The sequence below is a fragment of the Megascapheus bottae genome, chromosome 17 (assembly GCF_031878675.1).
Source record: "Megascapheus bottae isolate mThoBot1 chromosome 17, mThoBot2.hap1, whole genome shotgun sequence".
Classification (NCBI taxonomy): domain Eukaryota; kingdom Metazoa; phylum Chordata; class Mammalia; order Rodentia; family Geomyidae; genus Megascapheus; species Megascapheus bottae.
Window position 1 is genome coordinate 11264805 of NC_143525.1, and position 62017 is coordinate 11326821.

The 62017-nt window shown below is 47.7% G+C and overlaps 2 protein-coding genes and 1 long non-coding RNA gene across 6 annotated transcripts; 2 read left to right on the top strand and 1 right to left on the bottom strand.

Moving 5' to 3' along the window:
* The first annotated feature begins 334 nt into the window (after positions 1–334).
* Positions 335–16087, top strand: Alox12b (arachidonate 12-lipoxygenase, 12R type). The gene is made up of 15 exons (XM_090351591.1): positions 335–481; positions 1873–2077; positions 8386–8467; positions 8578–8670; positions 8770–8892; positions 9633–9736; positions 9982–10154; positions 10358–10501; positions 12346–12549; positions 12677–12763; positions 13092–13261; positions 13687–13808; positions 15266–15366; positions 15591–15761; positions 15908–16087. Exons 1-15 carry the CDS (start codon positions 335–337, stop codon positions 16085–16087), a joined length of 2106 nt encoding a protein of 701 aa, XP_090207717.1.
* Positions 16088–26781: 10694 nt separating this feature from the next.
* Alox15b (arachidonate 15-lipoxygenase type B) lies at positions 26782–36977 on the bottom strand. Of its 3 annotated transcripts, XM_090351592.1 has the most exons (14): positions 36831–36977; positions 36516–36738; positions 36354–36435; positions 31966–32088; positions 31583–31686; positions 31289–31461; positions 30932–31078; positions 30636–30839; positions 30032–30118; positions 28935–29104; positions 28651–28772; positions 28464–28564; positions 28203–28373; positions 26782–27316 (listed from the first exon to the last, which is right to left on the bottom strand). In XM_090351592.1, the coding sequence occupies exons 1-14, from the start codon at positions 36975–36977 to the stop codon at positions 27137–27139; spliced, it is 2034 nt and encodes a 677-aa protein (XP_090207718.1). In that variant the 3' UTR covers positions 26782–27136. The 3 variants fall into 3 exon arrangements, with proteins under 3 accessions (XP_090207718.1, XP_090207719.1, XP_090207720.1); XM_090351593.1 differs by lacking the exon at positions 30032–30118; XM_090351594.1 differs by lacking the exons at positions 28651–28772; positions 30032–30118 and having other exon boundaries at positions 28464–28580; positions 28943–29104.
* Positions 28323–31504, top strand: LOC150051000 (uncharacterized). 2 transcript variants are annotated; one of them, XR_016538407.1, is made up of 4 exons: positions 28323–28779; positions 28953–29032; positions 30407–30701; positions 31227–31504. It is a non-coding gene; the product is annotated as an uncharacterized LOC150051000 (long non-coding RNA). The 2 variants fall into 2 exon arrangements; XR_016538408.1 differs by having other exon boundaries at positions 31230–31504.
* Positions 36978–62017: the final 25040 nt, after the last annotated feature.

The window sequence follows — 62017 nt, forward strand, 5'->3', positions numbered from 1 at the left end:
CCTGAAGGCTCCTTCAGCCACCCCATCTTTCCTCCGCCCTTCGGAGGCAGGCCCAGAGCTCTGCCTGAGGTTCCTCCCTAGCCACAACCACAGCTCCAGTGCAGACGCCTGCTCACCTGCCACTCGGCCCTGCCCAGCCTGCCCAGCTTATTCCATCCTGCCCTCTTGCCAAGGGCAGCCAGGACTCCAGGCTTCAGCATCTTCACTTCACTGCAGAGACTGGTCCTGTTCATTTCTCTCTGTGCCTGGTGTCTCTTGCCGATACTAGCTTCCCTGTGTCAACCCCACACAGCACCTGAGATTGAGCCCCCTCTTTGCCTCCTGAAGAGCAGCCATGGCCACCTACAAAGTCAAGGTGGCCACGGGCACCGACCTCATGTCGGGAACGATGGACTCCATTTCACTGACCATCGTGGGGACGCAAGGAGAAAGCCATAAGCAGCTGCTGAACCACTTCGGGAGAGACTTTGCTACTGGGGCGGTGAGTGTGTGTGTGTGTGTGTGTGTGTGTGTGTGTGTGTGTGTGTGTATGGAGGTATGTAGGGGAGGGACCGAGCTTGTCTTTGAGTGTAGACAACCAAGCAACAGCTCTGAAGGCTATAGGCTTCTAGATGGTTCTAGATGCCTCATCCACACCTGGCTCCCTATTCTCTACCACTTTACTGGTCTTTGCCATCCTCCTCATCTTCCTTCCTTCCTTCCTTCCTTCCTTCCTTCCTTCCTTCCTTCCTTCCTTCCTTCCTTTGTTTCTTCCTCCCCCTTTCTTTTGCTTCCCCCTTCCCCCTCCCTCCCCCCTCCTTCCCCCTCCCTCTCTCCCTCTCTTCTTCTCTCCCTTCCTTTCTTTCTTTCTGTGTCTATACTGGTGCTTAAACTTAGGGCCGGGACAATGTTTCCTGGGTTTTTTTTGCACAATACTAGAATTCTATCACTTGGGCCATACTTCCATTTCCCGCTTTTTTGGTAGTAAAACTGGAGATCAGAGTTGCACAGACTTTTGTCTGTGCTGGCTTTGAACTACTGTCCTTAAGATCTCAGCTTTCTGAGTAGCTAGGATTACAGATACTAAGCCTACTCTCATTCCTTTCAACCAGCACCAGTCCCCTTGTTCTCATTTCTCCCTTCCTTCTGTTGGTCTTCTTCCTCCCTTTGCATCCATCCTTCTTTCAATCTTTTTTCATTCCTCCCTTCTCATTCCTTTTCATTACCCCTCTCTCCATCCTCATTTCTCTCTCTCATTCTTACTCACTCTTTCTACACCAAGTTGCATCATAACTGGCTTCAATTTGCATTGGATTCCCTGTGACTTAAAATGGCATCAGACCAGCCTATCCAGTGGAGACCTGCTTGCCCTGTGCTGGAAGCCACTCTTTGTGGGCCCTCAGACTTGATTTGACTTTGATAGGCACCCGCTGCTATGTGACCTGAATAGGTTCCTTCATCTGTGTAGTCATTTCTAGAATGTCTACATCTTCATTGAGAAGTAGGAGATAAGGCCGGCTGTAGGTATCAAGTAACCATTGTAAGTGATTTGGGGAGACCTGACCTTTCTTGGATTTCCTTGAACACTAGTTCCCGAGGGTCCCCAGATTCTTGCAACCCCAGGTGACTGGAAATGGAGGTGATCGAGGAAGGGATCTTGGGAGCTGAGGGTAAAGGACAGAAGGACTAGGATCTTGCCCAGCCCTGAGTAGATGTGCCCAGTAGGGGACAGACAAATTGCGGGGGGAGAGGTGAGAGGGGAGGCCAACAACCAAGTGTGCATTCCACCTCTGGACCCACCTCAGCCCAGGAGGTGAGCATCTCCCGGCATGAACAGGGCCAGGTGATGGAGGCAGGTCCAGCTGCTCAGCTAACTGGGCGGGTTCTGTGCAGGTGGACGAGTACACGGTGCGGTGCCAGCAGGACCTCGGGGAGCTCATCATCATCCGCCTGCACAAAGAGCGCTACTCCTTCTTCCCCAAGAACCCCTGGTACTGCAACTACGTGCAGATCTGTGCGCCCAACGGCCACATCTACCACTTCCCCGCCTACCAGTGGATGGATGGCTATGAGACCCTGGCGCTTAGGGAGGCCACAGGTGAGTCCATCTCACTCCGTGCCTTCCATGGCTACTGCGGGCTTCTGTCGGGCCAAGCATGCACCGAGACTTCTGGGAGTCTCCTGTTCCCGGCACACGTTACCCTCAGTCAATGCTGTTGTTCTGGGCCCAGTCTGGGGCTGTGAAACAAGATGGGAGGAAGACACCAGATGCATGAGGACCAGAGGCCACCCTCAGCACACGCACACACGCGCGTGCACACACACACACACACACACACACACACACACACACACACAGTCCTGGGGCTTGAACTCAGGTCCTTTAAGGCTGGTACTCTACCACGGGAGCCACGGCTCCACTTCTGGCTTTTTGGTGATTAATTGGAGAATAGAGTCTCACAGACTTTCCTACCTGGGCTGGCTTTGAACTGTGATCTTCAGATCTCAGCCTCCTGAATAACTAGGTTTACAGGTGTCTGCCACAGGCCCGCTGGCTTGTCACTGAGGCTCTGTTACTCTGGGTCTAAACATTGTTCTGTTTGGACAGGATATATTGTTGTTTATGTGAAAGAACACAATTTGTGGCTCCTAAAAGCCTCCCTGAGACTCCAGGAAGTAATGAGATTTTGTTCCAGCTGGACCTTCACTTCCTTCAGAATACCATGCCTTTCTAGAGACAGTGATGCTCTGGCTTTATGGTTTTCTTCTTTTTCGGTGGTGCTGGGGATTTGAATTTAGAGCCCTGCAGTCTAAGTAAGCATTATACCATTGGCCTAGATCCCCGACCCTATGGTTTTCTTTTCTTTTCCTTTTCCCTTTGCTTTTTCTTTTCAGTTGTGGGACTTGAATTCTGGGCTTGGGCACTGTCTTCAGCTCAAGTCTAGCCCTCTACTACTTGAGCCACAAGTTTCTTGGTGGTTTCTTGGTGATTCATTGGAGATCAGAGTCTCACAGACTTTTGTGCCTGGGCTGGCTTTGAGCTGTGATCTTCAGATCTCAGCCTCCTGAAGTAGCTAGGATTACAGGTGTGAGTCACCAGCGCCCTTTTCTTTTCTTATTTTGTGTGTGTCCATACAGAACTTAGGGCCTTGTACTTTCCTTTAGCTATTTATTTATTTATTTATTCATTCATTTATTTTTTGTTAAGATTGGTGCTCAACCACTTGAGTCAAACATTCACTTCCAGCTTTTTTTCCCCTGGTTAGTTGAAAGTAAGAGTTCTTTGGCTCCAGGGGCAGGAGTTTGGCCTAGTGGTAGAGTGCTTGCCTAGCATGCACGAAGATCCAGGTTCAATTCCTCAGTACCCCATATACATAGCAAAAAACCGGAAGTGGTGCTGAGGCTCAAATGGTAGAGCTCTAGCTTTGAGAAAGCCCAAGGACAGTGCTCAAGCCCTGAGCCCAAGCCCAGGACTGGCAAATTAAAAAAAAAAAAAGAGTTCTTTGGCTCCAAAACTGGTGGCTCACACCTGTAATCCTAGCTACTCAAGAGTCTGAGATCTGAGGATTGCAGTTCAAAGCCAGCCTGGGCAGAAAAGTCTGTGAGACTGTGTGTGTGTGTGTGTGTGTGTGTGTGTGTGTGTGTGTGTTGGTCCTGGGGCTTGAACTCAGGGCCTGAGCACTGTCCTTGGGCTTTTTCATCAAGGCTAGCACTCTACCACTTGAGTCACAGCACCACTTCCAGCTTTTCTATGTATGTGGTACCAAGGAATTGAACCTGGGTCTTCATGTATGCTAGGCAAGCACTTTACCACTAGGCTAAACTCTTGGCCCCAGAGATTATTTATTTATTTATTTATTTATTGCCAGTCCTGGGGGTTGAACTTGGGGCTTGAGCACTGTCCTTGAGCTTTCTCAAGGCTAGCACTCTACCACCTGAGCCAAAACACCACTTCTAAATCTGTGTAATATTTATCGCCAATTAACCATCAGAAAATAAGAAATGGCTTTGTGGTTCAAAGTGGTAGAGCACTAGCCTTAAAGCAAAATAGTCGAGGGACAGTGCTCAAGTCCTGAGTTCAAGCCCCATGGCAGAAAAAACAAAGAAAAAGTATTTTGAATTTTTCTGTCTGAGCTGGCTTTGCACAATGATCCCCAAATCTGAGCATCCCTGAGTAGCTAGGATTACAGGTGTTACTCTGATAGTTTTCTAATTGAACTTTATGTGTGTATGTGCATGTATGTGTTGTGGTATTGGATTTTTGTACTCAGGGCCTCATGCATATTAGGCAAGTACTCCATCACTAAGCCATGTCTCTAGTACTAAGTGACCAATTTCAATGCTGATAGGCTAGTCTGTTGCTTCAGACGATTCTTATTACCTCAAGGGGACATCTTATTTCTCTAATAGGATAGCTTGTTATTCCAAAATGCCCCCTTATCCCAGTAAAGGCCCATTCTACTTCCATTAGAGATCCTTTCAGCTGGATATTGGTTGAGTCGTTCTAGCCACTCAGGAGGCTGAGAGGTGGGGATCATAGTTCAAAGCCAGCTCAGGTAGAAAAGTCTGTAAGACTCTTAGGTCCAATTAACCATTAACAGACTGGAAGTGGAGCTGTGGATGAAGTGGTGAAGTATTAGCTTTGAGTCAAGAAGCTAAGGGAGAGCATCAATACACATACACGCACGCACGCACACACGCACGCACGCACGCACGCACGCACTCGAGGTCTTGTTATTTATATTATCCATCAGGCTCCTCCTGGTAGCAGAGCAAGGCTGTTCACTGTATCTCCAGTTGATTGAGGGGAAAGGGACATGTGGACCCCAGCACCTGAACTCCACGTGCCTTCCCCCGCCAGAGACTTCTCCCGGGCTGCTGGGTCAGCATGCTAAATGTGACTGCTCCGTGGAACCTGGGGGTCTTTTCTCTGCTAATGCTTCTGCTCGCTGGCTTCCTTGATGGTTAACGTGAAGGGAGGGCACAGCTGAGGACCTCCAGGTCCTGAGTTCCGGGAGTCCCATCCTTCCTGCAGCAAACTACTCTCTGTGATTTTTTGTTTCCCCATGTTGTCTGGGAAGAGAGAATGCTGCCAAGTCAGGGAAAGGAGGTAGGTGTGAAGGGAGGCAAGGCCTGGGGATGTCTCATTGGGGACACAGAGTGTCGTCCCATGATGGTAAGTCTGAGTGACATGGAAGCTGGGGACAAGCCATGGTGACTCTGGCTGGCTGGGCAGGAATGGGGTTGGGTGGAGTGGCTGCCACGCAAAACCAGGGCAGGGAGGTTTGAGTCACCTGCTGGGCCCTCAATGGTGTGAGGTTTCTGCCCTGGGAATGAAGCCAAGTTTGGGACTCTGGGTTATACAACTCTTGGGGACACCGTTCATCCAGAATGAGGCAGGAGCTGTGACAGAAGGAGGCGTGAGAGAGTAGCAAGGTTGAAGGCTTTTAGGAAGAAGGATAGGCTGCAGTACCAGACATAACCGGCCTGGGGACAGCCAGGCAAGAGGCCAGAGAAAGACAGGCAATCTCAGCTCCATCATTTATTCTCTGGACATCTTAGGTACGTGTCCTCATTCTTTCAAGCTCCAATGTCTTTATTTAAAATGGTGCTAATAACGGCCAGGTGCTGGGGCTCATGTGTGTAATTCCAGCTACTCAGGAGGCTGAGATGTGAGGATCACAGTTCAAAGTCAGCTGGGGCAGGAAGTCTGTGAGACTCTTAGCTCCAGTTAAACAGAAAGAGCCAGAAGTGGAGCTGTGGCTCAAGTGATAGAGCATTAGCCTCGAGTGAAAGAGCTAAAGGAAAGTACTCAGGACACACACAGACACACAGACACACACAGATACACACACACACACACACACACACACACACACACACACACACACACACAATGTGGGAATTCAATGACATAAAGCCTAAAAAGGCTTCACAGCTATGCTGGTTGTTACTGAGTAGGAAGAGGCAAGATTCCTTGGGTCAATTTCATCTTGGCTATTTTTTTTCCTACCTACACTTTACTGTTTCCCTTTGTAAGGTGGTTATGGCAGTATAGTCCTTTAGCTAGAGAGTGTTGGGCCTCAAATATTCTGAGACTGAGATTTTTCTATAGAAGGTGCATATATGTATACATTATGTGTGTATATATATATTCATATGTAATATATAGATGTAGAGATATAGCTTTATCTTTCCATCTACTGGTTTAGTATCCCTTATCTGAAATGTTTGGTACCAAACATACTTTAGAATTTATATAGTTTTTGTTTTTATTTTTTATTGTTATTATAAAGGTGATGTACAGAGGGCATACAGTTACATAAGTCAGGTAATGAGTATATTTCTTTTTGGACAATGTCACCCTCCCTCATTCTCTCCTAGCTTTTCCCTCTTGTCCCTACCCACAAGTTGTATTGGACTATTTGTATATACATGAGATATCTTGAGGAAGGGACTCAAGTCTCAGCATGAAATCCATTTCTTTTTTCCTTTTTTTTTTTTGCCAGTCCTGGGACTTGAACTCAGGGCCTGAGCACTGTCCTTGGGCTTTCTCAAGGCTAGAGCTCTGCCATTTGAGCCACATAACCACTTCTGGCTTTTTTTCTATTTATGTGGTACTGAAGAATTGAACTTGGGTCTTTGTGCTTGCTAGGCAAGCCCTTTACCACTAGGCCAAACTCCTGGCCCCAAAGTAATTTTTTTTTTTGCTAGTTTTGGGGCTTGAACTTAGGGCCTGTGTGCTGTTCCTGAGCCTCTTTGTGTACAAGGCTAGCACTCTACCACTTGAGCCACAATGCAGCTTCTGGTCTTTTCTGAGTAGTTCATTGGGGATGAGTCTCATGGACTTTCTTGCCCTGACTAGCTTTGGACTGGATCCTTAGATCTCAGCCTCCTGAGTAGCTAGGATTTCAGTCATGAGCCACCAACTCCTGGTTTAAAGTCATTTTGGAATTTCTTATGTACTTGCATTCTGACTGATATATCGTCTGTGGTCAAATATGGAATTTTCCACTGGTGGCATCATGTGGAAAGCTCACATCTATAATTCTAGCTACTCAATAGGTTGAAATCTGAGGATCACTGCCAGCCCAGGCAGACAAATCTGAGACTTGTATCCCCAATTAACCAGCAAAAGACCAGAAGTCTCAGTGCTCAAGTGCTAAAGTGCCAGCCTTGAGTGAAAAAGCCAAGTGAGAGAGCAAGAGCTCTAGGCCCTGAGTTCAAGTCCCAGTTTACACACACACACACACACACACACACACACACACACACACACACACACACTGATTTCAAGGTATTTTGGATTTGGAGATTAGAAATGTGTAACGAGAGAGAGAGAGAGAGAGAGAGAGAGAGAGAGAGAGAGAGAGAGAGAGAGAGAGAGAGAGAGAGAGAGAGAGAGAATTCACTACCACCAGGCCATTCCTAATCAAATACACTGATAATTCTCATCAAAACTATGACAAGTTAAATAAAGACTACACATCCTTCAGTAAATTTGGAGCAGCTTTTTGCTAACTAATGAATTTGTTATAAAGCAAAATCTTGATTTCCAGAGACTTTTGGGTTGTAGATTGCAGAAAAGGGTTGTAGGGTATAGTAATAGTTACCTGTCCTATAAGATTCTTTTCTTTTTTTCCTCATTTTCTTTTTCTTTTTCTTTTCTTTTCTTTTTTTTTTTTTGCCAGTTCTGGGCCTTGACGGCCCAGCCACAAGTACTCTGCCACTTGAGCCATAGCACCACTTCAGCTTTTCTGTGTATGTGGTACTCAAGAATCAAATCCAGGGCTTCATGCGTACTAGGCAAGCACTCTGCCACGAGGCTCCACTCACAGCCCCTCTTTCTTTTGTTTTTGTGCACATGTGTGTGCTGGTACTGCTTGAACTCAGCATCTCACATTCTTGCTCAGCTTTTTCACTCAAGGCTGGTACTCTATTACTTGAACTACATCTCTCCCTCTAACTTTTGCTAGTTAGAGATAATGAGTCTCACAGACTTTTCTTACTAGGCTGGCTTTGAACCAGCATCCTTAGATCTCCGCCTCTTGAGTAGCTAGGATTACAGGTGTGAACCACCAGGGCCTGGCATAAGATTATTTTTGTGTCACTTAACTGACTTTAAGCACAGTGATCTCTAGTAAACCTTCCCTGAAATATTCTGTTATGAATATTTCAAGGAATCATTGGGAGTGATGTGTCTTCAGAAGCAGCAGCCAGCCTGAGAGGTAGAGCAGGGGTTTGAAGGGAGACAACTGAGCTCATGATCCTTCTTCCTGAGATTTTGGCAGGGGACAGAGCCTCTCTCAGCGGAAGCTGGACTCCTGGGTCTCCGAAGTGGGCAGCAGGCAGGGGCAGGCAGTTGTGGGGGCCAGCCTGTGAGCTTCCTCCTTGGTCTCCCTACAGGAAAGACAGCAGCAGATGATACGCTCCCCATTCTCCTGCAACACAGACAAGAGGAGATCAGAGCCAAGCAGGACTTCTACCAGTGAGGGCAGCAGGGTCTGGGGTCCCACGAGGTTGGGGGACAGTGGTTTGCTGTGCCCCAGAGTGGTGCTTTGTCATTACAGTCCCCCTCAACTCAGCTTCTTTTTGCAGCTGGAGGGTCTTCGTTCCAGGTTTGCCCAACTATGTGCACATTCCCAGTTACCACCCCCCAGTCCGGAGGTGCCGAAACCCCAACCGGCCTGAGTAAGAAGACGGGTTGCACTGGGTTCCTCTGGGTTCTTGCCCCCTCCCTGACCTCCTGGGTCCCTGGTGCCAGGTCCTAGTCCTGTGCTTTTGTCACAGATGGAATGGTTATATTCCTGGATTCCCGATTCTCATTAATGTCAAAGCCACCAAGTTCCTGAATTCAAATCTCCGTTACTCCTTCGTCAAGACAGCCTCCTTCTTCTACCGTCTGGGGCCCATGTGAGTGTGCATGAGTGAGGGGAGACTGTCCTCCCTCCTATCCTGCTCTCTGCCCCCCCCCACCCAGGGAAGCCTCAGAGGTTACAATGGCCATGCCAGGTGCAGGTAGCACACACCTGCCATCCTTGCTACGCAGGTGGCTGAGATCTGAGGATTATGGTTCAAAGCCAGCTTGGGCAAGAAAGTCCAGGAGATGCTTATCTCCAATTAGCCACCAAAAAGCTGGAAGTAGAACTGTGGCTCAAGTGGTAGAATGCCAGCCTTGAGCAGGAAAAGGCTAAATGACAGAGCCTAGGCTCTAAGGTTAAGCCCTAATCCTGGAACAACAAACAAACAGGCCAGGAAGAACATAAGAGCTTGACAGAGTAGAGATCTACCACTCCAGGTCCAGGAGGCTGGCCTTGTAGTTGAGTGCTTGCCTAGCATGCACAAAGACCTGGGTTCCATTCCTCGGTATCACCTACATAGGAAAAAAAGGCGGAAGTGGTGCTATGGCTCAAGTGGTAGAGCTCCAGCCTTGAGAAAGCCCAAGGACAGTGCTCAGGCCCTGAGTTTAAAAAAAAATTAAAAATAGAAATCTACCACTCGATAGTCAGACCTAGAGACGATCCATCATGAAACCTGGAAACCTTGAGACGTGAGACCCTGAGACTCAGAGACCTCAGCGTGTGGTGACCCTGCCACTTACCCCAGCATACCCTGCAGCCTCTGACCACCTTGCCTGGCACCTTACCTCCTAGGGCACTGGCCTTCAAGATCCGTGGCCTGGTGGACAGAAAGCGTTCATGGAAGAGACTAAAGGACATTAAGAACATTTTTCCTGCCACCAAGACAGTCATCTCTGGTATGGGGAGGGGCATGCTCAAACGAACAGGAGGTTCTAGGTAGGGCCTCCTGTGGGGGTGAGTGGGGGGAGCAGCCGAGGGAGTGTTTGAGACTCAGGTGGGTATCCCTCTTTGAAGGCTTCTTAGCAAACATCATCGTGGGTCCCTCAAGGCCAAGTTAGGGTCCTCGTTTTTCCTCCTGAGTCTTTTGGTCACCGAAGGGGGCTGGATCACGTTATAACACACATCTACCCTCCTCCCCCAGAGTATGTGGCCGAGCACTGGGCTGAAGATACCTTTTTTGGATATCAATACCTCAATGGCATCAACCCAGGCCTAATCCAGCGCTGCACTCAGATCCCAGACAAATTCCCTGTTACAAATGACATGGTGGCTCCATTCCTGGGAGAGGGAACATGCCTACAGGCAGAGCTAGAGGTGAGGTCCTTTCCCGTGGAGGCCCCGGCCAGCCTCCCTCTGCTTCCTCCCTCAATCTTCAAGAACCACTTTAAACCCTACCCTGTCTGTGGTTCTCCCTTCTCTCCATCCCTATCCAACCACTGAGCCTTGGGGACAGTATACTCTGCACGCCAGGCCAAGGTCATTTTGGTGCTTGTCTGCCCATCACGTCTCTCTTCCAGAAGGGGAACATTTACCTGGCAGACTACCGCCTCTTGGAGGGCATTCCCACTGTGGAGCTCAATGGTCAGAAGCAGTATCACTGTGCCCCCCTCTGCCTACTGCACTTTAACCCCGAAGGCAACATGATGCCCATTGCTATCCAGGTACTTGGGGCTATGTGAGCCAGCTGCCAATGTGAAGCCTGTGTGCACAAATGTTCTGGTATGGGTGTGTTTGCCTGTGTGTATCTGAGAGTACACCCATATACCCATAACCCATATATATGCATAGCTAGATCTCCTCTGTGTGTGTGTGTGTACACTGGGTTTTATATATATATAGTCAGTTTTAGGGTTTGAACTCAGGGCGTGGGCACTGTCCCTGAGCTTTTTTGTTCAAGGCTAGCACTCTACCACTTGAGCCACAGTGCTGCTTCTGGCCTTTTCTGTTTATGTGGTACTAAGGATTTGAACCCAGGGCTTCATGCATGCTAGGTAAGCACTCTATCCCTAAGCCACATTCCCAGCCCCTGGGGCTTGCACTTTTGCTTGGCTTTTTTTGCTCAAGGCTGGTGCTTTATCATGTGAGCCACACTCCACTTCTGACTTTTTGGTGGTTAGTTGGAGATAAGAGTCTTACAGACTTCCTTGCCCTGGCTGGTTTCAAATCCTGATCTGCAGGTCTCAGCCTCCTGAGTGACTAGGAGGCTGCACAGGTGTGAACCAGGAGGGCCAGCAGCCTCTGAGTGTTGAGTGTGCATGCTGCACTGAGTGGCGTCAGCTTGTTTCTTTTATTTATTCATCCATCCTCTGGCCAGGTACCAGTGGCTTACAACTGTAATCTTACTTCTTTAGGAGCTTAGGTAATGGAATTTGAGCCAGCCTGTGGCAGAAGAATCCATGACTCCAATTCTTTTTTTTTTTTTTCCAGTCCTGGGCTTGGGCTCAGGGCCTGAGCACTGTCCCTGGATTTTCTCAAGGCTAGGGCTCTACCACTTGAGCCACAGCACCACTTCTGGCTTTTTGCTATGTATGTGGTACCGAGGAATCGAACCTGGGTCTTCGTGTATGCTAGGCAAGCACTCTACCACCAGGCCAAACTCCCGGCCCCCACGACTCCAATTCTAAAAATAAGCAGCCATCAGGGCTGGGGGCATGAGTCACGTGGTAGAACACCAGCTGAGCAAGAGTTTCTGTGGGACTGCAGAGCTAGTTGCTCTGAAGGCGTTGCTGCCCAGCTATTGTTCAATGGCCCGGAGGAAAACTGAAGTGTTTCTTTTTCAGAGATTCCCCACACGGATCATGTACAAATTAGAGAAGGGCGTCAGTTCCTCCAGGGCACCAGCCTGGTCCTGACGATCGCAGCATTCGTGGAATGGTGCAGGCTAGATTTTAACCATGGCTTCTTCACCCAGGGACTAGGCAGCCTTGCATAACTTATACACCTAAAGGCAGCCATGGGTTGATGTAGGAAAGCTGCAGAGAAGATTTCTCCTCCTCCTCCTCTTCTTCTTCTTCCTCCACCTCCTCTTCTTTTCTTCTTCTTGAACTGGGGCTTGAACCCCAGTGCTTTCGCTCAAGGCCAGCATTCTAACACTTAAGCTACAACTCCATTTCTTTTTTTTCCTTCTTACCCCCCCATCTCTCTCTCTCTCTCTCTCTCTCTCTCTCTCTCTCTCTCTCTCTCTCAGTTAACTGGAAATAAGAGCCTCAGACTTTCCTGCTCAGGCTGATCCTCAGATTTCAGCCTCTTGACTAGCTAGGAATACAGGTGGGAGCTGCTTCTCAAAGAAAGCACGAGCATTTCCAGGTAGAGACAAGGACAGGGGAATGGTACTTTAAGCAGAGAACCAAGTAAGAGCAAATGTGAGAAGGATGTGCTTCAGGAGGCTAGAGTAGAGGTGATACCGTTTTGGGGCTCCCTTCCACCTTCTCCCAGCAGTGGGGGGTTTTGTATGGGGAGGGCAGTTCCCTGCTCTCACTAACTCTCCCTCTTTCCCCACCTGTAGCTCAGCCAGACCCCTGGGCCTGATTGCCCTATCTTCCTGCCCAGTGACTCTGAGTGGGACTGGCTGCTGGCCAAGACATGGGTGCGCTATGCAGAATTCTACAGCCATGAGGCCATTGCACATCTCCTGGAGAGTCACCTGATTGGGGAGGCCTTCTGTCTATCCCTGTTGAGGCAACTACCCATGTGCCACCCTATATACAAGGTATGGGCTTTGGGGAAGGGAGCCCCGGAGAGGCAAGGGTGTCTGGTGGTGCAGATCTGGGGGGTGCTAAGACCATTGAGCTAAGACCTTAGCCTTCTCTCACGATCTTTATTGCCTTCCTGTCCAGCTCCTCATTCCTCATACCCGATACACTGTCCAGATCAACAGCATCGGGCGGGCCCTCCTTCTCAACGAAGGGGGGCTCTCTGCCAGGGTAAGGCTTCTGTCCCCACCTCCCAGTCCTGACAAGACAGACACTTGGTTGCCTTTTGCTTTCCCAGTTAGACTAAAAGCAAGCCTTCCCCCTTGCCTTTGGTTTCTAGAAAGGTGATATGAAGGGAGGGGATTGGTTAGAGGGGTTCTGGCAGGAGTTGGCAGGGTATGCTGGTTCTGGGCTGTGAGGGCTCCCAGATGTAGGCTGGGTGTGGAGTCAAAAGGTGCTCTCATAGAGAGCTGGAGAGCAGAGTTGGGTGCCACCCCTGGGGACGGCAGGCCTTGCAAGTACATTCACCCAGCTCCAAGCTCGGTCCTCTCCTTCACAGGCCATGTCCCTGGGCTTGGAGGGATTTGCTGAGGTGATGGTGCGGGCTCTGTCAGAGCTCACCTATGACAGCCTCTTCATCCCCAATGACTTCGTGAAGCGTGGGGTGGAAGAGCTGCCCGGTTATTATTACCGTGATGACAGCTTAGCAGTGTGGTACGCCATGGAAAGGTGAGGTGGGAACAGCGGTGGGTGGCACTAGAAGTGGATACCCTGGAGGGAACGTTGAGGACCTGGGCTTGGCTGTTACTTCAGCCAGGATTTCACTTTGGGGATAGGCTCAGGGCTCTCTCTGCTCATCACACACCTGTTTCCTATGCCCCAATGGGTTCTTACTCTGGTCCCCAGCTCAGCTCTGTTAGCCAGATCCCTTATGGGACTCTGAGTTGCTTGGGGATCTGAGCCTCACTGGGCCCAGTTCTGAGTGGCTCCTGGCCTTTCCCAGCCCCCTCTCCACCTCCATCTCACAGGCCTTTGCCTGTCACAGGCGCTGACCCTAGTGCCCGCCAAGGTCAGCTTGACCTGGGGGATGCAGGAGAAGTGTAGCTGCAGAGGGGAAGGGAGGCTCCAAACGGAGGCCCTTGTCTCCTGCTCAGGTATGTGACAGAGATCATCACCTATTATTACCCGAGTGACGCAGCTGTGGAGGGCGACTCGGAATTGCAGTGCTGGGTACAGGAGATATTCAAGGAGTGCCTCCTGGGGCGTGAGAGCTCAGGTATGGTTGGGAGAGCCCTGTGGGGCCTGGGGTGAAGGGGTGGTCCCCAGGTTATGTCCACTAGGACTAACCCACTGGGCCAGAGACTATATCCTTGTGGGAGGCTAAAAGTACTGCGCTCTGAACTCTGTGTGTTTGTGTGTGTGTGTGTTCTGGGGCTTGAACTCAGGACTTTGCACTTGCAATTGACTTTGTTGTTGTTGGTTGTGGAGCTTACACTCAGCTTCCTTGAGCTTTTTGTTGTTGTTATTCACAGGATTTGAACTCAGAGCCCATGCACTGTGCCTAAGCTTTTTCACTCAAGGCTAGTGCTCTACCACTTTGAGCCACATCACCACTTCTGATTTTCTGGTAGTTAAGTGGAGATAAGAGTCTGAAGGACTTTCCTGCTCGGTCTGGTTTTGAACTGCAGTCCTCAGGTCTCAGCCTCCTGACTAGCTAGGATTACAGGTGTGAGCCACTGGTACCTGGCTTCCTGAGTCTTTCTCAAGGCTAGTCTTGTACCACTTTGAGCTCCTCTTGTGCCTGGCAAACCACTTCTCCCTGTCTCTCCTTCTCTCCCTGCTCTTCCCTCTCATTGTTCATGACTGGCACACTACCACTTCAGCCACAGTTCCACTTACAGGTTTTTTTTGCTAAAAGACCCTCATGGCCTTTTCTGCCTGGGCAGAGAGTGAGATCCTTAGATCTCTGTCCTGAATAGCGAGGATTACAGAAATAGCCCACAAGTGCTAGCTCTGCCCTCAGATCTTCACAGGGTCCCTCCTGTCCTGGACCCTGGAGCCAGGGCAGCTTAGAAAGGCTTGGAAAGACAACATGGCTGACCACCGAGTATCTGAGTGCAGGTGCTGTAAGTAGATCTTGCAGAGAACTCAAGGGGTCGCAGTCCCTCATGCTAGCAACTGAGAAATGGGGTATGTGCTGCATCAGGAGAGCACTGTGGTCCAGAGGCTGAGGAGCTGGGCAGAGTGGTAATCTTTAGGAGAGGGGAAGAAGGTGTCTTGAGCCCATGCTACTTGGGCACACACTCAGCATTGAGAAGCTATATGATGCCGAGTGGTTGTTGCAGGGGTAAAAGGGAATGAGAAGGGCACAGTTGCTCCTATGAGGCTTATGTGGCCTGGGGTGGGGAGAGATTCCTTCAGCTAGTGGAGAGGTTTGTAAGATCAGACTCACGTGGTAGAGTAGTAGGCTATATTGGTGGTTAGTACACATGCTGGGGGGGCTGTGGGGATGTCCAGGAGGGAGGTGACAGGGCTGGCAGATGTAGACAATGTCAGAGACAGTCGGAACCTCGGGATGCCAAGACTCAGTCCTGGGAGATGGGATTGTGCCAGGTGGCAGCAGTTTGATGTGCTGGCAAGACAGGTCAGGCTGGGATTGGAGGCGCCCTCTGCCTGGCAGCCAGGCCAGGGTGGGGAATGGCACTGTGCCTGCTCACTTTCCTGCCTTTTCAGGCTTTCCCACCTGCCTGAGAACAGTCCCTGAGCTGATCAAATATGTCACCATGGTCATGTACACCTGCTCTGCCAGGCATGCAGCGGTCAACACAGGCCAGGTACCCGGACTCTCCAGTGCCAGCCCTCGCCCAGAGCCCCAGTCCCAAGCTTAAACCCAGCCTCAGCCCGGGCATCCACGGCCTAAACCATCCAGCCCAGCCAAGGCAACACGGGTGGGGGGAGAGGGTGGCCAGAGCCCGGTGGCTGGGAACGCCTGGAGCATTCTTGGATCCAGGAAACCTTCTCCCCGCCCCCTCGCCCCCCATTTTCTACTCCGTTGCAGCTGGAGTTCACCTCCTGGATGCCCAACTTCCCATCATCCATGCGGAATCCGCCCATGCAGGCCAAGGGGCTGACCACGTTCCAGAGCTACATGGACACGTTGCCGGACGTGAAGACGACGTGCATCGTGCTCTTGGTGCTCTGGACTCTGTGTCGGGAGCCGGATGACCGGGTGCGGGGGTCTGGCCGGGGCGGGGCGGGGCGGGGCGGGGCGGGGCGGGGCGGCGGCCGGGGGCGGGGCCGGGGCGGGGCGGGGCGGGGCGGGAGCCGGGGCCGGGGCCGGGGCCGGGTCCCAGCCGTGTGGTTTTCGCTCCGCAGCGGCCGCTAGGCCACTACCCGGACATCCACTTCGTGGAGGAGGGCCCGCGGAGGAGCATGGAGGCCTTCCGCCAGCGCCTGGACGAGATCTCGCACAACATCCGCCAGCGGAACAAGTGCCTCCCGCTCCCCTACTACTACCTGGACCCGGTGTTGATCGAAAACAGCATCTCGATCTAGGCCGCCCCCCCCCGCCCCGCCCCGCCCCGCCCCGCCCCGCCCGGCCGCCCGCCGCCTGTTTTCCAATAAAATCACTTCAAACACTCGCCCTGGGCGGGGGTGCAGTTCCCGGCGGGCCTGGGCAGGCCGCGCCCCCCCCACCCGGCCGCGGCCCTGGGGGAGGGCGTCCCGGGGTGGGGGAGGGCGTCCGGGAGAGGGCGGCCCGGGCGTTGGGTCTCCGTTGAGGCCTGGGGGAGGGCGGCCAGGCGCCCCCCTCCCCCACATTGCGGGGTCCGTGCAGCCTCCAAGCTGCTCCCTGGCTCTGGTTCGGTCCCTGGATTATCTCTGGCGTCTGGAAAGCAGGGGTGCAGGGCTAGGCTGGTCAGGAGCTGCAGGGGGATGATGAGCAAAGGTCTGGATCTGGGCCCCTTGGACCAACCCTGGATTCTGGCCCATCTGAAGCCTCTCCTTTTGGTGGGTTTGGTCCACTGAAGCCCGGCCAGACTGAGACCAGTTTGGAACATAAGCCACTCACATGCTCACATAAAAGGCCACCAACCTACAAGAAACCCAGACAAATATTTTCTTTTGCCCGGTGCTGGTGGCTCACAATTGTAATTGTAGCTACCCAGGAAGCTATGATCTGAGGATCTCTGGGCCAAGGGAAGTGGGCAGAGAAATAACCGAGACTCTAATCTTCAATTAGCCAGCGGAAAAACAGAAGTAGAGGTATGGCTCAAGTGGTAGAGTGCCAGCCTTGTCCAGAAAAGAAAAAAAAAAGCCAAGTAACTAGTCCTGAGTTCAAGCTCTAGTACCAGCACAAAGAGAAGTAGCCAACCAAGCCTCTAAGCTCTAGCTCCTAGGGAATCCACAGTACTGTAAGTCCACCTGCCAGCTCAAGGCAGTCCAAGGTCTACCTTTCTGGAGTCCAGAATTCCTGAGTGCATGCATCCACACAATCCACTGTCCACCAAATCCTTCTTTATTTACCTCACTCGCACTTCCATAATCTGAAATCTCCTCCTACCCCCACAATCCTTGGACTTTGCCTTCTTGAAATCTTTGCGTTCATCTGGTACCTGGCTTTGAGGGAATGAGGTTAGCAGTTCTGTCTGGCCTTTGGCAGTAGATACAGAAATGTTAGACACCCAGGAAACAATCCCTGCCCCCGCCCTCCCCTCAGCCAATTCAGTCAGCCCACAGTTTCAAGGGTTCATACTAGACCCCCTCTTTTCCTGACTCCATTTTGTTTCCCCAGATCTGCCATTGGTTTACCTGGCTGCTGTTGATGTCATGTTGGGCTGAGCAGGTGAAGATGATCCTGTAAAGTATGAGGAGAGCACAGTTGTCCAGGGTGACCCCAGGATGGGAGGGAGTGGACAGAGCTCAGGTCCAGTGGATAGCTGCCCTGGGGAAGGAAAATCTGGAGTGGGGAGAGAGGTAACAGCCAGAATGGATAGCTCACATAGGTTCATATGGCTTAGAGAAAACACAAAACAAAAAACAAAAACAAACAAAATCCTTACTGGAAGGTCTTTCCAATCTCAGGTGGGGCTGAGTCCCTGCTAACAGTCTTGTCTGGATAGGGGATTGGTCACAAAGCTGAGAGCCAGGAATACAAGGTGATTCCCAGCTGGGTGTCAACATGGCTGTAAGGAGTATGGGTTAGAAAAGGCCACTGAGACCGTTGGCTCGAAAAGGAGGAAATGAAAGCCAACGAAGGAAACCAGCCAACCACGTGGCCTGTGAGCTGCAGGCCTGAGTTTCCAATCCGGAGGCTGAGCTAGCCCGGTTGAAGGCCACAGGTGGCCTGCAGATGTGTTTTGATTGGCTGCTAAGTGTTTGGTTTTGCCAGCATTGAAATTTGATGCTGGTTAGTTTCTCTTGAAAAACTTGTGGATTTATCAGGCAGCATCATTGTCATAGTCAGGCCTGGACACCTACTGTTCCCACCAGACAAATAAGTGTTCTTTCCTGGCCACAGTCCTTCTTCCTGGAGGCGCTGTGCATGCATAGAGGGCCCCTCTTCTCTATGTTTATTGGTTCTGTAAGCACTGGAGTTCCTGTCTTTGTTTTTTTTTTTTGATGGGGTCGGTATTGGACTTGAATCAGAGTCTTGAGCTCTTACTTGGCTTTGTCATTCAGGGCTGCCACTCTACCACTTGAGCCACGCCTCCACTTCTGGCTTTTTGTTGGCTAATTGAGGATGGGACTCATGGGCAGGGGTGGCTCATGCTTGTAATCCCAGATACTCAGGAGACTGAGATATGAGGATCACAGTTGGAAGCGAGCCCTGGCAGGAAAGAGTCCATGAGGTTCTTTTTGCTGTCTTTGAGCTTTCTCAAGGCTAGCCTTCTATCACAAGAGCCACAGCACACAGCTTTTGTGTAAGTGGTACTGAGGAATCAAACCCAGGGCTTTGTGCATTCTAGGCAAGCACTCTACCACTAGGCCACACTCTAGGCCTCTAGGAGACTCTTACCTTCAATAAACCACTCAGAAAAAGCCACAAGTGGTGCCGTGGCTCAAATGGTAGAGCACTAGTCTTGAGTACCAAGAGGTTTGGGGAGAGTGCTTAGACCTTGAGTTCAAGCCTCAGGACCAGAAACAAAACAAAACAAAACGTCTTATGGACTTTTCTACCCAGACTGGCTTTGAACTGGAATCCTTAAATCTTAGCCTCCTGAGTAGCTAGGATAGCAGGCATAAGCCACTGGCTCCAGGTAGAGTTCCTGCCTTTTGAGCCTGATCAAGCCATGTAGAAAGATTAGACAACAAGTGGAATTTGAAACTATCTGATTGGGTTCCCAAAGGGTCTTCCATCCCTAGACAGGGCACGGCTCAGGAAGGGTGTGCAGAGCCTTGGCTGACAAGGTTGTTGGCATGGGTAAGACTTCTTGGGATGCCTGGCCTTAGCACACTTTGATATCTGCTGAGGAAGGAGAATAGAAAGGGAAGGCAAATTCCGGGAGACTAAGGTGTTGCCATGAATGCACCTTTCCACCAGGCAAGCAAGGAGCCTTGTGAGGTACATAAACAAACGCTAGAGAAACAATGATTGTGTATGGGGCACACAGCAGCATGGCTAGATCATGCTCAGAGAGCCTTCGCTCAGCGGTGCCCTGCTTGGGGTTTTGCATTAATCTTTCGTAACCTATAAAGTAGGTGCTCATTACTCATGTTATCAGATGAAGAAAAAGGGACAAACAGCCGAGGAGACTTGAAGGCGATCACAGAGCTAGGAAGGAGAAGAGGAGCAGGAAGATACTGAAAACCCAGCAGGTGTTTGGGGAGGAGGTAGAGAGACATCAAGCAAATCAATGGAGATATACCTGATGGAGTTCTCTCAATGGTAGCCAGATCTAGAGTACATTGGCTCAGTAATAGTAGAAAGGCCCTGCAGCTATTGACCAGCTAGTTGGTCAGGAGGCCAGAGAGAGCCACAGTGACGAGCAGCTTGCTTTGACATTGACTGTAAGAGCTGAGTGCTCACAGTTGTTAAGGGCTGGGGCTTTGCACTGAACAAGGGCTCCAGGCCTCCCAGTCCCTGACCTGGTAGAAGAGCTTGCCTGGCATAAAGAACAAAGTTCTTTTCTGTCTTAAAGATGTGGTATTTCTAGCTGGGCACTGGTGGCTACACCTGCAATCCTAGCTACTCAAGGGGCTGAGATCTGAGGATTGCAGTTCAAAACCAGCCTGAGCAGTAAAGTCCTTCAGACTTTTATCTCCAATTAACTACCAGAAAATCAGAAGTGGCGTTGTGGCTCAAAGTGGTAGAGCACTAGGCTTGAATGAAAAAGCTTAGGCACAGTGCATGGGCTCTGAGTTCAAATCCCGTGACTAACAGCAACAACAAAAGGCTCAAGGACAGTACCCAGACCCTGAATGTAAGCCCCACAACTACCACCAACAAAGCCAATTGTAAGCGCAAAGTCCTGAGTTGAAGCCAGCCAAGGCAGGAAAGTCCATGAGACTCTTATCTCCAATTATGCATCCAAAAGCTAGAAGTGGTATTGTGGCTCAAGCAGTGGAGCATCAGCCTTGAACAAGAGAGCTAAGGAATAGTGCCCAGATTCTGAGTTCAAGCCCCAGTTCCCCTCCCACTCCCACGATCTGATGGCACATGGGTAGCTGCCACAGCACAATCAGAGCAAGCCTCCTTGATATAGAGGGATCAACACAAACTCTCAGTGATCCATCTAGATCACTGCCTGAAGTCAGTCTTCAGTGGAAGCACTGGACAGGAAGATGGGGCCAAGTGTCGAAAAGAGTGGAGAGTGAGGTAAAAGGGAGGTATCAGACAGAAAATGGAGCTGTGTACTCTGATACCATGGCCATGGAGCCAAGTCCCATAATCCATTTTCTGACTAGTTGTGTAACCTTGGAAGAGCTAATTAAACCCTCTGTGACTCAGCTCCCACCTTGGAAAAACAAAGTTGGGAATAATAATCTCTCAGACCTGAAATGACCCAAGGCTATCATTTCCTCCATCGAAGCCTGGAGGAGTGATAGAGCCGCTTGTGGTGTGGGGGCGGGGGAGGGGGGAAGCTCTCCTGGAGGCTGCTCTGCTTTAACTGTTAGGGACACGATGGTGCCACCAATGGGATTCCCATTATTGACATTGATGGGGAGGCTGAGAAGATGAGGCCATCCCTCAGGTACAGACAACCTCTCTATGGAAGAGCAGGAGGAAGGAGGAGGAGAAAGGAGGCAAGCTCAGGCAGGCACCACCAGTGCAGTTCTGGGAAGTGTGGGGGCAGAGGGAGGAGTCACCCAGAATCCAAAAATATGCCATTTCATTGAATCCCATTCTTTGTGTTAAATAGTAGCCCAGTCGCTGAATTCCAGCTCAGAGCCACTTCCTTGGTTTCCAACAAGAAAGACTGTTGTGGCCAGGCCCAAACACCAACAACAAACAGGGAGAGATGTTGGCTTGTGATCGACTTGGGGTCCATCTCATCTCATAGCCTAGGCTAAGGAGAGGAAGCTCTGACAAGCACTCAGCTGACCAGAGTAGAGCATCCTCAGTAACCATGACAACCACCTTGTTGCCATGGTTTCTGAGCTATGGGCTCTGCTGATACAAAACTGGGCACAATGCCAGGAGAGGGCATTTCCTCCCTCCCCTCCTCCCGGGGGTGTGGGCTCTGTCCTTTAGTTTTCATAAGCCATCTCATAATGGTACGCCCTTTTCCTGTGCTGTGCTGGAGTGGCAATGGGGTGTAAGAAATAACTGAGTTGAGAAATAAGATGTTTAACAGGCGTAGGGAGGGATAAAAGAAAGCCAGGGTTGGGTGAGTTAGGTTATCCTACTTCCTTCCCCGTCAGTGAGAGCTTTGAGTGCTTTCCCAGAAAACAAGCTTCAGGGCTGGGAAACATTTTTCTATCAAGGACCTTTCTGATATTTAGAACATCATTCACATGCCAAACAAAATTCATGGGCCAGGCAGCAGAAGTATCCTTGTCTGTTCTGTCATGTACCCCAAATGATTTCCCAGGCCATATATAGCAGAAAATTCCAGAGCTTGAGCTCTGCCTGAATGTTCCCTGAACTTCCTTGGTCCCACTGATTTTGGGAGGAAGACTAATATGTTGTGGGGTGGACACTAAGATACTTATAGGAAAATAGCAGAATTTGAAAATATAAGGCTCACACCTATAACCCTAGCTATTCAAGAGGCTGAGATCTGAGGATCAAGGTTCAAAGTCATTCCAGGCAGGAAAGTCGATGAGACTCTGATTTCCAGGTAACCACCAGTGAGGATCAGTTGTGCCTGCCACAGCCTTGCCTGCCCTCACAAGGCAGACTTGATAATGGAGACTTAGGGAAGGCAGAGGTTGGATTGACTAAGTTTCTCTGGGGCCACTGGCTGTCCAGCAGTCTCTTCTGCTTCAGTATAGGCTCCCTGGTAGGCAAAGTGGAATTTCTGGTCCTCTTTAGTGTAGGAGCAGTACAGGCTGGAATGGAGCTGTGGTTTTCAACCTCCACATAGCTCGGTATTGTTAAGGTGGGTGATCTTGACGGTAAAGATCCCAGATTCTTGGTAGCTCCAAATAACGAATATAATTCAGAAACTCTCTCCTCCCCTCTCTCCTTTCCTCCCCTTCCCACAAGTAAAGTGGCAAAGCAAGGAGATTATTATTTTATTTTTTATGCCTGATACTAAGGCTTGAACTCAGGGCTTGGGCATTGTCCCAATCTTCTTCTTCTTCTTCCTCTTTTTTTTTTTGCTCACAGATGGCACTCCACTATTTTAGCCATACTTTTTTTTTTTTTTTGCCAGTCCTGTGCTTGAGCTCAGGGCCTGAGCACTGTCCTTGGACTTTCTCAAGGCTAGAGCTCTACCACTTGAGCTTCAGGACCACTTCTGGCTTTTTTCTATATGTGGTACCAAGTGATCGAACCTGGGTCTTCATGCATGCTAGGCAAGCACTTTAACCACTAGGCCAAACTCCCGGCCCCCATACTGACATTTTTTTGATGGTTAATTGGAGATAATAGTCTCACAGACCCTCTGGAGCTAGCTTCAGGCTGTATTCCTCAGAGCTCACCCTCCCGAGTAGCTAGGATTACAGGTGTGATGAGGAGTTCAGTAGGGAGAGAGAAAGTTCACCATTAAGGGAAATAGCCAGTCTGAGCTAGATGGCTCGGAGCCCAGATAAAAAATGCCAGTTTTCTAGGACTCAAGGAGTATGTGAGACATTCAGGATCATGATAGAGGACCAATCTTAGGCAAATGAGGGCTTAAGACTGGGGGGCGGGGAAGAGAAGAAGAGAAAATAAAAAGAAAAAAGAAAACAAAGATAAAAAGATAGTATATAACCTAGGTGTGTATGTGGGCACATCTGATAACAAGTACAATGTGTGCTTTAACAAAATGGGTATTTATGGAGATAAAGTAGGTTGGAGTTTGGCTCAAATTCTTAGGAAAAGTGTTCCCCTTTGTTTATGGCAATTGTTACTTTTTTTTTTTTGGCATGGGGCTTGGACTTTGGGCCTGGCTGCTGTCCCTGAGCTCTTCAGCTCAAGGCTACTGCCCTACCTCTGAGCCTCAGCCCCTGGCCAGTTTTCTAGTGATTAATTGGAGATAAGAGTCTCATGGACTTTAGTGCCCAGACTGGCTTTGAACCATAATCTTCAGATCTCAGCCTTCTGAGTAACTAGAATTACAGGTGTAAGCCACCATGCCTGGCTTGTTAGAACTTTGATGTTACATTGTTTTTATCAATTGGACCCAGAGATTGGCCTGTTCACGAAACCTGGGTGATTACTATCTGGACATGCTTTGAAACAAAGGAGGGATTCTGCCGTATATTCCCTTCAAGAGCAATAATTTTAAGAGAAAAATATTTTGTAAACACTTTGGGCCAAGAGGAGTCATTTTCCCATTTGCTTGCCTTGGCCAGATGTTTTGTTTATTTATTTATTTATTGTGCTGGTCCTGGGGCTTGAACTTGTGGCCTGTCCTTAGCTTTTTTTTGGGGGGGGGAGCGATTGTTGTGGGGCTTGAATTCAGTGCCTGGGTGCTGTCTCTGAGCTCTTTTGTTCAAGGCTAGTACCTAACCACTGTAATACCCAGATTTCGGGGTGCCCAGTGACCATCAAGGAGCCGACCAATATAATGCACATGAGAGTTTTATTGCAAGCTGGAGCCCGGGCTTCTCAACCATCACCACGCAGCAGGTCTGTATTGAGAGCCCTGACCTTCTAGTTGGAGGGATTTTTATATGGTTACAAAGTTAGGTCTGAGTCACTAGTTGCTGCTAAAGGCTGATTGGTTACAAAATACAGTTACATGTATTTTATTGATTGGAAGTCTCCATCTGGTTATCCCAACCCTGTTACTGAGCCTTGGTATTGAAAACTGACTGACCTAGGGGACTGTTTTGTAAGTCTTTTCATGATGGTCAAGTGGGAATGAAAATAAATAACAAGTTTTGTTTTGGTTATCTTCTTCAGGCAAGGTCAGTTTATACTTCTACATACATAACAGAACGGCTGTTCAAATAAGATGGAGTTACTCAGGCTTAAAACTGGTCCTTACAACACTTGGAGCCACAGCACTACTTCCAGTTTTCCGATAGTTAATTGTGAAATAAGAGTTTCACAGCCTTTCCTGACTGAGCTGGCTCTGAACCACAATTCTCAGCCTTCTGAGTAGTGAGGATGATAGCCAGATGTTTAAGATATCCTGCTCAGTCTCAGAACATGTCAGCGAGGGAACTTCTCTTCCTCACCTCTTTTTCTTTCCTCTCTTTACTAAATCTTGCAGCTTATGGGAGAGTAGAAGACATAACTACTCATACGCTCCTTTTTTTTTGCCAGTCTTGGGACTTGAACTCAGGGCCTGAGCACTGTCCTTGGACTTTCTCAAGGCTAAAGCTCTACCACTTGAGCCACAGTACTGCGTTTGACTTTTTTCTATGTATGTGGAATCAAACCCAGATCTTTGTGCATGCTAGGCAAGCACTCTATCACTAGGCCAAACTCCTGCCCTCATATGCTCTTAATCAAGCCATTCATTAATAAAAGGTTGGTTTCTGAATTCCCAGATGCTGTTTCCCAGGCCTCATCTTCCCCATCTCCTCTGCTTTAGTCCCACCCACGCTCACTGAATGAGAACCTCAGGTTCCTGTGCTCAGGAAGGAGCTGGTGGCTTCACCAGCACTCCATCATGGCACCATGATCAGTGTTCAGCCAAGGAAGGGTCTGGTTGGGCTGCAATTTCTACTGTGAAGGACGTGGAAAACATTTGGAGCAACCCAAGAGGCTATTCTGGGGAGACTTGTGCACCTTGCTTGAACTCTGTACCCTTGAGAAGTAATACTTTCACAGAGATGTCCCATCTGGTCCCCTTTCTAAATCCTCCCCTCAACATCAGGGCTCGGGGTAGAATCCAGAGGTCCTTCCTGTTCCAGCACAGCTGATGGAGGGGAGGCCCTCCCCTATGATGTCATTTCTGTTCTTATAACGTAGGATTCAATGCTTGACTATGCCTTTCTGGATCTTAGGGGTCTGGTCTTTGGCTTCCAGATGGCTCCAACTGGCTCACCACATGTAGAACTAGAGCTGTTTTAGATACCTAGCTCTAAGTCAATTTAAAGTAATGTGTTTAAGGAAGGGGGACTGGATGAAGCGCAATAGGAGGCCAAAGAGGCAGAAGGACCAAAGCTAGCTACAACAGCTTGCAGCTATGATAGGTACAACCTGAAGTCTCAGAGCAAGAACAAGAAAAAGCAACATGGCTCTGAGTCACAGGTCCACTGAGTCCAATGTTTGGGTAGACATAGTGTATATATTATATCTTATTCTCTCTCGCTGGTACAGGGGATGGAACTTAGGGCCTGGGTCCCTTGTCAAGATTGGTGCTCTACCACTTGAGCCACAGCTCCATTTCCAGCTTTTAGGTGGTGAATTGGAGATAGGAGTCTCATGGACTTTTCTACCTGAGTTGGCTTTGAACCATGATCCTCAGATCTCAAGCTTTCTGGGAAGCAAGGATTATAGATGTGAGCCACTGGCACCTGGATTATTTATTGTTTGTTTTTTTGCCAGGCCTGGGCTTGAGCTCTACCACTTGAGCCTCAACACCACTTCTGGCTTTTTTCTATATATGTGGTACTGAGGAATCAAACCTGGGTCTTCATTCATGGTAGGCAAGCCCTCTACCACTAGGCCAAACTCCAGGCCCCATTATTTATCGTTTTATAAACTAGTGCAATTAAAGACCCAAAGCCTTGATGCTGATGGGACAGAGATCAAAATCATTAGGTTAATTCAAAAGGATTCTTTATATGAAATGTTACAAATCTTTTGTTGAAGATGGAATCTAGAAAGCAAGGTATGGTGGGAGATAAGAACTTGTTTTATAATCATGCGAGGGACTTGGGGGAGAAAACAGAGGTGAGCCCTGCTCCCACTGACTGACTCTGACTGGGTAGCAGTTTTCCTTCTGCCTGACTTGCGTTGTGTATATCCCAATGCTTGAACACGAGGTGGCGCTCAATCTTTTGTACTTAGGCTGGGCCACTTCCTTTGTGGCTTAGCAGCCTGTTAGGATTTCTGCCTTGCAGTCAGATGGATTGTGAGGTCTCACCCGCTGTGGTCAGTGGGCCAAGTTTATGGTTTTTCCTTTATAATTAGTGATGATGGGAGACAAAATAAGGGGCCTGTAGGCATTTTGAAACTTGACATCTTCAAAAGGTTCTGTGGTCTTGTCTCATGAGATTCTATTCTTTGTGTGCTCTGGTTTCTGGATTTTGATTTTGTTTCTCTGGTGTGTGTGTGTGTGTATGTGTGTGTGTGTGTGTGTGTGTGTGTGTGTGTGTGAGAGAGAGAGAGAGAGAGAGAGAGAGAGAGAGAGACAGAGAGACAGAGAGACAGACACACAGAGACACAGAGAGAGAGACAGAGACAGAGACAGAAACAGAGACACAGAGAAAGAGACAGAGAGAGACAGAGATTCAGAGAGACAGAGAGAGATTCAGGGTGGGGGGAGAGGGAGAGACAGACAGAGACAGAGACAGAGAGGGAGGGAGGTAGGGAGGGAAGGAGATAAACTACACAGGGCTGGGCCTGTCTATTCTAGGAGAAGAACTGGGAACCTGTTTTTCTGAAAAATCTTCCTCTTTTCTTTTCTTTTCTTTTCTTTTCTCTTTCCTTCCCTTCCCTTCCCCTTCCTTCCTTCCTTCCTTCCTTTCTTTCTTCCTTCCTTCCTTCCTTCCTTCCCTCCTTTCCTCTCTTTTTTCTCTTTTGTCCTTCCATTCTGGGGCTTGAACTCAAGGCTTGAGCACTGTCCTTCGACTTTCTCAAGGCTAGAGCTCTACTCCTTGAGCCACAGCACCATTTCCAGCTTTCTCTATGTATGTGGTACCAAGGAGTCAAACCCAGATCTTTGTGCATGCTAGGCAAGCACTCTACCACTAGGCCAAACTCCTGGCCCCAGAATCCATTTCTTTCGGTGACAATGACCCTAGGTGGCCAAAGGAACCATATTCTTTCTTTCTTATTTATTTAGTTAGTTAGTACCAGTATTGGGGTTTGAACTCAGCTCTTGATTCTTCAGGGATTCAGATGGAGACACTGTTCTCAATGAGCGGGGGGTCCAGGTATGTGTAGGGCAGTGGCAAAGCTTGGTTCCGCTCTCTGATGGCTCTTGAGATCTGTGCTAGGCGGTTCTGGAAGGTGGCGATGCTTTGCTTTGGGACTTCCTCTATGAAGTGTTCATCTGGGTAGGTACCCAGGGGTCTCTGGGGATCAACCAGGGGGCTGAGTGAGGGGACTGCTGAGTGTCCACCATAGCTGCAAGCCATCATAGCTGGCTCTGGTGCTCACGCCTGGACCTGAGGAACTCTTTTGTCTCCTACTGGGCCCCATCCTGTTCCCCTCCCGGAAACGAGTCACTTCAAGTGAAGATTACTCTTGGGCATTGTGTACATGTGTGTTGGGGGGGGGGGCTGGTACTGGGGATTGAACTCAGGGCTGGGAACTGTCCTTTAGCTTCTTTTTTTTTCTTTAGCTTTTTTTTGTTCAAAACGGTTACTCTACCACTTGAGCCACAGCTCCACTTCTGGCTCTTTGCTGGTTAATTCAAGATAGACTTTCTTGCTTAGGCTGGCTTCAAACCAGTATCCTTCAGCTCTCAACTTTGTAAACACTAGCCACCAGCACCCAGCTCTCTTGGGAAATTTTAATTTAAAACTTTAAAGGAAGGGGCCGGGAGTTTGGCCTAGTGTAGAGTGCTTGCCTAGCATGTATGAAGACCCGGGTTCAATTCCCCAGTACCACATACATAGAAAAAGCCAGAAGTGGTGCTGTGGCTCAAATGGTAGAACTGTAGAACTCTAGCCTTAAGGAAAGCCCAAGGACAATGCTTAGGCCCTGAATTCAAGCCCCAGGATTGGCAAGAAAAAAAAAAAAAGAAAAAAGAACTTTAATGAAATAGCCATGTTGGCTTTGGAGCAAAGAGCTACTCACCCAGGTATCTCATTTGGTCACATGCCCCTCCTGTATCTAAGGGTCATGGATCACACTGGAGGTTTCAGCGGGATGAAGGGACTTGATGCAGGGTCATCAGTACACTCTCCCCAAGCTCCGCCTGGCCTGGCCTGGCCTGGCCCCCAGCTTCGTACTCACCCTGTCCCCAGGCTCCTTGCTCAGTATCCAGAGGGCAATGATGACGTCACAGGTGGCATTGACAGGCGGGAGGGTGGCTATGAAGCCCTCGGGCCTTGCTTTGCCTTTGGAAGTGGGTGGTGGCAGCTGCATGGTAGCTGGCAGGTTGGGCATCCAAACACAGGAATCAAACTGCAGGCCAAGAAGACAGAATGAAGCTATAGAGTCAGACTCCTCCCTCCCCTTCCCTACCCCCTACCCCTAGCACGGGCCTTCCTTCACCTGGCCTGCACTGACTGCTGCGTGCCTGGCTGAGCAGGTGAAGATTACCATGGTCAGATACTTCACCAAGGCGTCTCGAGTGTCCAGGGAAGAGGGTATACCTGCAAGAGAACTGGGCTTGCTAGGGTCCTGAGGATTTTGCGATCTAGATCAGAGGCTGGGCCCCCAAGAAGCAAAGCGGTCATACCTGAGCTCTCCCGGTCTAGGAAGCCCTTGGAGAAGATCTCCCTCACCCAAGCCTGAAGTTCTTGGTCATCTTGAACAGACACATCGCTTGGGTAGTAGAAGCCAACGATTTCAGAAACAAAGCTGCAAGGTACGCATAGCTTTAGTCTCTGTTTCCAGCCCCGACCCTCTTGCAGAAGCCCCTGGGCACAGGGTCATTCCCATGCCCCCTCCTCCACCTCCCTCTCCTTCCCAGTCTTCCCGCCTCCCCCAAGAACCCTGGTTTCCCAGGGACAATCCCCTCACCTCTCCACTGCTCCCCAGATCTGCATCCCATCATCGCGGTAGTAGTAGCCTGGGATATCTTCAACTCCTCGGGCCCGAATATCTTCAGGAAAACACAGGTCAGTGTAGCTCAGCTGTGTCATGTTCCTCTTTATCAGCTCAGAAAATCCTTCGATGCCAATGCCTGTGGACTGAGGGACATGAGGTAGTTAGTTCCGGTGTGGGAAAAATGGGGCCACTGCCACCCCAGAACCTCCAGATTCTTCCAATTGAAGAACTCCTCTTGCTCCACTTTCATTCACTATCTATCTATCTATCTATCTATCTATCTATCTATCTATCTATCTATCAATCATTTGCCAGTCCTGGGGCTTGAAGGCTTGAATTCAAGACCTGGACATTGTCTCTGAGCTTCTTTTGCTCAAGGCTAGCACCCTATCACTGGAGCCACAGCACCACTTCCTGCTTTATGTGGTACTGAAGAATCAAACCCAGGGCTTCATGCCTGCTAGGCAAGCACTCTACCAATAAGCCACATTCCCAGCCCCCTCCTCCACCTTTATTTATGTTGGTCATGAGACTTGAACTCAGGGTCTGGGAACTGTTCCTGAGCGATTTTGCTCAAGGCTGGCTCTCTTATCATTTTAAGCCACAGTGCCACTTCTGGTTTTCTAATGGTTAATTGAAGGTAAGAGTCTCAAGGTCTTCCTTTCTTGGTCTGTCTTTGAACTACAATCCTCAGATCTCAGTCTCCTAAGTAGCTAGGATTATAGATTTAACACACCAGTGCTTGTGTGTGGGTTTTTTTTGTTTTTTTTTTTTGTACTGGGATTTGAATTCAAGGTCTATTTGTTTGGCAAGAATTCAAACACCCAAGCCTTTAATTAGGGTGCACTCTGTGTTTGAGCTGTAAGTTACATATTCAGAATAGTAGACTCTTATCAGATATATGATTTGCAAAAGTTTCTCCCCCCTCCCCATGCTTTGAATTATTTTTCTCCTGTTTTGGGGAGTGGTAGTTTAAACTGAGATTTGAACTCAGGATCTCAAGTTTCCCAGCAGTCTTTACATTCGAACCATGCCCCAAGCCCTGCTGCCTTCCCTAAAGCAGCTCTTACTTTGTCCACCACCTTCCCAGGCGCAATGAGCAGCTCTCTGGCGAGTGTGTTGATATGCAGAGTGTACCGTGTGTGTGGGACCAGCAGCTGGAAGGAGGAAAGGGCAGAGCTGGGGAGGTTCACCCCTGCCCTCCAGTGACATTTACTCTATAAGTCCCATGGAATGAGGCAAAAAGGGTCCAAGGGATCCACTCAAACACCGCTCAGTGTTCTAGGACCCAGGGACCGTGCAGAGCTGTCAGCATCTCGTTGTGTGCCTGCTGGCTGGCTCTTTCCTTTCTGTGGGCATCAGATCATTTTATTCAATGAGGGCATCAATTTGGTTGAGCATTGTGAACTTCTGGATCCACCTCTCAAAATTTCTTCTCTCTGGAGCCGGCAGAGAATCATGAAAAACCAAGCTTGGAGGGCCTGGCAGGGGGGAACCATTCTTTCGAGCCCATTCTGTGACTAGCAGAATAGCTTGGATCTGTACACATGTTCTTAGAAGCCCCAGGAGAAGAAACCTCACCCTTCTCACGGGGGATGCCTCCAAATGCGGGTCATCCCAAAGCTCAGCAGAGCCCAGGTCACGCATGGAATTGCAGCCCCAGGAAGCACTGACCTTGAAGAGCGGGTGGCAGTGGGGCAGCTGGCGCAGTGTGGCCATGGTGAAGACCTCTGGCAGCAGGTGAGCATGCAGCAAGTGTGTAAGGGCCTCGTGCACCGAAAACTCAGCATTTCGTACCCATGTCTTGGCTAGCAGCCAGTCCCACTTGTTATCGCTGGGCAGGAAGATGGGACTGTTGGGTCCAGCAGTCTGGCTTAGCTGGAGGGAGGCTGTCATGAGTGTCTGCCACCCATTTGGTATGACGTTTTTTTTTTTTTTCCCATTCACTTGTCCCATGTTCAGCTACAGACCTGGATGGCTAGGGGCAGCAGGGGCCCGTGTCCTGGGCGTTGGTATAACAGGGTCATAGGGGCTGCAGAGAACTGTGGCCTTCCATTGATGACACTGGTATGGATGTCAGAGAGTATACCATGATCCACCAAGAACAAGGAACCCCTCTGCAGGAAAGAGAAGAGAATCTGAGCATCTGCTGATTTTCTAAAGGATGAGGGGAGGGGTGGCAGCTAGTAGGGGGAGGCTCAAGCCTGGGAGGTATGTGTGTGGGGGTTGGGCATGCAGCACACTGGAGGTCTCCTCCTTCCATAGCAGGGGATCGGCCAGAAGAAGATGAGTTGGGGTTTTTTCAGAGCCCAGAGCCTACGCCCCACCTCCAGCTCAGCCTGCAGATTGGTCTCAGGGCCCAGAATTGGGGCCACCATGGCATCGGTGACTGGGAAATTCTCTGGGAGTGAATGACAGCGGCGGATCAAGACAGGGTTGAGGCCATTCAGAAACTGGGAAGCAAAGAAAACATCTTCCTGCCAGTGCTCATAAATGTATTCTGTAAGAGAAGAATGGGGTGCAGTCACCCTAACTGCAACAGGTTTTTCATGGTGGAATTTCCTTCTGGAGGTCCCTCCCCATCTCAGGAAGAGGTTAGATCCCTAGCCCAGGCTCCCCACCTGCTGCTGGAGTCCTGTGGAAATTGAACATCCTTCTCATCTCCCTCAGACTTCTCCAGAGCCCTGTTCTGTTCAGTAACCCCTTGAGTTTCAGCTCTATAAACCTGTCAAGAGATGTGAGAGATGGGGAGAAAGCAAGAGGCCCTGGGAGACCCTCCCCACTCCCCCAGTTTTATCCTGGGTGTGGGAGGGGGAGGGGTTCCTAAACCAGCATCCAGAGTCAGTATCCCTAAAGTAGCTACCAGCTGGCAGGAATGAACTGGTAGTGGTCTGGAGGCTGTGCCCTGGATGGGGCTGAAGGCAAAGGAACTGAGGAGGGGAAGGCAGAAGACAGAGGAAGGAGGCATCTGAGGCCGGAGGCACGGCAGGGTGGGCTTCCTCACGCAGATTTGGCTTTGAGGTAGAAGTTGGCATTCTTGACCACAGAGTATTTGATGTTGAGGTCCAGCTCCTTCACAGTCACCTGATCGAGGCATTGAGGCCAGCCTTGGATGTAATTCTTCCAGCTAGAGGGCAGAAGAGGTAATGAGTAAGAAAGCTCAGAGAGGCCACACACGGGTGGCTCCTAGCTACACAGGAGGCTGCAGTATGAAGATCATGGTTCAGTGCCAGCACATATAGGTAAACTTTGTGAGATTCTTTATCTCCAGTCAACTACCAAACAAACACACAAGCCAGAGGTGGAGTTATGGCTCAAGTGGTAGAGTGGTAGCCTCAGAGAGTCCTATAGACAGAGGAGTTCCCGTGGAGATCCTGGTCACTCAGCCCTCTTCTGCCAATAGCCATCTTCCTGGTCTTTGCTCTTTCCCCTCCTCCCAGAAGGTGACTGGGGAACTCTCGGTTCTTCCCTGGTCATGGTTGATTGGTTCAAGATTGAGCACCCGACCAGTGCTGGGCCAATCAAATTCCTTCCTAGGGAACTGAATGTTTGGATTGAATCATGTAGGTGGGCTTTCTCTGGATATCTGGGTCTTAGCACTTGAACACAGAGATAGTTAGGTTCAATAGCTGTGGCCTTTTGTTTTGTTTTGTTTTGTTTTGTTTTTGGGTTGGTCGTGGGGCTTGAACCCTGGGCCTTGGCACCATCCCTGAGCTCTTCAGCTCAAGGCTAGCATTCTACCACTTGAGTCACAGTGCCACTTCCAGTTTTCCAGTGGTTAATTGCAAATAAGAGTCTTACAGACTTTCAGGCCTAGGCTGGCTTTGAACCATGATCCTCAGAGTTCAGCTTCTTGAGTAGTTAGGATTACAGGCATGAGCCACTATATAGAGTGGGAAAACTGATGAGAGGGAGGAAGAATTATTCATGAAGGAATCATCTTGGTCTCTGAGATCTGGTTACATTTCCTGTCTCTCCTGCCTTTATTTCTATAAATACCCCTGTGTCCAACCGGCAAGTTCCCCTTTTGTCTTTCTGCTGATTGAAATTGGTTTTTGGTGGTACAAATACACAATTCCTCTGACACAGATGTATCTTATAGAGGAAAAGCAGTCCTGAGGCTGGATTGTACCTCAGGTTTCCATTACTTTGGCAGGCATCTGATAGAGAGGTTACAATTTCCTCTGTCCTGGCCTATAGCATCTCTAAATTCCATGGTCACACCACCTAAGATAAAATGGCCAAAATTTGTCCCAGCAAGCTGAAAACTCCTAGCAAGTCTTCCTCTCATGTATTCATTCTTTGGTTCACTCAAAAAATTGCTTTGGGGGGAGCCGGGAGCTTGGCCTAGTGGTAGTATGATCCCCTAGCATGCACAAAACTCTGGGTTCCATTCTTCAGTACCACATACTCAGAAAAAGCCTGAAGTGGTGCTGTGGCACAAATGGTAGAGCTCTAGCCTTGAGAAAGCACAAGGACTGTGCCCAGGCCCTGAATTCAAACTTCAGTACAGAAGGAGAAGAAGAAGAAGGAGAAGGAGAAGAAGGAGAAGAAGAAGAAGAAGAAGAAGAAGAAGAAGAAGAAGAAGAAGAAGAAGAAGAAGAAGAAGAAGAAGAAGAAGAAGAAGAGGAGGAGGAGGAGGAGGAGGAGGAGGAGAGAGGGGTAGGGGAGGGGGAGGAGGAGGGAGAGAAGGAAGAGGAAGAAGAGGAAGAGGAAGGGGGGAGAAGAAGGGCTTTTGGAACAAAGTGCTACTGGTTCTTGCCTGTCAACTCTAATCCTAACTCTTCAGAAGATTGAGATCTGAGGCTCACAGTTCAAAGCCAGCTGGAGCAGTCTGGTCTGTGTAAATTTTTTTTTTAAACCAGTCCTGGGCTTGGGCTCAAAGCTGAGCACTGTCCGTGTGTTTTTATCAAGGCTAGAGCTCTACCACTTTAGCCACAGTACTACTTCTGGCTTTTTTCTATATGTGTGGTACCCAGGAATCGAGCCCCGGTCTTTGTGCATGCTAAGCAAGCACTCTACCACTAGGTCAAAACTCCCAGCCCATAAGTATACTTTTTTTTTTTTTTTTTTTGCCAGTCCTGGGACTGGAACTCAGGGCCTGGGCACTGTCCTTGGGCTTTTTCTCAAGGTTCCATTCTACCATTTGCACCACAGCACCACTTTTTTCTGTGTATGTGGTTACCAAGGAATCAAACCCAGGGCTTCATGCATGCTAGGCCAGCACTCTACCACTAGGTTATGCTCCTGTCCCCAAGTCTATGAGATTCTTATGTCCAATTAACCATGAAAAAAGCATGAGGTGGAACTGTGGTGGAGAGCTAGCATTGAGCCAAAAAAATCAGCTAAGGGACAATGACTAGGCCTTGAATTCAGGCCCCAGTCACCAGCATTCCCCCCCCCCCCCCACACACACAAAAATATGGCTTTTGTGCCCCAGAGTTTGTTTTCAACTTCAAAGGATAATTGCAATTCAAATAAACTGCCACCAGGTGGTGATCGAACACTACTTCTCAAACACATGGTGGCGCTTGCTAAAATACATTCTAACTTAAATCTGGGATGAGGCCAAGAACCTACGTTTTCCTAACAAGTTCCCAGATGATGCTGGGGCCTTGGATCAGGGCCTTGTTTTTTTTTTTTTCTTTGCCAGTCTTGCGGCTTGAACTCAGGGCCTGGGCACTGTCGCTGGGCTTCTTTTGCTCAAGGCTAACACTACACCAGTAGAGCCACAGCACCACATCCAGCCTTTTCTGTTTATGTGGAACTGAGGAATTGAATCCAGGGCTTTGAGTATGCTCTACCATTAAACCATATTCTCAGCCCCTGAGGCTGTGAACAGATATTTGAACAATAAGAAACAGCACACATTTGCATAGGGCTTGGCAGTTAGCTAGCTGCATGCTTAAGATTTCCTCATTTGTTTTACCTAATAATCCAAATAAGAGTGGTTTTTTTTTTTCCTCAGAAGAAAATAACTCATAGCCTGGCACTGGTGGCTCACTTGTGTAATCTTAGCTATTCAGGAGGAAGTCCATAAGATTCTTATCTCCAATTAACCATCAGAAAACCAGAAGTGGAGCTGTGGCTCAAGGTGGTAAAGCACTACCCTTCAGCACCCAGGCCTGGAGTTGGCTCACAACCAGCAACAATTAAAAAAAACTGATAAAATAAATAAATTAAATATTTGCTTAAGATCTTCCACTTCTTTTTGGCAAGACCTAGACTGACAGGTTCCAGGTCGTCTTGACATGTATCTGCTTTATTTCCTGGGACAGAGGCTGTGAGTTTTAATGCAATGGTTTTATCACCAGGAATAAAATGAGCCTATGGCTGCCTTGTCCCCAGAGATTTGGAAGGAGGCGGGGGGGGGGGGGGTGAATAACCACCAGATTTGAAAGAGCAGGATCGTTTAAAATTTGGCACTCCCTGGATTGTAATGTCCCCACGCTTGTCACACAGCCTAACACCAGACTAAATCTTACTCCAACTCTCAATCCTAAACCCAGAGCCCAGAAAGTGCCATTGTCTCATCCTTGCTTTCTCCGGAGGTTGAGTTTCCTGGGGCTTAGCTGATTTCTGTTTCTGTGCACTTTTCTTTGTGGATACAGATGGTTGAAGTGTGAAAAACAGGGCAGGGAAGAAGCTAATAAAGAAAAGGCATTTAGAACTATGCTTTTCCAACTTTTGTGGGCACCAAGGGCCGTCTGAAAAGATTAAGACAAAAATGGTGGTGGGTGTCAGTGACTCACACCTGTAATCCTAGCCACTGGAATCCTAGAAGGCTGAGATCTGAGGATGGCAGTTCAAAGCCAGCCCAGGTGCTAAAATCCACGAGATTCTAATTAACCACCAGAAAACCAGAAGTGAAACTATGGCTCAAAGTGGTAGAATACTAGCTTGAGCTTAAGAGCTCAGGGACAGTGCCCAGGCCCAGAGTTCAAGCTCCACCACCACCAACCAAACCAAACTAAACCAAACCAAAAACTTTACCCATCACCACCACCTCTCCTCCCCTTCCCCTACCTTCTGAATCAGAAGGTTGTAGAATCCCTATTTCTACCAAGTACCTCTTATGTGTGCGAGTAGAGTGTGTGTGGGGGGGGGGGGGTGGAGGGGTACTGAGGCTTGACCTCAGGGCCTTGATGCTGTCCCTTAGCTCAAGGTTGGTGCTTTCCCACGTGAACCACAGCTCCAGTTCTGCTGGTTAACTGGCCATAAGAATCTCATGGACTTCCCTGTTGGGGCTGGCTTTGAACTTCTGAAGGGCTAGGGATGACAGACGTGAGCCACCCGCACTGGGCTCTGAATGTCACAGTGTGTGTCACCTCCAGTGGCTGCCCCTGCACCCCTCCCCCCACTTGCCCCCTCTCCCCCAGCAGCTCTCCTCACCTGTATGTGGCCCTTCTCATCTGCAGCTCCTTCTGGCGCTGCTGCTGGAGCATGGGGTGGTGGTCAGCCCAGGAGACCTTGGCTGTGGGAGGAGGACAGGGCATGGCGGTGAGGAAAGGAGACACCCCCCCTCCCACCACCACTGCCTTCTCCCCCCCTCACCTGTCCCTTCCCGCAGCACCAGGTGCCCCGCCCCCTCCAGCCACTGGTAGCAGGGGAAGCGCAGCGCGGCGCCCCGGGGCGGCTGGAGTTGGAACCAGCAGCAGAACCAGGCGTCCGGGGCGGGCGGGGCGCAGAGCAGGGGCAGCGCCGGTGGAGCCTTGTGCGCGCGCAGCAGCAGCACCTGTCCCACGTCCTGCGGGAGGGTCACCTCGAAGTCCTCCTCCTAGAAGAGGGGGCGCTGGCGAGGGTCAGGCCCCCCCCCACCTCTGCCCCCCCGGGCCCCCTCCACCCCAGCCCCGCTCCCCACACACTCACCGCGCCCGCCGTGAACTCCTTGCCCAGGCGATCCAGAGGGAGCGGGGCGCTCTCCCCCTCCGTCCCCAGCAGGCTCACCGCCACTTGGTCCCACGTGCCAGCCCCGCAGGCCTCCCCGGTGGACACTCGCACTCGGAACTTGGCCATGCTGCCCGCCGAGTCTGGCAGTCTGCGCAGGGTGGAAGCGCGGGGCTTAGGTAGTCCTTCGCGGAAGCCCCGCCCTGCCCGGCCGGGCCGCGGCCACCCCGCCTGGTGGGCACGGCTGGACTGGGGCGGGGAGGGGCGAGGCCCAGGGGCCGGGCTCCCGGGGAGACTGAGGCCCAGCTGGCAAGGGACCCCGGCCTGCCGCCCAGGCTCACACTCCTGAAGTCGAAGCACTGATTTTTTTTTTGGAGGGGGGGTATGGGAGGAATTGGCCGTGGAGCTTGAACTCCGCTCTGCCCCTGGAGCCACAGCTGCCTCGGCCTCCCGAGTAGCTAGGATGACAGGTTTAAGCCATCAGTGCCTGCTTTCGTTCTTTTCCACCTCCTCCTTGTCTTCCTCCTTCTTTTGCCAGTCCTGGGGCTTGAACTCAGGGCCTGGGCACTGTCCTTCAGCTTTTCAAGGCTAGCACTTTACCACTTGAACCACAGAGCCACTCCCAGCTTTTTTTTTTTCTTTTATGAATGTGTGGTACCAAAGAACCAAACTCATGGCTTGATGCACGCTAGGCAAACACTCTACCACTGTGCCACACTCCCGGCCCCATTTTTTTTTCTTTTTTTAAAAAAATTCATTTTGATAACAAATTTTGACAACCAACTTTGGGCCAGGACTCTGAGAAGTTCTGTGAATACAAGCCCCCTTAAGTAGAGTTTTTTTTTTAAATCAAGCATGAGAAAGAAGATAAACATTCAAATATTGATTGTATTAGAGTTTCAGATACTGCTAGACGTTGGGAAAGAGTCAAATGGGTTGATAGGAAGATTTGGAGTCAAGGTGGGGAAAGACCTCAGAGGCTCAGAAGGTATGACTTGTGAGTTAAGAGAGGAAGAAGTTTTGTGTCCATACTAAAGTCCTGAATTGAGGAAGCACTTTGGTTATTGGAGGAGGGAAAGGCAGGGGTGTAATGAGGATAGAGAAGGGAAGGGGAGGGGAGGGGAGAAGTAGAGGGGAAGAAAGAGGAGATGTATCAGTAGAGTAGAACACATGGATTTTGCCTTCAGGAGTTTTGTCTGGAAATGCTAAGTTTGAGATGCCGACTAGGCATTCAAGTGGAAAACCATATCCAAGTTAGAAGTCAAGTTTGTATAGTGTATGGGTGTGAGTCAGCAAGCAGACAGGTGTGTCTAAGCCGCAGATTAGTAGAGATCACTAAGCTGAGAACAGGTAGAAAAGAGAAGAGGCTGCCAGCTGTGCCCTGAGGTCTTCTGAAATCTGGACATACTGCCAAGGAAGCAGAAGCAGCTAAGACTGGTCAGTGAGTACACTACTTAGCTTTCCTGTTACCATAGCAAATACTTGAGATACTTAGTTTATAAAGTAAAAAGGATTGTGCTCTTGGTCCATGATAGATTGGTGACATTGTTTGGGACCTGGCAGAGCAAAGCTTACATCACAGCCGGGGGTGGGGGGTAAGGGGTGGGGGGTAGGCAAGGAGAAGGCTGGAATCCCATAATCCCCTTCCAGGGCACACCCACAAAAGTCTATAGATATTCCACTACCTCATTGGCAGCACCTCCCAAGGGATGCAAGACTTCAACACCTGGGCCTCTGGGGGCCGCATAATACCCAAATTAGAGCAAAGAGGCAGGAGAACCAGAAAAGGGTGGCTCAGGAAATACAAGAAGAGATTGAGCAAGTCTGTTGCTACAGAGCCAAACAAGAGGAAGACAAGGAAAGTCATGGCTCTGCCAACAAGATCTTAGAGCTCGTGTTACTAACAACTAAGTTCAGCACCCCCCAGAAATATCTCACCGTGGGTCTGAGGACCTTGTCCAGAGCAGTTTCAGTAGTGGTTGGGGTAGAGGCCAAATTGGAGTGGGCTACAGAGTGACTTGGGACGGAATTACGCGTGCGCACACACACACACACACACACACACACACACACACACATCTACCTTTGAAATTTCCTGAAACTCCACTAAAGTACCAGGAGTCAAGAATAAACCTAAAGTTTACATCTGCCAGTAGCTTACATCTGCAGTCCTAGCCACTCAGGAGGCTAAGATATGAGGACTGCAATTCAAAGCCAGCTCAGGCAAGAAAGTCCATGAGGCTCTTATTTCCAATTAACCAAAAAGCCAGAAGTGAAGCTGTGGCTCAAGTGGTAAGTCCTAGCCTTGTAGGGATGGGGGAAGCCAAGTAGGAGTGTCCTGGTCCCGAGTTCAAGCCCCAGTACTGACACACACACACACACACACACACACACACACACACACACACACACACACAAATAAGCCATAACTCTGCAACAATAACCCCTCTCCAATAAACAACATAGAGTATGGTGCTGACCATGGTTGATTTAATAAACAAGAGAAAGGTCAAAGTCTAGAAGTAGGTCAGTTTGCATCTCAGAACTCCCTCAAATCTTAGGCATTGGAAGATGGACACCCCTGAGAGTGGTAAGTAGGCCATACTGGAAAGTTTATTCTAGATGCAAATGAGAGTCCCCCCATCCCATTTCCATTTCCTCAGAACCTCTCAAAACCAGTAGGTGAGGATGGTTTTCTAGAGAGATTGAATTAGAGTGAATCTAGATGTGGAAATACCAGTTGGAGCTTCAATTGGTACAAAAAAGTTCAAATCAGAGAAGGCACTGGAAATCAGGTAACCCCTGTTCCTTGTATGGACTGTTTGAGCCCCTATTTATAATTCTTTTAGGTACACAGTAGAGCCTGCAGGTGTGCAGTTCCAGGGAGGCCACAGTTGAAGATAACTGCACATACTCAGGATATAGAATTCATTTTCCCTCAGCTGCCTAACCTGCTTCAAAAAACAAAACAAAACAAAAAACATGTCACCTTCCAACAATTCTAAAAATTCTTACTTTATTTCTTCAATGAAGTCAATCCCTGCTTCTTTGGACTTGTGACTATAACCATGACTTTTTTTTTTTTTGCCAGTCCTGGGCTTGAGCTCAGGGCCTGACCACTGTCCTTGGACTTTCTCAAGGCTAGAGCTCTACCACTTGAGCCTCAGCACCACTTCTGGCTTTTTATCTATGTATGTGGTACCAAGGAATCGAACCCGCGTCTTCATGCATGCTAGGCAAGCACTTTAACCACTAGGCCAAACTCCCGGCCCCTAACCATGACTTTTATGTTGCTTTTTAAAAAAAAAAAATGAGACTTGAATTCTAACTTCTCTTAAATATTGAGACTTGAACTCAGGGCTTAGCACTGTCCCTGAGTATTTTTGTTCAAGGCCAGCGCTCTACTACTTGAGTCCCAGCATCACTTCCATCTTTTTGGTGGTTAATTAGAGATAAGAGTGTCACAAACTTTCTTGCCTGGGCTGACTTCAAACTCAGCTGTCAGCCTTCTGAACAACTAAGATTACAGGCATGAGCCATGGGTACTCACAGGTGAGCTCAGCCCTACAGACTGGACCTAGAGATAGACATTGCTTTCAGAAACTCTCCAAACGTTCTCCAAGCCCAGAGTCTAATGCTGCTACTCTCACCCTAGCTCCATCCCACTTGTGGCCTATTGGAAGTGCACCACCTGGCATCTGTGCCATTGCTTTGTGCTTGCCATTGTCTAAGCTGTTCGCTCCACCATCACTTTGCAACCTTCTTGGGGTTCCAGGGAAGATAGGATTGATCAATAACGTATTTATGACAAGGGATTAAAATTCCGTCTAATGAAAAGCAGAGAGTCTTGTTTGACAGATCACTCCTAGATGAAGATACTTATCAATATTGATCAGGCTGCACCCCAGAGTGGAGAAATCAGATTGCTCCCCTCAAATCATGACAGCAAAGACAACTTTTTTTTTTTTTTTTGCCAGTCCTGGGCTTGAGCTCAGGGCCTGAGCACTGTCCTTGGGCTTTCTCAAGGCTAGAGCTCTACCACTTGAGCCTCAGCACCACTTCTGGCTTTTTTTTTCTATGTATGTGGTACTAAGGAATCGAACCTGGGTCTTCATGCATGCTAGGCAAGCACTCAACCACTGGGCCAAACTCCCAGCCCAAGCAAGGACAACTTCTCTAGAACCCAGAAGCACTAGAACTGAGATAATGACCAGCCAGGCCAGCCATAACCAGGTCACTCCAGCCCCAACCAGGACATTCACACTATGTGTTCTTTTCCCTGCCCCCAATTCTTCCTCTAAACCTAATGCTCATATCTGTACCCTAAAGGTGGCTGAGGGCTGAAGACGAACTGAATTACTGCCTTCCTGTGGCCTCATGCTACCCAATCACCTTTGTTGTATGCCTTTTCGAATAGATTTTCCTATCACTTCCAAAGATCCAGGCTGATTATGTTGACCCCAGCACCATACACAAAAGCTTTAGGAACTCTGGGCCTGGGTGCTGTCCCTGAGCTCTTTAGCTAAAGGCTATCTCCCTACCCATTAGGTGCCTTTCATTCATTCATTCATTCATTCATTCATTCATTCCTCATTTATTTATTCTGTTACAAAGTCTCACTTGGTAGCTCAAACTGGTCTTGAATTCCACTTTCTGTCTGATGAGATTACAAGCATGTATACCATACCTGTTCGTGTGTGTGTGTGTGTGTGTGTGTGTGTGTGTGTGTGTGTGCCAGTACTAGGGCTTGAGCTCAAGGATTCTCACTCAGGCTTGTTTTGTTTTGTTTTTTTCTCACTTAAGGATGATACTATACTACTTGAACTACAGCTCTACTTACAGCTTTTTGCTGGTTAATTGGAGCTAAGAGTCTCATAGATTTTTCTGCTTGGCTAGGATTACAGGTGTGAGCTACCATTGCCTGGCTAGGAATCTATTTTTTTCTTCCTCTTTCCTTTTTTTGCATGTACCAACCTTTTCATTGTGTAATAAGAAGCTATATAATATGGTATCTAATAAATGATTTTTTCCCTTCCCTGAAAACCTTTTGTTATCTTCTACATATTTACTATTATGGAAAACTTCACCATTTATCTATCTAACTTGTTCATTAGGTTTGAAAGCAGAGATTCAGTCTCATAGACCTGATACCAATTCACAAATAATGAAGGAAGGTTTTTAAAAAAAATTTTTTTTTGGTCATAAGGAAGTAAAGGTTGATTCATTTTGCCAGGTAAATGAGTTACTACAACGAGCTGCTATTTCAAAAGTTGCCATCCTACTCAAGCAGGCAGAACAGGCATTTAATGGAAACCCCAGGAGTCTGGGCTTGTGGATGTATGCACAGAATCATGACTTAGGGCCTGATGGTGGCCTTGGCTTGCTTATTTTCCACGTACTGGATTAATTCTGAGTTTGTATTTCTTGCTGTCCTAAGTGTTTCAAACCTCGGATCAACAGGATTAAGAGAGAAGGGAGGGGACCCTGCTTGGAGCTAGAAAAAATATTCTAGAATCCTCTCAAATGAGAAAATGAGGAGGGGGGAGAGACAAGAAAAACAAAGAATGCTTATTTAAAATTTCTGTTAAAAATATATAAAATGAGAACAGGCTGGCTTTTTAATTACTAAGCTAAAAATTTGTGAGCATGTTCAGGTGTCAGTTTGCAATGCAGGTTCAGACACATTAAATGCTCCATTTACTCTGTGTTCCTGAAGGCGCCTGTTACAGGTCATTTCTAGATTCTGACTCCGCTGTTGGCCTCTGGCTGCTAGTTAGCCTGGCTTTTGCTTCACCATCATCCTTTCTTTTTTAGTTATTTCATGAGCATGTCCTTCCAGGGCACAATAGAGAGGAGAGATTAAGACTCTGTCTCTGTAACTGCTTACCATCTACCTGCATGCTTGAACAATGGCTTGGAAATTATTCGTGTGTGTGTGTGTGTGTGTGTGTGTGTGTATGTGTGTGTGTATGCGCACAAAGGTACTGTGGTTTGAACTCAGGGCCTCACACTCAGATTGCTTGCTCATGGCTGTCATTCTACCCATTTGAGTCATTTTCCAGTCTGGCATTTTGCAAGGTATTTGAAAATGGAATCTTGTGGGCTTTTTGGCCTGGACTGGCTTTGAACCTCCATCTTTCATGTTCCAGCATGCTGGGTAACTAGAATTATAGGCATAAACCACCAGCATCTGGCTATAAAGTTATTTTTGGTTCAGAATTGTATTCTTACTCCACTGGAAAAATCAGACTTAATATAAAGAATTTTTTGCCAGGTGCGGTGGCTCATGTCTGTAATTCTAGCTACTCAGGAGGTTGAGATCTGAGGATCTTGGTTCAATACCAGCCCGAGCACTAAAGAAAATGAGACTCTTATCTCCAATTAACCACCAGAAAACTGGAAGTGGCACTGTGGCTCAAGTGGTAGTATAATAGCTTTGAGCTGAAAAGCTTAGAAAGAGTGCCCAGGCCCAGAGTTCAAGCCCCTAGACTAATAAAATAAATAAAAGAGTTTATTATTTGATACCTTTCCCTAAAAGCTTTTAAGATCCTGTCTTTAACCTCAGCTTCAATATTTCACAATGACAGGTATGGTGGATCTATTTTTATTCTGTACAGTGCCTTCAGTCATTTCTTTCAATCTCAAAACCTAAGCCTTGAAGATGCCTTCATTTTTTCTAATTGATTACTTACTTATTTTCCTTCTCTCTTTTTGCCCCATTTTTGAACTTCTATGATTTAAGTGTCAGATATGACCTAGCTCTTTATTTTCTAGTCTTTTTTTTTTTTTGCCAGTCCTGGGCTTCAGCTCAGGGCATGAGCACTGTCCTTGGACTTTCTCAAGGCCAGAGCTCTACCACTTGAGCCACAGTACCACTTCTGGCTTTTTTCTATGTATGTGGGACTGAGGAATCGAACCTGAGTCTTTGTGCATGCTAAGCAAGCACTTTACCACTAGGCCAAACTCCCAGCCCCTATTTTCTATTCTTTATTGTATTTCCTCTCTAATTTTCTATCAAATTGCCTTTTGCAGTTTTCTAGTAGATAATCTCAGTGTTTCTTCTAACCCATTACTAAGGATTTGATTTTAACCACTATTTTTTGGTTCTGCAAATATTTTTTAAATAGTATCCTGTTCATGATTTTCATATTATCTCTTGTATCTCTGAGGACATTAGTGATAGAGTATTTTGGATTTTGTTTTTTGATTTGTGATACATTCTTATTTTGGATATCTACTAATATAAAATAAACCACCTCGGGGCCGGGAGTTTGGCCTAGTGGTAGAGTGCTTGCCTAGCATGCACGAAGACCCAGATTCAATTCCTCAGTCCCACATACATAGAAAAAAGCCAGAAGTGGTGCTGTGGCTCAAGTGGTAGAGCTCTAGCCATGAGGAAAGCCCAAGGATGGTGCTCAGGCCTTAAGTTCAAGCCCCAGGACCAGCAATAAACAAACAAACAAACAAACAAACTACCTCAACAACTTCCTCCTCCTCCTTCTTCTTCTCCTTCTTCTTCTTCTGCTATTATTATTATTAGTAGTAGTAGTCAATCCTGGGGATTGAACTCAGGGCCTGGTCACTGTCCCTGAGCTTCTTTTGTTCAAGGCTAGTGCTTTACCACTTGAGCCACAGTACCACTTCCAGCCTTTTCTATGTATGTGGTACTGAGAAATCGAACCCAGGGCTTCCTGCATGTTAGACAAGCACTCTTACCATTAAGCCACATTCCCAGCCACCACCTCAACTTTCATAGGTTAAAATTCCAAGACTTGTTTCTTTGCTGATGAGTTTATAACTAAGGCAGAGCTTCCTGGTATGAGCTGGAGCCCTTGCATAGGGACAGGTCAGCAAAGGTATTCACTTCCATGTGTGGAATGGCTGGTCCAGGTGGGCCCTTCATGTGGTCTCTCATCATTTACAACACGGCACATGGGTCCCCAGAGGCCATTTGATGCCTAGGCTGGTGGCCCCTCCTAATGTATTGTATGGGCCAAAATTGGTCACAGCCCAGCACACCTTGCACAGAGATTAGGCAGAAGGAGAAATGGACTCAAACGCTTCCCCCCACCCCAGGAAGACTTAAATTCGGGGCCTTGTACTCTCTAGGTATGTTCTCTACTGTGGCATCACGCCTCCAGATCTTTTCTGTATTGATTTATTTTGGGATAGAGTCTTGTGCCCTTCTCATATGAGCTTGGATTACCATCTGATTGTACACTTCGTGCTATAGCTGGAATGAGTGCTGTGGATGGTTGAGAAGGGGCCTCACCTGGTTTTTCTTTTCTTTTTTTTCTTTTTTTTTTTTTGCTGAGGCTGGCCTTGGAATGCAATCTTCCCAATCTTTGCCTTCCAAATAAGCTAGGTTTATAGGGTTAGCCATAATGGCTTGAGCCAGGAACAACAACAACAAAAAGGCTGTGATTGGGTCCTATACAACTACAATGTCATTTTATTTTATTTTTCCAGTATTGAGGCTTGAACTCAGAGTCTTGCACTTTCCCTTGTCATTTTTGGCTCAAGGCTGGTGCTCTATCATTTGAGCCACATTCTGACTTTTTGTGGGCTAGAGATGAGTCTTTCAGACTTTCTCGCCCAGGCTGGCTTTTAATGATGATCTTCAGATCTCCTGAGTAGCTAGGGTTACAGATGTGAAACACCGACACTACACTGCTATATCATTTTTTAAAAAGAATATTTTTACTGCCATCTTACTGGAGCTTAGGGTAGGGTGATGGTGGAAAAGTCCATTTTGTGTGTGTGTTGCTGGGGGTGCTTAAACTCTGGGTCTGGGCACTGTCCCTGAGCATTTCAGTTCAAGGCTAGTGCTCTACCACTTGAGCCACAGGGCTACTTCTGGTTTTCTGGTGATTAATTGGGTATGAGTTTCACAGACTTTTGTGCCTGGGCTGGCTCTGAAGCTACTATCCTCAGATCTCAGCCTCCTGAGTCACTAGGATTACAGGTGTGAGCCACCAGCTAATGTTTGCTTTACATGGTCTAGTTTTATTCAGGATAACTTAGACTAACCTGTTCTATTTTCCCACCAGCTCCACCAATATCCTCATTTTATCATTGTTTTATTATTTTAAACCCTCCCTATCTGTGGGTTGTATACCCCTGAGATTATCTAGCCTGAGCATGTAAACCATTGTTAAGTCTACAATGATGGCCTCTGTACTAAACATGCTGACTAATTTTCTTGTTATGATTCCCTAAGCAATATAGTCAGATGACTATTTGCATGGAATTTACATAGTAGCCATTTAAAGTAATATAGAAATGATGTAAAAAGTAGTGGAGACTGACTGTAGGTCTATGCAATTCAACGATATTTTTTATTGTAATTAATAAAAGGGTTACATGATATTTGCCAGATAGAAGGTGCATTAATTCACATACATTGATACCCTTTCACATGTCTAATTCAACGATATTTTATATGAGAGACTTGAACAACGGGAGCCGTATTTGAGGGGGAACCTGAATATCAAGGAAAAACTGCCTGAGTATCGAAGCTTAGCAAATCCTACTTTAACCTTGAAGGGAATAAAATGTAAATTCTCTTGGCTGAATATTGTGGAGCATTCTGAGACAGCTAGGACTAAGTAAAAAGAATTGAGTGAGCTGGGAGTGTGGCCCACTGGTAGGGTGCTTGTCTAACATGAACAAAGCCCTGGGTTCAATTCCTTGACACCACACACAGAAAAAGCCAAAAGTGGTGCTGTGGCTCAAGTGGTAGGGCACTAAGCTTGAGAAAACTCAAGGACAGTGTCCAGGCCCGGAATTCAAGCCCCAGGACCAGCAAAAAGAAAAAAAATGGGCTCAGATGATATGTTTTCTTTCATTTTAATTCTATTGTCTCTCATTCATATTACTTACTTATAAATTACTTATTAATAAATAAATAAGCAGTACAATGTTTATAAATAAATAATTTACAAACATATAATGTATAGTATGATATACAAAATATATAGTATATAATAATGTATAATTTGTATGAAAATTATATTATTTATAATTATACATCATATACTGATTATTTACATATAATTTACTTCTAATGGAACCTGGGTTTGAACTCAGTCTCTTGCTTGCTAATTAGGTAGTCTATCTCTTGAGCCACACCTCAGCCCAGGTTTTTTGCTTGTTGGATAGAGTCTTATATTTTTGGTCTAATGATCTTCCTTCTTGTGGCCTTTAATACAGCCAGGCTCACAGGTGTGTACTTCCACACTGAACTTGATGGTTGAGGTGAAGGTCTTGCTAACTTTCGCTTCATATTGAGATGCTCTCAATTTTTGCTTCTGGAGTAGATAGTAGGAGTGAGCCACCATGCCTGGTTTTATTGATTTTTTTAAGCTTACAAAACTATAAAGAGGGGCCAGGAGTGTGACCTAGTGGTAGAGTGCTCACCTAGCATACAAGAAGCTCTAGATTCAATTTCTCGGTATCACATACACAGAAAAAGCTGGAAGTGGTGCTGTAGCTCAAGTGGCACAGCACTAGCCTTGAGCAAAAAGTATCCAAGAACGTTGTCCAGGTCCTGAGTTCAAGCCCCAGGACTGACAAAAAAATTATTAAGAGCAATTATTGCACAGAAGGTAAAAAAGTAGAAACTGTGAGGGTGACATATCCTTTTGCTAGGCTTTTCTGTGAAGTGGAACAGAGTTGTTTCTCAATGACTCTCAATCCTCTATTCACATGAGAATGGTTGGAGGAAAACTCACGTTAGGGAAGCTTTGAAACTTGGATCACCTAGGCGAGGTATTCTGAGTCCATGCCTATGACAAAATACCTGAGCTAATCAACAGAGAAGGAAGAAAGGTTTATTTGTGTTCATGGTTTCCAATTCTAAGGTTTCAATCCTGGGTCATTTGACCCTGTTTTGGGCCTGGGTTCATACATACATCATGGCAGGAATGCATGTCAGAGGATGCCAGGTCATTGCATAGTGACCAGGAAGCAGAAAGAAACAGATGGAACTGGAGTACCAGTAACCATCACAAACATTCCTCCCTCACCAGTGTCCTACTTCCTTTTAGTACTAGGCCCCACAGCTTTTTTTTTTTTTTTTGACTGTCACATGGGCTTAAACTCAGGGCCTGAGTGCTGTCACTGAGCTCTTTTTCTCAATGCTAGCACTCTACTTTTTTTTTTTTGTGTGAGTCATGGGGCTTGAACTTGGCTTGTGCACTGTCCCTGAGCTCTTCAGCTCAAGGCTATCTCCCTACCCTGAGATAAGAGTCTCAGGTCCTTTTGTGCCTGGGCTGGCTTTGAACCTTGATCCTCAGATCTCAGCCTCCTGAGTAGCTAGGATTACAGGTGTGAGTCACCAGCACCACGCCTAGGCCTCACACTTAAGGGTTCTGTGCCTCTCAATAGCACCCAACTGGGAACTAAGCCTTTGACACATGGGCCTATTCGGGAAGCGTAATGCCTGCCAGTTCTAACGTTAGTCACTATTGAGAACCCGTGACGCTGAGGCACTTTGGGGTAATTGGGAATGAGGGAAAGACGTTGCTATGGAAGAGAGAATGAACCATTTCCAAAGTGGAAATCTAAGAAAATGACTGGGGTCTGCCAAGTCGGGAGACTCACAACAAATTTTAAGCAACAGAAAATTCCAACCAGAACTGATTTTCACAATACCGTGGGCTGTTGCAATCCAAAGCCTAAGTTGAGATGGGTGTGCCACAGACGCAGGGGGCTTCTCACCATCCCAGTTTCCCCTCTGCCTTCCCCCTAGATCCAAAATTTGATAGAGAGCAGGAAGATGGCCGGCCCCCACATGGAATGTGGTCTAGGGAAGCTGGGGATGACAGTTTTATTTGCTGCCTCCCCAGTCTTGGTGTTTACAGGATGGTGGCTCCAGACAGAACGCAAGGCCGGCTGTTTTTCTGTATTTTTCTCTACAGAGTTGGCCTCATCTTCAGGCTGCGGTGTGGGAGCTGGTCCAGATATTGCATCCTCATAGCTCACCAAACAGGAAAAGAAGGGAGTTTTTTCCTCCCCAGAAGTCTATGGCACTCTTCATTTCCCAAATGGTGCCAAATGTCTTCTCACCTCCCTCCTCCCTGTTCTGTATGGATTCCATGAGCCAAGCAGTGTGGTCAGGAGAATGAAATACACTGGGAGGCTCAAGCTCACCCATGGTGTGTCTCTAGACTCAGGGGGTGTCATTAATTCCACACTATACACATGGCTGACAACGAGAATTGGAGGTGAGAAATGGGAGATCTGGGTATTGCTACTGGATTCAGGGTCTGGAATGCTCATTGCTTGAAAGCCAATGTTGGGGAGATCAGAGTTGGTAAGAAGGAATTAGTCTTCCTTCCTTCCTTCCTTCCTTCCTTCCTTCCTTCCTTCCTTCCTTCCTTCCTTCCCTCTCTTCTTCTTCTTCCTCTTCTTCTTCTTTCTTTCTTTCTTTCTTTCTTTCTTTCTTTCTTTCTTTCTTTCTTTCTTTCTTTCTTTCTTTCTTTCTTATGTATATGGTGGCACTAGGCCGAATTTAGGGCCTCACACTCCTGCTTAGCTTATTTGCTCAAGGCTGGTGCTCTATCCCTTGAACGATACCTCCACTTCTGGCTTTTTGGTAGTTATTTGGAGCTAACTCTATCACATACACTTTTTTCCCCCTGTGCTAGCTTCAAACAGTGATCCTTAGATCTCAGCCTTGATTAGCTAAGCTTACAGCAGCTAAGCCACACAGCAGCTAGCTCAAAGCAATCGATCTTTAGTTAAGTTTTGTGGATGAGCAAGACTGAGTCAGATAGAGGTGGCTTTTAGTTAAAAGCTCTATTAATCCCACCCCACCCCACCTGTGGATTTGATTCCTGAACTGAGAGTATTACATGGCTCACTCATTCTCCTCTCTTCCGCTTCCTGTCTCTTTGTTATAGTCCTACCAAATGGTTCTCTATGACAATCCTTCTTGCCCCATATCCATTCAGTGAGTATGATAGGAGAGGCACCAAGCTGGAAGGGAAGGGGGTGTGGGTGGCAAAGGCAGAGAATGGCCATGGTGGGCGCTGTCCATCCATCATGCATTCCTGAGTACAAAAGTCCCTCAGAACCTTCCTCATGGAAGCAGAGGTGTGGCTCAAACAGAAGAGTGCCAGACTTAAGTGAAAAAGCCAAACAAGAGTGTTAGTTTCACTGGACACTGGAGAATCACACCTGTAATCCTAGTTACTAAAGATCACAGTTCGAAGCCAGCCTAATAAGTCAGTCCATAAGACTTTTTTTTTGTTCAAGGCTAACATTCTACCACTTGAGTCACTGCTCCATGTCCAGCTTTTTGGTGGTTCATTAGAGATACAAGTCCCGTGGACTTCTGTGCCCGAACTAGCTTTGATCTGTGATTCTGATTCTCAGGTCTCAGCCTCCTGAGCAGCCAGGATTACAGATGTGAGCTCCCAGCTGCTGGCATGGTTTCTCTTACTTTGATGGCTGCTCATCTCTCTCTCTCTCCAGGTAGTGCCCAGTCTCCATGAGCTTATGGGGGAAGTGGCCATTCCCTTTGGTAGAAGCTGTAGCTGCTGGAGGTAATAAACCCATGATTCCATGTCACCATTCATGAATGTCACTGTCACTGGCAATAAACAGCTCGGTAGCAGAGTCTGTGGCATTGTTGTGGCTAGTGTGGGCATGGCCTTTGATAATGGGTCTTTATATTTTAGGGTTCCCAAAGGCAATCTCTTTAACGTAAAGTAAGTTATGCAGACATGGGCCTGTCTAGGGCCATCCTGCAGGCTGTGTGTTCCAGGTCTGTGAAAGGTTCAAAGATGAGGTGTCTCGCCCATGGAATGGAAAACCACAGTTGCATTTGGAGCTTTCATACCTTATAGCAAACACTCTGGCATTATGGTCAAACACCTAAGGGAAAAGCACTTTTATCTTGACCTCTTTAACCTGTAAAAATGGATTCCTTTCTTGATTATGTAGAATTATATGAATGAATCTAAACTGTAAAATTTGAAAGAGCTAAAGGTACATATAAAAGTATCTTTATTAAAGGAAGAGAGCAAGAAAGCAAGCTAGCTAGCAAACAAAAGGAAGGAATGAAGGAAGGAAGGAAGGGAGGGAGGGAAGGCAAGGGAAGGGAAGGGAAAAAGAAGGAAAGAGCAGGGCACTGGTGCCTTACTGCTTAAATTCTAGCTTCTCAGGAGGCTGAGATCTGAGGATTGTGGTTCAAAGTCAGCCCAAGCAGAAAAGACTCCAGGAAACTTTTATCTCCAATTAACACTCAAAAACCAGGATTGGAGCTGGGGCTCCAAGTGGTAGAGCACTAGCCTTGAGCAAAAGAGCTCAGGAATAGAGCCCAGGCCCTGAGTTCAAGCTCTATAGCCAATAAAAAAGCGTATATATATATATATATATATATGCATGCATATACATCTATATACATGTATATGTGTATACATACATATATATGTGTATATATACATATATATGTATGTATATATATATAGAGAGAGAGAGAGAGAGAGAAACTAAGGAAAGGAGAGAGGGAGGGAAGAGGAAGAAAGGAAAGCAAAAAGGAAAGAAGGAAAAGAGGAAGGAAGGGAGGGAGTAAAAGGAGGGAGAGAGGGAGGGAAGGAGGGGAAAAAGCCTACTGTTATCCTGAATGTATAGTAAGTCCGTGGCAATGGTGAATCCATAACAGATGAGAGACAGGATCAAAATGTGGTGCTGTAAACCTAGGGTGATTGGGTTAAATAGGATTCTGTGTGTGCGTGTGTGTGTGTGTGCGCATGTGCACACGCCTGCCATTCTAGGTTCTAGGGCTTGAATTCAGAGCTTGGGTATTGTCCCAGACTTTATTTGCTCGAACTAGTGCTCTACCACTTAATTCATACCTGTACTTATAGCTTTTTTTTTGTAGTTTATTGGAAATAAGAGTCTCACAGAGTTTCCTACTCAGACTAGCTCTAAATGGCAATCCTCATATCTCAGTCTCCTGAGGAACTAGGACTACAGACGGGCACCACCAGTGCCCGGCTGGGATTCTTTATAAGACACAAGAGTCTCCTGGATTTGTTTTCCCTGGCTGGCTCCAAATAAACATTCTTAAGTATTAGTCTTCTAAGTAGCTAGGATTAAAGTCGTGAGCCACCAGCGCCCAGTTGCATCTCATGTTTTCTTATATTCTGTGTTTAGTATCTATGTTGCAGAAAGAGATAAGTATTGGAGTGTCTTCATTCCAATTTGAAGCTTCCCAGGAAGGGTTCTCATTGACCCAGTTTGAATCAGGGACCCGCCTCTGGTTCAGTGAACAGGGAATCACCCACCCTAGCCATGTTTGCCTTTATGAACGTCTTCAGAACTGATAAGGAGGGCCAATTTTGAACAACAGAAAATCTGAAACCAGGAAGTTTCTAGCAAGAAGTTGAGTGTGTGTGTGTGTGTGTGTGTGTGTGTGTGTGTGTGTGTGTCTGTCTGTCTGTCATTCTGTCTGTCTGTCCTGGGGCTTGAACTCAGGGTGTGGGTACTATCCTTGACCTTTTTTTTTTTTTCACCCAAAGCTAGCACTCTACCACTTGAGCCACCCTCTACTTCTAACTTGTTCAGTGGTTAATTGGAGATAAGAGCCTCACAGACTTCCCTGAACAGACTGGCTTTGGACCATAATCCTCAGCTTTCAGCCTCCTGAGTAGCTAGAATTAGAGGAGTGAGCCACCAGTGGTGGGCAAAACGGTAGGTTTTTAACTTGTTAGTGTAGGATTGAGGATTTCCTTAGTGGTACAGCATTTACCTAGCATATCTGAGATCCTAAGTTCAATCCCCAGCACCACCATACAAAAACCAGAGAGGGCAGTGGAAGGCAGGCCTCTCCTCATTCAGTTAGACTCTAACCACCTCTTCAGAATATTGTAAAATTTCCTTCCACTCTCTCTTGCCCCAGATACTTCTGGTTGAGTCCTTTTCTTTTTCTTGGTTCTTGGGGCTACTCAGCTTCATTAGAGAAAATAAGAACTATACACCTGAAAGTCTCTGAAAATTTGATAATCTCAAATTGTATCCATGTGCTATTTTGTTTTCGGACAAGAATGCATCTTGAACTCTGAGCCCCAAGCTCTTGCTCAACCTTTTTCTCACTGTTGGCATTCTACCGCTTGAACCATGCCTCCACTTCCAGCTTTTTGCTGGTTAATTCAAGATTGGGGGGGGGGGTCTCACAGGTTTGTCTGCCCATTCTCAGTTCTCAGCCTCCTGAGTAGAGCTTAAGATTGTAGGTGTGAGCCCTGGCGCTGGGTGTTAGCTAGTTTCTTGATGTCCCCAGGGCTGCCTGCTGTGTGTCCTTGAGATCTGCAGATACCTGACTGTAGACAGTGGCTCTGTCCTGAGTTTGCACAACCAGGGAGGTGAACCCCCAGGACGCTGAACACCTTGGTGATAGAGTTCCATAGGTATCTCAGCGCCGGAGCCCTGCCCTTACCTAAGCTTTCTCAAGTCCTTGCTTGGTTCTCACTCACGCATTGCTAATGGCAGGCATCTTGGTGCACATGATCCTAAAGACATTAGAAAGAAATGCTTGTCGCTCTTTCCACAAACAACTTGCAAATTCAGGTCCTCTGACCTGGCCTCTAAGAGACAGCTGTTCTTATTGTTCTCTTAAGCAACCTCTATTCCCTTGAGGGACTTGTTCCAGAGTTTCTTTATTAGGCCTTATTATGTAAGACCTTGGGAGAATAATAGTCCCGACACTCATCGGGTAGCTGTTAAAACCGTAGCCAGGTAGTATATGACTTCTTCTGAACCTCAGTGTTCCCATCTGGGAAATGGACCTGAATGGCACCTGCCCCATGGATTTGGGAAAGGGAGTGAATGAGCTTTTGCTCAGGAAAAGTGCTTTAGCACAGCTTGGAGCACATGTCAAGCACTGCATGAAATCCTTCTCTTCCCATACCCCTTCTCCTAGAGGTTGAGCTCACCACCCATTTCCTGAGCAACATAATTGAAAAGCTCTAGAATCTGCAGCTACTTCCCCCTACCCCATATAGTATGTGCTTCCCAAGCCAGGCTACCCTACTGTAATCCTTTCGCTGGGACTTCTCATCCACCATAATCCCAGCTTTTCTCCCTCCCTCCCTCCCTCCCTGCCTCCCTCCTCTCTCTCTCTCTTTCTCTCTCTCTCTCTCTCTCTCAGCTTTTCACTCCAGCCTGGTGCTATATCACTTGAGCCACACCTCCACTTCTGATTTCGGCTGATGAATTGGAGAGAAAAGTCTCATGGACTTTCCTGCTCAGGCTGGCTTTAAACTGTGATCCTTAGAGCTCCGCCTTCTGAGGAGATGGGATTGCAGGTGGGGCGGCGGGCATAGCCCAGCATCTTTCTCTCCTTCTCTTCAACATGGAGCCAGACTCAAATCGCTCCCTTCTTTGAAGAAGTATAACCCCTTCCTTCCCCTCCTTCCCTCCTGAGTCATTGCAGGCTCTGTTCTTGGGACTTCTTGCTGAGGCACTGCTTCCTGCAAGGACCAGTTTGTGGATCCAGCTCTGATTTGAGAAGATTATCCAGTTCAACCACTTTGAGGTACGCAGCTATTAACCTGTGCTCAGGAACCGGGGCCTAGGAATTCCCCACATGTGGAGAGCTGGGCCAGGCCTGTTCTGTGAAGCAGTGGGCATTGAGGATGAAGTACTGTCCCTCCTCATTTCCATTTCAGCTCCTGGTCCAGTTTATCTGGAGCCTTTCCTCCAATCCTGTTTCATTTGGGTCTCTGCTGTCTTTCATAGGAATTCATCCAACCTGGGATGAGGGCTTAGCTCAAGGAAAGGCCACTCAAGATACCAAGGTAAGTGACCTGCCAGTGACCCACGTGGCCCCAGAGAAGACCACGTGTTGATAGTAGTGACCAGCTCAAACTGATGGAGACATACAACTTAGGAGTGGGTGATCAGGACCCAGAGAGAAACCCTGGCCAGCAATGTGCTGGCCTGTGATAAAGGGAAAGAGTGTCGAGGCATGGTACAAGCAGAAAGTGGGTGGATAATTATTTGCTTGGCTTGGTGGTTTGGGTGAGGAGACACACAGGGAAAGCCTCTTGCTGAACTTGCTGTCATAAGCATATTCTGATCCAAGAGACCAGCAGTGGGAGAAGATGAAAAGATTCCAAGGACTTTGTAGGATGAAAAGAAGTCCATTTCATTTGGCATTTAAAAATGGTGTGTGCTAACACTCCATGTCAGTTGGGCAACCTCTTCATAAAATGCACGTAGTCATCCTCAGTAGCCACAGGGAACTGGCTCCAAGACCCATCAATACCAACCCTGGAGGATGCACGCAGCCATTGCATAAAAGGATATAGTATGTGCTACCACTTGAGCAACATTTATGAACTTTTGCTGGTTAATTGGAGATAAGAGTCATACGGTCGGGGCTGGAAAGGTGGCTTAATAGTAGAGTGCTTGCCTGGCATGCATGAAACTCTGGGTTCAATTCCTCAGTACCACATAAACAGAAAAAACCAGAAGGAGGGGCCGGGAGTTTGGCCTAGTGGTTAAAGTGCTTGCCTAGCATGCATGGAGACCCGGGTTCGATTCCTCGGTACCATATACATAGAAAAAAGCCGGAAGTGGTGTTGAGGCTCAAGTGGTAGAGCTCTAGCCTTGAGAAAGTCCAAGGACAGTGCTCAGGCCCTGAGCTCAAGCCCAGGACTGGCAAAGAAAAGAAAAAACCAGAAGGAGTACTGTCGCTCAAATGGTAGAGCACTAGCCTTGAGCTGAAGAGCTTAGGGACAGTGCCCAGGCCCTAAGTTCAAGCCCCATGACCGGCAAAAAATAAAAATAACTCTTTGTATCCATAGGTCCTAAATCCATGGATTCAATAATTCTGACCCTTAAAAATATTTTGGGAAAAGTGTATGTCTTTGTGCAGAACACATATAGACCTTTTTTGCAACAGGATCTCCCTACATAGCCTAGATTGGCCTCAAACTCAGTGCTGGGATTTCAGGCATGTACTGCCACACCTAGCCTTTATTTCCTTCTTACTTTTAAAAGTAATTATTATTATTTTTATTATTATTATGAAGGTGATTCCAGAGGGGTTATAGAGCATAAGTCAGGTAACAAGTGCATTTCTTTTTTGACAGTATCCCTCCTCCTCTCGCTCTCTTCCAGTTTTTCCCTCCCGCCTCCAGCCGCAAGTTGTGTAGTTCATTTCACACATAGTGTCCCTATGTATCCCTGCTGTATTTGTTTCCCCTTTGTCCTTCCATTTCTGTGTCCTCCTTATCCTCCCAAAGATAGATAAATGAACAAACAAGACAAAAGAAAACAACAACAAAGAAAAACACTTCTTGTTTCTATTTCCTGGACTTCATTTAGATAAATATTATTTTATATGATTAAATGCACCTAGGTATTGTGCCTTTGTATTCTTCCCCTAAAAGTGTCCTCCTTTGGTCTCACATGTGTAAATGCCTAGAGTCCTGTATAATTAATTATATTCTGGGGTATTTTAGATCTAACTTCTACATATAAGAGAAAGCATGCACTGTTTGTCTCTCTGAGCTTGGCTTATCTCACTTACCATGATTTACTCTAGGTCCATCCATTTCCCTGCAAATGACATAATATTCTTCTTTCTTGCTTGCTTGCTTCCTTTTTGTTTTGCCAGTCCTGGGACTTGAACTCAGAGCCTGGGCACTGTCCTTGGGCTTTCTAAAGGCTAGTGCTCTACCACTTGAGCCACAACACCACTTCCAGTTTTTTCTGTGTATGTGGTACAGAGGAATTGAGCCCAGGGCTTCGTACATGCTAGGTGAGTACTCTATCACTAGGCCACACTTCTGGCCCAGTATTATTCTTTCTAATTTGTGTGAAAGTCCATTTGTGTAGGTCCCACATTATTTTTTTTTGATCCACTCATCTGTTGTGGCACATCTGGGCTATTTCCATAGCTTGGCTATTTTGCATAGGGCAGCTATGAACATGGATGTGCACGTCTTTATGGTATCCTGGCTTGTGATATTATGAGTAGATGCCCAGGGGTGATATGGCTGGGTGGTAGGGAAGATCTGTCTTTCATTTCTCGAGGAATCTGCAGACTGCTGTCCAGAGTGGTTGAACTAGTTTATATTCCCGCCAGCAGTGCAATAGGATTCCTTTTCCCCGACATCTCCACCAACATTTATTTGAATTTACAGTGTTGGCCAATCTAACTGGGATGAGATGAACTCTGACTTGTTTCAATTTGCATTTCTTTTAGGACCAAGGAAGATAAGTATTTCCTCCTTGTTTTCTTGTCATTCTGGTTTAGTAATGATGCCCTTTGCTGTACATACATTTTTTTTATTTCGATATAATCCCATTTGTCAAGTCTCTCTCCTATCTGCTGTGCTTGTGGGTTTCTTTTCAAAAAGTTCCTACCTAGGCCTGTGAGTTCTAGTGTTTCTCCTTTTCCATCTGGCAGCTATTTCAAATGTGACATTGAGGTCTTTGACCCACTTTGAGCTGATATTAGTACATAGTGACAAACATGAATCCATAAAGGAATTATTATTTTTTGCCAGTCCTGGGCGTGGGCTCAGGACTGAGCACTGTGCTTGGGTTTTCTCAAGGCTAGAGCTCTACAATGTGAGCTTTTTTCTATGTATGTGGTACTGAGGAATTAAACCAGGTCTTCGTGTATGTTAGGCAGGCACTGTACCACTAGGCCAAACTCCTGGCCCCCATAAAGTAATTATTTTTAATCCAACTTTTATTTGTTTAGTTTTGGTGGTACAGAGGTTTGAACTCAGGGCCTTCAACTTGCTTGGTGGACACTCTACCACTAGAGCCATACTCCCAGTTCCAGCATTCTCCCCCCCACCCCAATTGTTTCCTAAGCAATACAAGGTAACAACTATTTATCTAGTACTAACTCTATTAAATATTATAACTGGGCACTGGTGTCTCATGCCTATAATCCTAGTTACTCAGGAGGCTGAGATCTGAGGATCATGGTTCAAAGCCAGCCTGGGCAGAAAGTCTGTGAGACTTTTATCTGGAAAAAACACTCAAAACAGCTGGTAAGTGGTAGAGCCCTAGCCTTAAACACAAAAGCTCAGGGACAGCTCCTAGGTCCTGAGTTCTAGCTCTAGGACTAGGAAAAAAACAAAAACAAAAACAATGAGGAAGTAAAGAATTGAGGATCACAGTTCAAAGCCAGCTCAGGCAGAAAAGTCCCTGAGACTCATCTCCAATTAAGTATCACAAACCAGAAGTGGCGCTGTGGCTCTAAGTGTGATAGAGTATTAGCCTTGAACTGAAAAGAGTTAAGGGATAGCGCCCAGGCCCAGAGTTCAAGCCCCATGACCACCACCAACAATAACAACAAAAAATATGAGAGGAGTTTGTAAGTTATAGGCAAATACTGTGTGCCATTTTATATAAGGGACTTGCGCATCCTCACTTTTTGTTATCAGTGGGGGTTCCTGGAACCCATCCCCCAAGGATTCTGAGGAGTGACTGTATAAAATTAGATAGGGGAGAGCTGGAGGCATGGCTCAACTGTCACACCTGTTTAGCAAGTATGAAGTCTTGAGTTCATATCCCACTCCACCAAATTAGGTAGGGGGACACGGGTAGACTTGCACAGATCATGAAGACGTAACTGTTCCAGCTCTGTGGGAAGCATCGTCCCCTGCCCTGCAATGGCAGTGCCCCATCTGGGTAGATATGGCTTCTGAGAGATGGCCCCAGCTAAGCCAGACCAGAGAACTTTCCCCAACAGTAAAAGGTCTGCTATGTCCCTTATTTTAAGGGGACAGGGACTCAGGGATCACATGAGGCTGTCTCATGTTCCACTTCTCCTGGCCAAGCCGTCAGAGCTGGGGTAGAAGTGAAGCACAGGCATAAACTTCCCCATCAGAGGAGCAAGCATTTCCAGCAGGTGGAAAACGGGCACTTTCGAGAAGACTGGAGCTCAGAAGACAGAGATGGATCGATGGAGAATGTGTTCTGGTTTACATTCCACCAGGTCAATGCCTTCGAGAGTGTGATGACACAGATATTGACTTGGAGTCTCTATTGTATGCTTGGCAGAAAAGAATTAAGAAGCCATTATACTGCTAGGCACTGGTGGCTCACATCTGTAGTTCTGCTCAGGAGGCTGAGACCTGAGGAGAGCAGTTTGAAGTCTACTCAGGCAGAAAGATCGGAGACTCTTATCTCTAGTTAACCAGAAGGGGGGAGGGGCTGCTATTAGAGGTATAGTTCAAGTAGTAAAGTGCCAGCCTTGACCAAGAAAGTTAAAGAAGAGCACAAGATCCTGAGTTCAAGCCAACGAAAGAGAAGGAGAAGGAGATAGAGAAGGAGGAGGAGGAGAAGCAGAAGCAGAAGCTATGAGGGAATCTTTCTCTACCACATCCAACACCCAGAGTCTGAACATCCAGATTTACTTCCTTATTCCAGCATTTTCTGGATGACCTACCTTGGGCATTTATGTTAGGAACCTCAGTTGTGCTCTGTGAAAATGGGTCACTGAGGATTCAGGAGCTTGTGGGTGGACAAGTTTTTGTTCCTTGTAAACAAAGGGAATGGTTCTTGGAATGCTGGATGGCACACCCTTCTCTGGGTCCAGGGTGGGTGCTGAGGCAGGATGTGCCAGGACAGATTGGATGGGTGGGTCTTGACAAGTGACAAACGGATTGCAGGATTCTAGGCTTCCTAGATATGGAAACTATCAAACCTACTTTGCTCCCTTCCCAATTCTGAAACAGGGAGGGATTTTTCTGTTCCTACCCCTATTTTTCTGCTCTCTCACTCTCTTGCTCTGTGTGTCTCTGTCTCTGTCTCTCTCCCTCACTCCCTCTCTCTGTCTCTCTGTCTCTGTCTCTGTCTCTGTCTCTATCTCTGTCTCTGTCTCTCTCTCTGTCTCTATCTGTCTGTCTGTCTCTCTTTCTCTCTCCCAGTCCTGGGATTTGAACTCAGGGACTGGGCACTGTCTTTGAGCTTTCTCAAGGCTAGCACTCTATCACTTGAACCACAGCCCCACTTCTGGCTTTTTCTGTGTATGTGGTACCAAGGAATAGAACCCAGGGCTTTGTGCATGCTAGGCAAGTACTCTACTGCTAGGCCACACACCCCCTGCTTTCTAAGTCTAGACATTTAACTCTTCAAGAAGTCAAGACACTTCCCTTTGCGTCATTTACATCTTACACATGACAAGACAGGACCAGTACTCTGACAGGGCTGTATGCTGTGCTCATTTTCTCACTCACTTTCCCCTTTGTCTAGGTTTCCAATCAAAAGAGCATCATGATCCAAGGGAAGAAACTGACTGTTCCTCCATGATGACTCTAATAACCATCTTCCCTTGGTCATCCATCCTTTAGCCCTCCTCCTTTACAAGCTGTGAGTCTCTTCTTTCTTGTTACCCTGTTCTAATCCTCATATATTTTATAAACCTTCCAAAAATGTTAGGCCATTTTGGGCCGACACTCCATTCAAGTTGAGCTTGCATTTAAGTCATTTGCCCCTTAAGCAATGAAGCAATTGGGGGGGGGGTATTGTTATGTAGTACTGGAGCTTGAACTTAGAGCCAGGGTGCTATCTCTTAGCATTTTTACTCTAAGCTAGCATCTACCATTTAAGCCACAGCTTCATTTCTGCCTCCCCCCCACCACCACTTTGGTGGTTAATTGGAGATAAGAGTCTCACAGACTTTCTTGCCCCTGCTGACTTTGAACTGTGATCCTCAGATCTCAGTCTCCTAGATGTGAGCCACTGGCACTGACCCCATATTTCTCTTCTATTCTCTGTTCTTATGTTCTATCCTCTCGGCAACCTAAGAAGAGAGACGCCTTCTGGTGGTTTCCAACAACATATTGGCACCAAATTTCATTTGCAGTCCAGGTTACCTGCCCTGTCTTTGATGCTATCCCTGTAGTCAGAGGAGTGAGGTGGGTGAGCTGGACTGGGGAGTCAAGAGTCATTTCTACCCAGCTTCTTGGGACTGAGAATGTGGCATGAATGCTTCCTCACTATCCAGCAGGGCAAACAATATCCTTCTCATGGGATTGTGTTAGGAGCATTGGGCCTAGGATAGAAACATTCAGGCCCCAAGATTGATGTGCTAGTCACCACCGGTGTCTGTGCCTTACTCTAATCCCCAAGGCCAGTTCTGAAGGCTGAGAGTACAGGTTGTTAGTGGGTTTTTCCTCAGGTGAGAGACCTTGTGTCCTCTGATTCTAACTCCAGTGATGAGGGGGCATGGGCTATCGCCATAGGAAAGTTCTCTTCTCTTCCTTCCCCTGTCTTCCTCCTCCTCCTCCTCCTCCTCCTCCTCCTCCTCCTTCTTCTTCTTCTTCTTCCTCTCTTCACTTTGTTTCTTTGTACAGATCCTGGTGATTGGACTTGGGGCCTCAGGGACTTGTCCCTGAGCCTCTCTGTGCTCAAGGCTAGTGCTCTACCACTTGAGCCACAGCACTACTTCTGGCTTTTTTGACTAGTGTATTAGAGATAAGCGTCTCATGGGAACTTGTGTACTTGGGCTGGCTTCAAACCACAGCTGTCAGATCTCACCCTCCAGAGTAGCTAGGATTACAGGCATAAACCTGACTATGTCATCCACGTGTAGGACCTCAAAGACACTTGTCTTTCCCACAAGCTTGAGAGGCCTGAGACTTCAGGCCCCTCAGAACTAGCTCCTCCCCCCGCCCCCTGCAGAGGTGCTGCAGGGATAGTTGGCCTTCTCTTCGTCCTCTCTGGATCTTCCCTCGGGTTCACCCCTATCTGAAATCTTCCCTGGTGATGGCAGGTTTGAGCAGGCAGGAGTCAGAAGGATCGTATACCACAAAGTGGAAGAAAGCACACTTTTATTTCAAGCCCCACCGACTGAGGACACAATCGAACAACACATACAACACACAGCCTGGCGTCCTCAGTGCAAGAACCAGAAGACCCCAGTAAACACTGCCTTACAATGCAGTGTCACAAATCCCTGCCAATGAACAACACACTCATATCCACACAAAAGGGGTAGCTGGGCCTACCACAGATGGACAGGAGAAGCAACACGAAGGAAAGGTACCAGATGGGCCTCAGCACATCAAAAGCAGCAGCTATGAAAGTCTCCTAACTTTGGCTGGCCATGGCTGGTCCCAGCTACAGAGCTATCCCCAAAATGAGGGCAGCCCCGAATGTGGGCTCTTGGCACAGGCCATCTGGCCCAG

Excerpts from the sequence above, each read along its gene's own strand:
- Alox15b (XM_090351592.1), bottom strand. The coding sequence starts at position 36,977 with ATGGCCAAGTTCCGAGTGCGAGTGTCCACCGGGGAGGCCTGCGGGGCT. Across the intron at positions 32,089-36,353 it reads ATGAGAAGGGCCACATACAG|CTGGAAGAATTACATCCAAG; the intron begins GTGAGGAGAGCT and ends TCTGCCCTCTAG. Across the intron at positions 28,374-28,463 it reads CAGCAGTCAGTGCAGGCCAG|TTTGATTCCTGTGTTTGGAT; the intron begins GTGAAGGAAGGC and ends CTTGGCCTGCAG.
- Alox12b (XM_090351591.1), top strand. The coding sequence starts at position 335 with ATGGCCACCTACAAAGTCAAGGTGGCCACGGGCACCGACCTCATGTCG. Across the intron at positions 482-1,872 it reads GAGACTTTGCTACTGGGGCG|GTGGACGAGTACACGGTGCG; the intron begins GTGAGTGTGTGT and ends GGTTCTGTGCAG. Across the intron at positions 8,468-8,577 it reads GCCAAGCAGGACTTCTACCA|CTGGAGGGTCTTCGTTCCAG; the intron begins GTGAGGGCAGCA and ends TTCTTTTTGCAG.